The following is a 51,456-nucleotide window of genomic DNA, read 5'->3' as shown; positions in this document are numbered from 1 at the left end:
TTGTCATTTCAGCCGCGATGTATTTACTGTCGAATATTTTGCGACTAAAATACACACTCACTCCTCTAGTTTGTCACATACTGCATGCATGCCTCCGGCGTAATGATAGTGGCCATTGATGTAGGTAGGTGAGGAAATGTTCAAGTTTTCATCAAAAAAAAAAAAAACGGCCTGAGTTGCATCAGTCCACCGCGCATCAGCTTGAGTGGTTTTGCTTTTTTTGTATCCACAGTGAAAATCCTAGTAAATTAAAATACTTCGCTGATTTATAGCGCGTGCAATATAGCAAACTGTGGATATAAATGGAACAGCATTCGCGCACCCCTGCATGCAGCGGTCTAGTAAACACGACATTGCCCAGCCTCTGCGTGCTCGCGAGATGACCACGGCGTGATGTTGCTTGAATGCTAGCTGGTAGCTCACAGGTGACCCTCCAGGTGACATGCCAGTCCTCGTTTCTGTTACTGTGTGTGTGTGTGTGTGTGGGGGGGGGGGGGGGGGGGGGGGCGTGAGGCCAGCAAAACTGAGGCAAAAAACCCATTCCAAAGGCTACCAAGTTTTCTCCCGAGCGCTTGCAAGACACTTTATTGCTGCTCGCATTGCTCCTGCACTCGACGTGCGCCGAACAGACGCATTGGCAAGGGAAGGGAGGGGCCATTTTCTTGCGGGCTTCTCCAGTCAATGTCTTGGACACTCGCTGGCTTGATGCCCTGCTGTCTCAGACGTCCCCACTGTTGTGGCAGTTGTGCACGCAAGCTCCGGTGGCGCCTCTTTAAAACCTTGGGCTTGCAAGAGGACGAGTACAGCTGCCAGGATGTGACTGCATGCTCCACTGCAACCCGCCGGGCACTCGCACGCTGCCTCCACAATCGCCCCACTGTCCGTCTCAGAGGTGAGGCACACAACATAGGGCCGGTCAATTTTTATCTGGGAGCGAAAGCAGCTGCTGACCACATGGATGAGGCCCAACCTGCAAGAACGGAGAGAGTAACAGTAAATAGCACTCAGGGAAGAACAGGACTAATCCGCTACAGTTTATGCTACAGGGACAGAGCAGAAAGCAGTGGCCGCAAGGAACATCTCGACTCAAAATGACCAGATTTTAACACTGTTGCAAGGGGCAATAATCTACACCTCAAACAGCAATGATGTCAAAATTGTTTTTCAAGTTCGAGCGTGCAAGTATCGCTGCATGATTTGTTAATGTACTTTCAAGAGAACCTCACCGTGGGTAATGATACCAGTACTCGCATATTCGTGTTCGTCATAACTTAAGCAAGCAATATTATGATTATCTAGAACTCACTTCCAAAACCTTTCCAGATAAACAGGTAAACATTCTGGCTATACCGATGACCCATCGAATTTTTAAAAAAAATTTTTAGTTCAGTGAGTTCGAGCTAACGAGGTTTTACGGTATTATCTGTTCGGGCACACTCAAAACATGCGCTTTAGAAGCTACCACAACCACCCCACTGCCAAAAAAGGACAAGCCAGACGCACAAACAGATTTTTGCGGCAGGACATGCGCAATAAATAATGAAAACACACACAAAAACGAAAATTCAAGGCGCATGTGCACTTTTGTAGTTGACTTCGCCGCAAAGCACGAATGCTTTGCGGCAAACGCACGGGCGGACGACCGTCACGGAAAACGGCCGCAACCTTTCCGTAAACATCTTCGCCAAAAATCGTCCCGTAAATTCGATGTACGGCATTTGAAAATACCTAATCCACCCACTAGCGGTACGGTCTGGCGATTGTCGCTTTCCTCTTTCAGGGTTACTGCAACAGGGTCCCCGCTACGCATTTACATGGTAAACAACGGTGAACAAAGTGCTGTACAAATGCTCATACCGGTTAACTCGCGTCAAGTAAAAAACAAAGATTTACTTACTGCGAGTCGCACGTGTTTGTCCGCACCGATGAAGGCGAGCAATGCGGCTCGGTGGCTAGGCGGCATGCCTGCTGCGCTGGGCTCGGATGGGTCTTCGGCGCGGCACCACGAGTGGTGTGAGTCCTCAGACACAGTCGGCAGCGCAGACGAGTCCTTCGTCCACAATCCGTGGTCGGGACCCGAAAAACGCAGTCCAGTTTGAGCCATACCGCGTTACCGTCACCTACTTTTCCACAGTAAACAATGCGAGACTTCGCGATCGTCGCCCGTACCAATATGGCGGACGGTCTTGTTTGTTTACATCAGTGTTGCTAGATCACCAAGCAATTTCGCATAGGGTCCATTCGCGAATCAAACATAAAGGCAAACCAGATTTCGCTCAAATTCCAAATCAAATAACTACCCGCTCTTCATTTAAAATATGAGTTAGAAACAGGCCAGAAAATATTTTGTAGCTGGAAAGACGGGGATGAGGGGAGATTTGAACTAAGACACACTTTGTGCGGCTGGGGCCCCTATATGTACACCACGCTATGAATGCGAATTCTCAGTGTAAGGAAAAATGTAAATTTGTGGACGTCCTAGCGATATCGCGTAATGATGTTATAACACACCTGCAGTGATATCGCATGGATGTCCACAAGCAGATGATCTTGGGTGAAACATTGTATGGGCATCACATGAATGTCCTGAAATGACATTGGATATTGTGACCATTTGTGGATATCCCATGGACTTTCGTGGTTTGCTGGGTTCAGAGGCAGACCGCAAAAACGCTACATCGATGTGTGATCATTTAGAAACGCAGCACTCGAAAAACTGCAGAAATGCATGTGGAGAAGTGCCACGCTGAGTGTGTAGATTCCCCCATGAAATCTAAAAGGAACCGTGAACGTTTGAACGTTTCTCAAAACGAAAGAAACGCGTGGTGCCGGTCCGACGGCAGGCGTAGCCAAACTCGGTGGCAGATCCGTTTATTTTAGTCCCTCATTTGTTGGATCTCAGAGTGGATGCAGCCTCGAATAAAATAATACCGCCATTCCGCGCATCGTGCGTTACGTTAAAGCCAGGTGCTGCACCGTTCTAAGACGGTGATTTTTTCAAGATGGCCACCGGCTGTTCCATGAAGGAAATTTGTTTTTATTTCATTTTTTTAGTAAGCGGGTAAATTTCATCGCCGTTCTTGGTGTTAATGAAAATATACCACAAATATGGCACCTTCGATTGAAGGTTGAGCGCGAACAAAATATTTTTTTGTTCAGCAAAAACTTCCAAAAACACTCATTTATTGCTGTATCATTTTGTAAAGCTAAAAAAATACACAAACAGGCTTCGTTTACGTTGGAGAATAGAATTTTAACAGGTCAGGCAGGCAGATTCCCGATCATAGCCAATACTCTTTCTAGCCTCACTAAGTTATCGGTGTCGTGCGTGAGCTCGCATCATCCGCAATGATCGTGTTGGCAGCGGCATTTATTTGTGTTGCGCATGGGCCCGCGGCGATTTCCTCCACGTGTAAGAAATCGAACTTCTGTTATTAGTTACGCAGGCGTAATTATTATAATCATCGAAAAACTACGTCCAATGAATATAAATACAGTAGGATCGTTATAACGAAATCGCTTTATTCGAAATATTGCTTTATTCAAAATTATTCTGGTCCCAACCCAAACGGATGCATTTTAGGCCGCATTACTCGAAGCGCCAGAAGAGCTTGACCCGCTTAGAGCGAAGTGGCGAGCGGAGGCGTCGCAGTGCCGCGGTGACCCAGCGGCGAGTCAGGCTGTCAACATGGCAGGTCAACACAAGCTGGTACTTCGCCGGCGGTTTTCTCGAGCCGGTCATGCTCGATTCGGGTGATCCCCATTTTGGGCAAACGGTCCAAATGCGTGGTAGGGTCATTAAAACTTCGTCGCAGCACATTGATCAAGGGCGTGGACACGACGCGTGTGCGCGAACACTGGCAATCGAACCGTAGAATTGGCAGTGTCGCCGACAACGAGGCGCCGAAGAACTCTTGTGTTGCAAACTTCACGGCTGCACAACTCGTTAAAACAATTCCCAGTGATCATGCAATGCCCCTAATGCGAAACCGATCAGTTTTCATGATTGTGCTTTGTACGCCCAATGAGCGGTTAATCTTTTTATTATTACTATTTATTTATTTTTTGAGCTGAACAAACAACCTCCGTCTCGAGCCACGGCATCTGCGGCGCTTTTCAGCGCAAAACTCTCGTATAGCGTTTCGTGACGCCCGCACGCCCCCCTATAAAAGGGGCACTGCCGCTGCCAATTTTTGTGGGCGGCGACCATAGCCTCCTGCATTGCTTGGTCACATGGTCAAGTTGTAGCAGGGGTTGCTCTCGCCCGGCAAGAACATGAAACAGCCACCACAGCTTACTCTGAATAACGTTTTGCTTCAGTGAATACATTATGGTTTGATTCCTCGCAGCTGTGGCGTATAATAAGCTAAACTGGTTTAGCTTTTCTCGAGTGGTTGCTTATATCAATATACCGCTTATAACGAAATTTTTCGCCGTCTTGCTGACTTCGCTATAGCGAGGGATTACTGTATCTGTATTCTACATGTTTCCTCTTAGTTTTACGGAATAGCAAGCTCAGTTTAAGCCAATCTTTGCAGCGTGTATTTGTTTTCATCAGTAAACAATAACGAGAAGTTTGTGTTCCCCCTCGCCCCCTACTTGTTGCTTATCCCTGCTCCATTTATATGTCCCATTTGAACTTCAGCCTTCGTAATACTATACGAAACCAACTTCGCCATTTTGCGAATGCGCTCTTGGAACATCCGTGCGCTCAACGGTTCGCACCAGCCCCTGCAGGCCGTGTCGCTAATGCAATTGGTATACCGATTGTCTCATCTTACAGTGTGATTTAGTTATTCTAGAAACCCACCACGTTGGCTGTTGTGCTAGCGCTGAGTCCAAGGATTGAGCCCGAGGACGCGGGTTCGATTGCAGGCCGCGGCAGCCGCTTTTTGTGCGTGCGTGCGTGCGTGCGTGCGTGCGTGTGTGTGTGGAGGCGAGGAGCGGAAATGCCCATGTGTTCGGGATTTCGGTGCACGTTAATTAGATCCCCAGGTGGTCAAAATTAATCCGGAGCCCTCTGCTACGGCGCGCCTCATCGCCTGTGTAGCGTCGGCGCGTGAAACCTCATAATCAGTAAAATCAGATATTTTAGGACGATTTTAACACATCATTAAACTTAAAGAGCAAAACACAGCTGCTGAGCACCAATAAAGCCGCGCAGCTTTCATCCTCAACTGTGCGTTGTCACGTATGGCCAACTATCGGGCTGTTTTCGTGAGTCTTTTACAAATGCCACTCGGGTGCGTTTTTGTCAATGTGCATGCCGCATATATCCAGGAAACTGACCAAATGCACAGCGCCTGCTAATTAACCCAACGCGCGCGTGAAACGGACGGCGCAGCATTTCGACGTCGTGAGGCACGAATGAGAACTTGGGTTTCATTGCCGTGTGTTATTTCGCAATCATTATTTGCTGAATAAATAAATAAACTGGAATTTCAACAAGAAAATAGCTTTTTATGCCATCGTCAAATGGTATCTACTCCGACTTGAATTTACGTTCCATAGCCGCTCACTTCACCATGACATCATACCGAAATTTAACGCGGCCTCTTTACAATGGAGATGTGTTCTTTTGGGAAACGTGCACCATATGGAGAGACAAAGTGATCGGGTATACGCCGTGTTTTTCATTCGACGTGTTGGCCGTATCTTTAAGAAATTCGCGCAGATTTCTTTCATAACTGCCTGAAAACAGCATCCAGAAATGACTTCCCAAATTTCCTTTCCTATTGTTAAAACATTGCGCGCCTTCCTTTGGTAGTAGATTACGGTTGCATTATAAAAAGGTAATCGTGCATCGACAAGGAAAATTTCCAGTTCCATTTTCCTAAGTTTTCACAAGCGACTCGCACTGTTAACTTTCTCTCTACTGACACCAAATTTTTGCTTCATGTTTTTATTCGTTAGGTGTAATAGGTGTAATATTTGGTAAATGTTGCCGTGAATGGGTATTCTAGCGATTGCGCGATTACAATGGCGACCTTCGGAAGCCTATTTATGGCCCCTTTAAAGCATGCATGGCCGGGTTGTTTTATGTTGCCGCCTGTATATCCTTAGACAAAAGTAATATCTAGATGAAAGGCTCAAACATTGCCTTGTTGCTGGGTCTTCATAATTGCTCGAAAAAATTAATTTACTGGAGAAATTTTATATGCAAGCTATATAAATTTCTGTGCATCATATGGGTGTGCGAGCCGTACATGTCGCCAGCTAATTACAATCGTGCGTTTTCCCTTCATATATACATTGCCGCAGTAATTACGGTTGATTTATGAAACGGATTCAAACCCAAAGTTCATGTTCTTTAAATTGCCCCCTTCATGTAAAATTTAGTCACTGTTATAGCCCCTCTGATCAGCGAACGTTCCAACTAGTCCACACCTTGCACCTTTGTTTGAAATAGACAACATGAAGTGGGCTGTTTTATATTTCAACTTTTCCATAGACATTTCACCTACCTAGAGCGCCAAAGTCAGAGCACCATGATATTGTAACATATATGAAACAATAAAACATAACAAAGACCTAACCCTGGTGTGACACCCATTTTCCAGCCGATACTGCCTGCACAAAAGCTCATTGGCCTATTTCAAGAATATTTTCTCATTATACAAACGAACCTTCCAAATAACCTGAACATTTTTGCTTTTGTTCCCTTCCAATAGCAAGCACACACTATCTTCAGATTTTTCCTGGTGTAATTTTTCTTCGTAAGAGGTTCCAATGCATCGGACACTTGTCGCGTTCTGCTTGGCGCGAAACGAAATACAGGGCGCCACGCGTTCTCGGAAGAAGGCGGGGGGGGTGCTGGGAATCAGGCACGCCGTCTCGCGCATTCCTTTCTTCCTGCATGCCTTATTTTTTGTTTTCGTCGACACTCTGTCCCTTCTGTGTGTCGCGAAGGAAGTTTCAGCAGCCGAGCGCAAAGTTGGGGATGGCCGAAAAAAAAAAAAAAAAAAGACCGAAAGAAAAGGCTTTCGTCCTTGGCCAGCGTCCTACCCTCCTCTCACACGCGCACACGTGCGCGCCCCTCGCAGAGGGGTCCTCCTCTCCTGCTCCTTTGCGCCTGGCAGCCGGCGTTGGGTTGGGAAGAGTGGGCGAAATGCGCGCGCTTTTTGTAGAAACGAGCAGCCATCGCTGCCATCCTGACAATCAAACGGAATGGAGAAGGAACCATGTCATACAAAATTTTGTTGTGTGGCCGCATGTTACGGCGAATATTTGCGGGCCGGAAAGTTCATAGCAACCGACCAGTGAAGGTAAGCGCTCGATTTTCTGAGCTCGCCTCGTTCTTTCGAATGCAGTTTACTTCGTAAAAGAGCGGGAACAAGACTGCCCTCCCGTTTCTAACTTCTAAGCATATCCTAGCTTTTGTGGATGCGTACGGTTGTAAAAGGGGAACACGTATTCGCTTAAATTTTATGGAAGAGTATAATGAGAAATCAGATGGGCGCTCAGTAGTAGATTTTTTGTTATGATGCTGAAATCGAGTGTGTATATGTTCTGCAAGAACCTTGATATGTACGATTGGCTTTCAATTTACTTCTCGCCGCAGCTGCTCACGCACGCGAAAAATACAACTAATAAATTTAACTTTGGTATGTTTAATTTCACGCGAGTTTTGGCGGCATGCTGTAACAACACAATTTAGCGTTGCAGGTAAGCCATATGTTATCAGCTGCTTATGCAAACCATCTTACGATGTAAAACAACGCCTGACGTCTTTGTAGTATTCACATATTTTCCATGTGAAAGGCTGGTCTACGTCGGATGCTTATAACTATAAAGCAAATAAATGACAAATAAAAATAAATAAATAAAATGATCAAAACTAAATAAAAATATGAAAATAAAACAGCTCAAGCCAGTTTTTAGCACATTTTTCGAGAGCAAAAGGTAAAATTAGGCAACCAAGAAAATACACGGTTGTAATTTCATCTAGTTGTACATGTAATATATTTCCCTTCTTTACAATTGCCTGTTTACTAATTTTTGTTCGTTGCGTTTTTATGTTTATGGGCATTGAGGTAATTATCGTCCTCTTTCAACGAATATTGCCGACGTACCACGTCGTCATCAGTTGGTCGGCTTCTCTTGTTAATTGAAAATTCTCTGGCAAGCTGTCTGAAGACTTTTCACTTAATCACTCAATGGCCTGCAAAGAAAGCTGTAAGGTATTTTATATAATTCAGTATTCTGTCCTTTTCTGTTTTCCAGGGATGCTTGAAAAACCAACTCAAGCGATGTGCGTCATAAAGTTGGCACGGGCATAAGAAAAAGTTAAACAAGCAAGACAAAGTGAAAAGTGAAGAGGCCTGTTTTGCTATAATATTCCTTCCTAAAGGTAAGGTTTTCTCCATTAGCTAAAATTTGCTTCACTTCAGTTTTCTGAACCACTTCTATACACTCTGTTTTGTTTCAGAAATACCAGCACCACAACATTGACACACGAATAAGCTCATCTGGCAGCAAGCGTCATCCAAACTGCAGGTGAGCTTCTGAGCACCCTGTGTGTTAGAGCAATGCCCTTTTGTTTGTTTTCCAGGAATGGCAGTCAAACCTCATTTGAAGTGCCAGTACAAGAAAATCGATGAGGCCATATTGTATGCCAAAAGTCCTGGTGTTCTGAGAGGTGAGACATTGTCTATGCTGTAACAACTTTGCAACTTCTCCTAAACTACAGCTTTTTTTCATTTCGCAGAAGCGTGGTAGTAACAACCCCATGTTACTGGGTTCATGGCTGTCAAGTATGTCATCAAACTGACTTGTCAAGGCAGAAGAACAAGCAAGCCCAGGAGAAGAAAAACGAAGACAACGGCTGAAACAGCGTACTTGCGAAATTCAATTGCTTTAACACAATACGTATTCGGATCGATTGTTAATGGTAAAATAAAACGCACATGTTCTTTCATCTTAAAGAGTGTCAGTGTTGTTATTTACGCTAGCTGGCATGTTCCTTGCTTTAAAATTCTGCCATTTCTTAGTTTGTTATTTTGCCGGACTGCCTTAATTGTGTGTGTTGGTCAGTGTAGGGATCAAATGTATGGACATGCAGTCTAAAATGCCAGTTTATACCTTTCATGAGTTTATGCGGACGAGGTTTGAAGTGCTCGCTTATCATGCAGTCAACAATCGTCTATCTAGGAAAAAGTTAACTTCTAATATTTTCATCTAGTTATTGTTGCATGTATATTAGATACATGTAACTGTAAGTTACCTGTACATTGCTGCAATATTATCGCTTCGTAAGAGAAACATTGCTTGAACGTCATATCAACAGTGCGCGGATGCGACCCTCGTGGGGAAAAAACGTATCTGTAAAGTCGCGGTAACGTTGTAGGAAGCATCGCTTGAACATGATAGCGACGTTTTCTAAATGTTACCCGCACGTTGGAAAAATATAGCTGGAAAGTTACCGCAAAATTGTAGGAATGTTATTGCAACTTCATAAAAACATTGCTTGAACGTTGAAGCAACGTTCTTTGTATGCTAACTGCATGTTAAACATGTGGATCTAAAGTTGCTGCAAGATTGTAGCAACGTTATCACAACGTCCGAATGGTACAGGGATATGCTTAAATGTGGTATGCACGTTGCGAAAATGTAGCTGAAAAGTTGCTGCAATGTCATCAGAAAACGTCTCATAACGTTGTTCAAATGTGTCCTGAACGGGGCTGAAAGGTTGCTCCAAGAGTGTAGCAACGTTGGCGAACGTCAGAAACAACGTTATCCAAACATTAAAACAACACCCTTAAAACATTGCCCCCATGTTGGAGCAATGCTAATATCATGTTGACGCAATGTTTCTGGGAAACATTGCACTAACGTTAAAAAAAGCGGACATTAGCCACGTTTTGGCAACGTTAAGGGGAAACGTTGTGGAAATGTTCGGGCAACATTCTGTGCTACCAGGGACTACGCTGCGTGTTCAGAGAACAAGGCCACCGGGCGGCTTTTTATTTTTCTCTCTCGTAGTAGGCCTCTGGCCCCTCACCGGAGAAATTCTAATCCCGAAACTTCTCAACGCGTTAATCCCCTGACGTGTATTTAAAGCCAACTCAGAAGGCACGTGCGCATTCGCGTTCGCACGTAGGCACAGGACCCAGCTCATGCCGTCTCCGCCGCGTGAAGATACTACGCTGCGTGTTCAGAGAACAAGGTTACGGTATGTGCCCCCGGGCGGCTTTTTTTTTTTTTAATGCGCCCTACACCCTGCCGACAACACCAATCGATCGCCTGTGCACCTACCGGGACGTGCTCGACTAATACAGAGGCGAAAGACGGAAGTACCCTGCAGCCAACCCCTCGCTGACCAAAAAACAAGAAGTTGCATGGAGGCGTCTTCAGACTAATACATATCCCAACCCAGGCCTCTACAGGCACTTCCACCCAGAAATTCGTGCAGCTTGCAAGTTTGGCACACACGCTTTGGGAATGCCCTGCTATACAAAGAAAAAACTTCAGCAATACAGAGGGAACATTTATTATCCACACCAACGAGCAGTGGGAGACCGTGCTGCTTAGCGAGGACCCTCATCCAGCGTTGGGCCGTCCAGAGGGCCGAAGATGCCGCTAGGAGCCAAGACATCCTGGCCGTCGTCTGAAGCACACCGGCCGTAACTAGGCCTTTCCTCTGGACACAATAAAGTTACTTCCTCCTCCTCCTCTCGTAGTAGGCCCCTGGCCCCTCACTGAAGGTATTCTAATCCCGAAACTTCTCAACGCGTTAATCCCCTGACGTGTATTCAAAGCCAACTCAGAAGGCACGTGCGCATTCGAATTCGCACAGAGGCACAGGACCCAGCTCATGCAGTCTCCGCCACGTGAAGATAATACGCTGCGTGTTTTGTTACGATATGTGCCCCGGGCAACTTTTGATTTTCCGCCTCGCGTGTAGAAACACCGTGGTTCGAATCCCGGTGCCGGACAATCCCCCCCCCCCCCCCCCCCCCAAAAAAACAAAAACAAAAAAACTCGCAATTCTGGAATTGCAGTTGGGGCTTGGGGCACTTGGGGTGCGGCCTGACCCCGGCGACCATTGCCGATAACGCGCTCCCTCACTAGAGCAGGATTGGCCACCCTGGTGTAGTAACGCGAATACGCCAATAAACCCACGGCCCTCAGTCTCCAGTGGCTGCGAAGCAAATGACCACGGCGGTGGTCAGACCTGTGACGCTGCAGGGGGTGCTAAGAATCCCTGGACCCGGACAGGCCGCCATTGAACTAGGATTCAGTATCTCACTCAGCTCCATTAGAGCCACAAAAGATGTTTTTTTAACAAAAAAAAAGCAAGAATTATTTAAAAACTTTCAAAATTTGCGCCGCGCGGACGTGTTATGAGCAAGAATGACGTCATACGGGCCAAAAATAAAACAAAATTTTCAGTGCGTTAACTGCACGTTAGCATTCAAGTGATGCGGTCAAATGGAACTAGAGGCCCCATTAAGGACGTCCAGTCATGTGTCTTCGCGACAGGTGAGTTAGGTGGCCGCCAATCGCACAAACAAGGTTCCGTGACCAGGGCCGTACCCAGAGGGGGGGTTTGGGGGTTCGAACCCCTCCCGAAATCTTTTCCAGGCAGCACGTAAACAATACTTACTGTTTCTTTCAGCAAAACTACCCCCTTCCCAAAATTCATACCCCCCCCCCCGAAAAAAATTTCTGGGTACGGCCCTGCCCGTGACGTCATAGAAAAGATGCGAGAAATTGGCTAGGGGGGCGCGACTGCTTCACACGTTTTCTTTAATATCTCGGTTATTTGTTCGAAGATTGCGATGATATTGGTATCATTGTTATCGGGACTAAGCAGTCTTTCTAATAAATCCAACTTGTATTTTGTCTTCGTGGCTCCTTTAAAGGGAAGGTGAAGCGGTTTTAGAATTAAAAGAAAAGTTGACTAGCAGCAAGTACACATTGAATAGTTCATGTGTACGAAATATTTTCGCAATACATGCAATAGAAGCGGCGCAATGAGCAAACAAAAGTGGCCCGATGCCCCGCCCCCATCTCGCCGTGCGATGCCGGAAGACCGAAGAGCGCGGGCGAAAACCGGCTGAAAAACGTCATACCTGGACTTCCGGCCGGATCGGCCGCCTCGGCCATGCTGTTTTCGCCGTGTTTCCTTGTGAATGATACTTGTTGTTGTGGTTGATAGCACTCATTTGTACAATTTTCGTGTTCAAAAAGTATGCACGAACGCCAAACGAGGCATACGTTATCATGCCGTATTCGAATACTAAGCAGAATAATGCCACGCCGGGATGCTTGATAACATACGAAAGCAACAGCCGAGGTGGCTGTGATTGATGACAGAGAATATACTACACTACGTTAAATACTTTGTAAACCGCTTCAATGCGTTTTTTTTTTATGCGGTGGACGTGAATGTTCACATTAGATTCTAGATTTAGGAAGGATGGGGAATACTGCTGTATGTTTCGTTCCATTCCAGAAACCAAGTCACATTTGTTCAGGAAATACTTGTTTCGTTAAACGCGTCGGTTTTCTTTCCCTATGGGCTCAGGACAGTGTTCCAAAAAACAATTTTTTGGCGGAACTAAAACAAGGGGCCAATCCTGATAGAAGTTCTCTCCCGGCTAAGAGGTAAACAGTATTTCTACAAAGTAAAAGAACCAAGACAACCAGATTACTTATTTTGCAAGTATACATGTCACGATAAGGTGATGTTTGTCTGGAATTAAAATAAAAACACCACTCCGAACCACCACCGTGCCATAATTTGTTTTGACTGCGGGGGCCTAATTTTTTGACAAAGATTCCGTGTGGCTGCATATTATAACCTGGCAAGCACTTGTTGTCACTGAACCTCAAGTGTGCTCAGTGATAGTCGGTGATATATATATATATATATATATATATATATATATATATATATATATATATATATATATATATATATATATATATATATATATATATATATATATATATATATATATATTATATATATATATTCATATATATATATATTGAGGATACTAAAAAAATTAGGAAGGAAGGAAGAATGTAGAAGAAAGGCAGGAAAGTTAACCTGTCTAGAGCCTAGTTTGCTACCCTGCACGTGGGAAAGGGGAAAGGGACAAAAAAGAGAGGAAAAAATTAGTAGCGAAGAGTAAATATACGGCCTCTGTCCGACTAGCGCGGTCAGGCGGGTAAAGCTGGCTCAAAAATGTGTCTAAACACGAATGCCGCCATGATGCCACGCTGTAGTTGCCAGATCAGTAGTTGAAGACATGGCTAACAATTTTTCTTGAAAACGAGGCACAAATTTAGGGCCCTAAGCTAAAATTAGGACACTTTTATGGCAATAACTGAGTTTTTTTACGAGTTTGTATGCTTTTTATTAGTTTTCTTGAAGTATTCATGCTTGACGAACAAAAATAAATGAAATTATAAGCAAAAAGAAGACGTCGAGCTGAGGCTCCAAATTCAGTTTCGGTATATTGTGAGGAGCGTCAGTCGTGTGGGACTAATTTACAAAGGTTCACTCTAACACGCCTTAGTGTCTGCTGTGTCACTTCGTTGCTTGCGAAGACACGCTTGCGAAGACTGCCGATGATACGGAATAAAGCCGCCGCCGCCTGTCTTCAAGGACACCTTCTCTACATGTCTGTAGTGGCTGCTGCCGATTTGAACTCGCCGTCAGCCGGTCATATCATGTTACGCGAAACATGTCTGGGCAGATCGGCTCCTTTTAATCGTATATGATTCACAAATTAAAAACAAACAAATGTACGAACCATTTTACCATGCCTAGCGTATAACTAGGCTCTTGTTTACGGGTGCTGTTATACTTTCACTGAACGGTTTTTTACTCCAGTCAGAGATAAAACAACCGCCAACTAATAATAATAATGATAACTTTATTTGCACGATAAGGTGGTTTTCTAGAGGAGGACAAGGCGAAGCTGAAAGGTCATCCCGAATGTAGGTGCAGAAATCTCCTGTATGGGTGTGTGCGATTGGTGCATGCTCCTTCGATCGCTGAAACACGCAATCTGAAATTTTCGAGAATATATTTGATGCTTTGCATGACACATTTCTTAAATTCGGCGGATCAGCGACGTTGTTTAATTACGTATACTTGCACCTCTGCTCTCATATGGCCCATGTATATACCTGCACAGAGGAGGTAGGGGAGGAGTAAACTTCGTTCATGTGAGATGGGCACCCGTGTGGTGGGGCATTAAGAAAAATTATTCTGTCCTTCCCTGGGTGCCTTCGCCAATGAACGGAAACGGCCACTTCTGTTCACGCCCAATTATCAGGACCACCCCGCCTGCAGGCGGTTTTGCCTGAAATGCCTGCGGGTTCGGCCGGAAATCTGCCTGTCAACAGAGACCGCCTAGGAAGCATGTTGAGGAAGCATGTTGAGGAGGCTATGGGTAACACACATATGCGCTTTCTTGGGTCGCGATGGGACCGTCATGTATTTTGTGCAAGGCGAAGTCGACGAAGGATATACGTCTCCCTTGAAAAGTAAATTAATTTGAGTGCACCTATAAATTGTTATTGCCGCTCATTAGTTCAATCATAGTGGTTAATTTTGAAACAGCTGCCAAACACAACTATGGCAGGTGAATCAGACTGCCTAGCATGAGACTATCAATCGCTAATATAGAGTATTCAGACAATGTGCATTGCATATGGCAGTCATTAAGAAAGCCGACAATAAATTGAACTCTCAATTTTATTATTTGCGACAGTTACATCTGCACGTATCGGTTCAACCAGGGCCATCTGGAGACGTTCTTCAGCTGTATACACTAGATAAAAGGAAGGAATGCAATATGCGAATGCGATAGAACGAAGGAATTCGATATGTGTAGCACAGCCTTCTCATTTATGCCAACATCAAACCGGTGGCCACAAAGGTGCCACACCAGACCTTGTAGAATTTCCACGCTTCCATTCCAGCGTGCTCACAGCAACAAGGATGATGACGAAGTTGCATTACCGAAGCTGGGTTCCAGTAATGCTGTAGCTGATTATGAAAGTTCTGGCTAATGCTCATTCAGATTGTGGTCATCAGCATTCTTATTTTCATCAAAAATAGTGGGCCATCGCAATGCCATCAGTCCGTGTATCAGAAGCAAAAATAAACACAGAAAAAGCAAGAGGGTCATATGTACAAGCAATTCTTATCCAACAAATTTTATTTCACCACCAGTAATACCACCAGACCTTTAGGGAAGTTTGTGATGGTAAGAGCAAGGCTAAGATTACCTAATGTGCGACTTCAAAGAAAGGAAGAAACTAGAAGAAAGCTAGGGAGGTTAACCAAGGAAAGAAGAAGAACTGTCCAGCTGGCTGTGCTACATGTGGAAAGGAGAACAGTAAACTTGAAAGGAAAGGAAAGGACTGGCATAAAATACAGGATAAAAAATTCGGGAGAAAAAAAAACATGGCGAGGAAATGGCCAGTACAAAGACAGCACCATGGGCGAAAAAAAGATAGGCATAAAAGAAGCAGGCAAAATGACAAAATGGGCAAACGAAGGATGCTGCATGCTGGTAACACCCCTACAGCACCTGTGACTGTTTTTCTCTCTTAATCACTGCAATCTGCTTCTTCAAGGCAAGAACTGATTTGGCTACTTCAGCTCGATCTTGTCTAAAACCACTGAAATATGTCTGATTTTCTGTGTACATAATGTAAATAGGGTACATAATTTCTAATTTTTTAAAATTTCTCCTGAAGTGTCTGCTCCATCGTGGAAGCTTTCGTGACTAACTGCCTTTGCTTTGTTGATTTTTTGCTCTTTTATGCTGCCTCTGCTTGTATTTGTTTATTTCGTTCTTCTCCTATTCTCCAGTGCTTAGGTTTTTTATCATGAAATTGTTTTTTCTTCAAAAAGGTTTTTTGGCTTTTAACCCTGCCTGTTTATTGGCTTTAAACCTGCCATAGCTTTGCTGGAAATAGTTAGTTCCTCACACAATTTTCCTCTTTCTTTATTCTGGTAGAGGGGGCATGAAATTTTAAAAGGTAAAGAGCCCTGCAGCGACTAATGAACACTTGCACTACTTTCTTTGTAGTTGGAAGTACTGAAAGTTATAGTTCCACAAACCCAGAATGGAAATGCGCGTTCTACATGATATCTTCTAGTCTCTGGTTTGCTTTTGTCGAGATTTTGTTTAAGCTGCTATTAAATAGAATTATTGCGACCTAATGTAACCTGACAACATTAATCATGCACCTTGTGTGACGTCCCCAAGCATATAATCAATGACAAATCCTCTAAGCGTATACCTAAAAAAACGGAAAATCTCTTTAGAGAGTTTCTTGATGCACATAACATAGTAATATTAGGCTTGGGTATTCCACGGTTATTGAATCTAAGCTAATGCAAGGGCCACTACCTAAAAGCATTTCAACTGAGAAAAAAGTTGACACACGTGCTGCAGGGGCCTCATAGACAGGCACAGGAACAGGCACAGAAAGCATGTTTGTTTAGCATAAAGTGCAGTCACAAATACGATTTCCATTTACATGCATTTCTTGGAAGCGTTGTCCAGTTCGAACTTCCATTCGCTAGAAAAGCAAGTAGTTGTAAAGAGCACCTCAATAAATTGCAAAAACAATCAGCTGACGCATACAGGGGGGGGGGGGGGGGGCTGGAGGCGTGTGAAACATGTTAAAATAGCGCTGTACAGATGGGACAACAAAGACAAGACTACACAGGACTAGCGCTGCATATCAACTGAACTCTTTTAGCACACACAAAATGATATATACAGAAACAGCGCATGCGCGAATACAGGGGAAAAAAGCAATCAAGGGGAAGGGATTTCTTGTTAAAGGAAGCAGGAAAATAAATGGACTGGGGATATTATTAAGCTCTCATGGGAGCTCACCTGCATTTAACACAGTCCGCAAGCGGGAATAGTTGGGGAAATAGGATAGGAGAAAGAAAAGTAAAGATTAGAAAGGTGAGGAAAGAGTAGAGAAGAGTAGTTCCACTGTGGTCTATTCCGTCGCACACAACACACCACGAACACTGTTGGCTGGCGTAATGCTGCGTCCGGCAGACGAGAAACCTTGAAGGGAACAGTGAAGCGCTGAGGCGAGCATGGTGCGACGAAGAGCGAAGTCTGGGGCGGTCCCGACCGCTTTGGAGACGGGTACTGGGATGGGGGGGGGGGAGCTGGCACTCGACCGCCCACACCAGCAGAGCGAAAGCCAGGCGACGTCCAACGGCCCGCAAGCGCGGGCCGCCCAAAATGAAGCCCCTCCGAAGAACACGAGCACGAAAAAACACGTCCGCTCAACTCCGAAGCGACGACCGAACTCCCCTGACGCACCCGCAAAAGCTACCTCTCCCAGCGTACGAAGTAATCTAGGCGCTACCCTTCTCAGTTGCGGAGAATGCAAAACTGCATCTAACGCGGCAGCATGGCACAAAAGTTCGCTACCTACCACAGGAAAAGCTTCACACAACGTTTCTGCACAGCAAAGTTTTCACGGCGCACTCACAGCAACGGTGGCTGCCATGATGGAATGCGTTGGTTACTAGGTGAATACCGACTACTGCCGCCAACTCTAGTAGGCAAAAAGGCAGCGGGCAACGCTGTGAGGGTGGCATCATGTCAGCGCCCGGGTGTAGCACGGTTTCAATGCACGGGCTGGCCGGGCAGCTTTTGCTCTAGAGTCAGTAGTATTAACTCTATGAGCGCGGTAAATGCTTAAATCTAGAAATGCTGAAACAGGCCAACGATTCATTATCACAAACGTTTGGTGATTGTTACCTAAAGTAACGTAACTACAACGTAACTGCCTTGTCCGACTGGTCTGTTAATTATAACGAGGTGGCCGTAATATTGTAGCAGAATGCGCAACGCACAAGCGAAAATCAAGCCCTACTACAGCCAATAATGCTGAGCAGGCACTAGTATGCTGCAGTGTTTTCAGAATAAATGCATGTGAAGCAGTAAGACGGCACTCATCGAAGTGCAGCTAGCAATCGCGCAGGCGCCGTAGCGCCGCTGCCGAAATGGCGCGCGCGTGTGGGTCTGTGTACGGGGATGAGTAACGGGGCTGGGGTGGGCGACAACCAACAAAGGAAATGCGGAAGCAGAGTCTGCTTGTTGGTTTATGCGTGTACCGGCAAGATGTGTCTCGCATATACGTTTACAGCGCATGAACGCTATTTTTTTCGCGCAGTGCACGTACGTGCTTTTCGCTGGTAGATTAATTGTTTTAAAACGCCCATTAATCTTCAGCATAAATGGTTTTGTGTATAATAAGAAACAGTTAAGGCAGTACCTAATATTAACACAAGGTATAAAATCCCCCTATGCTGGTTGCCTAATTCAAAAATATTTTGATGGAACCCACTACTCGACGTCACAGTCACTGCTTTGGGGTTCTCTGTCGTGTAAAGCAAATTTAAGCTCCAAGATAATTGAACCAACAGCACGGGAAATTATAAAACAAACTTCCAGTCATGTGCGAAAATTAATCTGCAAGCTAAATTGCCGCAAAGGCAACCGTGCGATCGTTCGCAATGCTTCCGACAACCCGCGCGGCCGAAGGGTGTCCTCCTTTGACGTCATGACGGGCGCAACCAATCAGGGGCGTCAAAAGACGAAAAGCGCGCGTCTTTCAAACGGGGCCGCGCTTTTTGCAAGATAAATGCCACTTGGACTCATGTACGATAAATTTCAATGTGATATTCGGAATCAGCGCGCAAGAAACTATAGAACTGTTAGTCTAACTCAATTTTTTTGGAAAGCGCTTCAGCTTCCCTTTAAGGGACAGGAAGAGAGCGGAGTGGGTCAGGGAACAAACGCGTGTTAAGGACATACTGGCGGAAATTAAGAAGAAGAAATGGACGTGGGCAGGGCATGTAATGCGCAGGCAAGATTACCGTTGGTCATTAAGGGTAACAGAGTGGATCCCTAGAGAAGACAGGGGGCGGCAGAAAGTTAGATGGGCGGATGGGATCAAGAGCAGGGACAAATTGGTCACAGTTGGCACAGGACTGGGGTAATTGGAGAATAATGGGAGAGGCCTTTGCCCTGCAGTGGGCGTAGATAGGTGATGATGATGATGATATTACGTTGCTAAAACACTTCGAGGCTTTCAGTCGGGGAACCCAGGTTTGGATTAAATTAGAGCCTTACTCATCTGCGTCTGATATGTGCGAGAAATTGGCTATTGGGCAATTGAATGATCGGCAAAAAGAGAAGTCTCGCGGGGCCCGCTAGCAAACGTCAGCGGTGCTTCCTGCAGACGTTCGTGATTTCGGGTGGCTGGAGAGCCCTGCCGACGTGCGACCGCCTTGCAGCATTTGGTGTGGTTCGCTCCGCCCGGTGCCCGCAATGCGGACGCACTGAGACGCTAGAGCATGCTCTATTTGAGTGTCGTGTGGCCGGTGCACATTCTGGGTTTTACTCAGCAGAATGTTTGCAGCTTAGGCTGGGAGCTCACACGAAATCGAAATATCCATTCGTCAGCTTTCTGCTGCGTGTGGGTGCCTTTGTTGTGTGGCGCCTAGTCGCCTTGCAGGCACGACCGCAGCGTGCCATGTATCCCATGTTGTGGCGCGTTCGGAAAATGGCCATAGCTAGAGCACCTGCAGCATGAGCTGGTGGCGCTGGGTTAAGAATCTTTCCTCGGGCGTTGGTCGACTCGCTTTATAAATGTTACCAATAACACCGTGCAATGGTACGTGTCGTGCCTTAAACCCATTGCATTGAGGGGAAAGAGGAAGAGGGCAAGGAGGCCGGGCAATTGTTCTGGGTGGCTTGGGGAGAGGGGCTGGGGCAAGTTCCCCCTTCTCACTCACCTGCCGACGCCCATGTGTATGTGTCCACTTTCACCGAGGAATTGTTTCATGCAAACAGCGACGTCGCCGTAGTGCGATGACACTTAGATGTGCCACTACTGAAAAAGCCGTGCTTTCGAAGCATCTGAGCCGTCGTGAGCGAAAGAGTGCGGAAACAGCAAGAAAAACGAGGGCTAGCCCCGTCGTACGCGACGCCAAGGCGCTGCGGGCTAGGGCAACGTGCCTGGTCTTCCTCGTCCTCGCATGAAAGAGCAGGCTTACGCTCTCTTGGCCAAGGCGTCCTTGGCTAGGCTGTCAGCATATTTTTCGTTTCCCGCTACACCGACGTGCGACGGGATTCACTGGAATTGCACGGTGAAGCTTGAGCCGCCTTAGTAGAACTAGGGATCGCTGACTGCAACAGGTGAAGCGCACGCGTGTTATAAAACGTAAACCCTGCAGCCATATATACACTCAAACCCGGCTATAACGAACCCTGATAGAACGAATTAGGTTATATATCGAAACAAATCAGTAACGAAAATACACGCGAAACGTATTTCTTATAACGAAGTTCCAGCTGATATATCAACTCGGCGCGCCTAGAATTGCCTCCGAAATGCATGGTCCGGAGCGACGATTAAGATGTTGATGGGTCGCGATTGAAATGTTCAGCATCGCATTGAGCGATGTGACGCCCGACACTTTCCGTAACTGTTTTCGACGCACGGGAATCACGACGGAACATTAGTACAATAACTGTTGGTCTCTCTTCTCTCGTGCAGGCGCTGCTGCTGCAGCAGCTTTCCGACCTGGGGGCGGACCAAGACGGCAGCATCGGCGAACTGTGGGAAGATATATATGTCGCCAACGTTCTCGATGCTGTACCGAAAGGAGTGTCCTTCGAGATCTTGAGTGTCGACAATATATGACGTTGCCATCACTGTGAGCCCCTCGGACGGAGGCACCGTCGCCGATGTCATGACAGCTGGTGCTGCTAAAAGCACCGAAGAGGCGGAGGATGTCAAGCCGTCCGACGCTTCTTTCGGCAGCTGGATGACCTCCGCCAATATTGCTTCGATATTGCGGGACACAGACTCGAACTGGTGCAAATGATGTCCCGTGTAGAGGATTCTCTGCTTGTTGACGCCGCCAAAATGAAAGTGAAAACTATAATCACCGCTTTTTTTTTTTTGAGAAGTGGGCATTTGAGGCGGAAACGGCGGAAAGTAGCTAGCTTTATGGCTTGCAATAAATATGGATTGTTTTGTGTATGGTAATGACAAAGTTTATTGAGTTCGTTCCTGCATGCGTGGGGCAGTCCCGAGCATTGAGAACTCGTAACAAAAACTCATTATTGGCGGATTCGGCTACATCGAACTATCGGATATATCGATATACATAGCGGCGCATAACGGGTTTGACTGTGTTTCCTTTTTGCATAGCTTTTTTTTCCTCCATGCCTTTTTGGTTTCGCTATGTGCTATGTTTAGCTATCATAGAGTTTCATACTAATGAAACTAGAGGGGACACTGGCGCTGCAATCGTTCAACCCCCATGGAGCTGATTGTGTGACGTAGACTCGTGATTTTCGAACTTGGCTTAACTTGAGGCTTGACGATTGTTATATGTACTAGGCTTCGTACTTTTCCGCTCCGTCAGTTTCGGAAAATCCTCCCTGTTCTGTGGTTTCGGTTTCGGCGTTGAAAGCGTCGGTGGGTCATTCCGGGGCAGAATTGCTGTTGGCGTTTGATTCCAGCGGCTGCAGTGCGCAAATACTGCACGGCTGGAATGAATGGATACGGGAAGCACTCCGCGCCGGGTAGTGCGTTCCATCCTAGCCACGTTCATGACTACGCTTGCGATTATAACGTCACGAGCACGGTAGCGCCGAAGACAAATAAAAATCTTTTATCAGCAGTAAGTATGTGTGCACAGCCGGTGATTTTTTTTTTTTTAATGTTGCGGGAGCGTCCACCAGCGGGTGGGTCGGCACCTTATCGTGGGAGAAAGCGGCGAAACAAGTGAGGGTAGGCCGCTTGCATAGGACGATTCCGCCAGTGCAACCGTCGTCTGCTAGGCTGCTCCCGCAAGCACAACACAGCCGACACAGTCCCTTTCCGTTGCTAATCAGCTGCGTGTATTCACCGGTGTAACCAAGGCTCACGCGCAATCGCTGTGACCGCCCGCAACCATGGACGCATATGGGGTGTTTGAAGCTGAAGGTAAAAACAATGTAATTAAATGAATACTCTGTATATGCAGTGCAGTATCAGACAGGGGAAGAAAACGTACCTCTGCAACGGTAGAATGGCTTTACCTATTGCAACAGAACGTGGCCAAATGATTGCCTGGGGCCTACCAGTACTTTTGGGCCATAAACTATGGCTTACATAGCTATGTACAGTCGGTAAATCGCTTGTCTATAACAGCGATTTCAACTTCAACCAGCTACATCCGAAAACTGCCGAAACATACTCGTTCCAAACATGTCGGAGGCAAAAGTTAAGGGCTAAGACTGCTTGTCTATAACAGCGATTTCAACTTCAACCAGCTACATCCGAAAACTGCCGAAACATACTCGTTCCAAACATGTCGGAGGCAAAAGTTAAGGGCTAAGACTTCAGAATTCCGCAGTAGTTTTATTGAAATCCCCCACCGGCGGGGCAGGATAGGGCTGAGTACGAAAGCTGTGTTATAGACAAGCCTTTTACCGGCTGTACTGGTGAAGCCATATGAGGCGATCACCGGCATGCATGCTTGCTATTCAATGAAGTCGCTGTGATTCTACATTGGTCACAGTGTTCCCCATCCAGTGGCAGGTGTTGCTGTAGCAACTGTTTGCGTTAGTGGAACCCTGGCTCAGCGCCTGGGGACAGGCATATTGAGCACAGAGAAAAAGTTGGCGACTGCACTAAGCGAGTACTGTGTGAATTTATTGTGCCAACAGCAAAGTGCAGAATTCCGTTTCACTCATTTATAAAAAAGCCCTCACCACAGTCATACTCTGTAACACTAATAAAAAAAGCACAGCATTGCTTAATACATCGAAAGCAAGAGTGCAAGCTTACCTTGATGAATTGTTGTTTTGAACTTTTGAAGGCTGGTAAACAGCAAACATGCAAACTATGCAGCGAAAATGAGTGAAGGCATAAGCATGTCGCATCAATGTATTTATTGTCCCATCCAAGAGCCAGCATTGCTTAATACAACAAAAGCAAGAGTGCAAGCTTACCTTGAGGAAGTTGTTTTGAAATTTTGAAGGCTGGTGAACAGCAAACATGCAAACTATGCAGTGAAAATGAGTGAAGGCATAAGCATGTCGCATCAATGTATTTATTGTCCCATCCAAGAGCCACTGTGAACATATTGGTACCAGGATTTAGTTTGTAGCTACCTACCAGCATTGCCATTTTCGCAACCAGCATACTGATGTACGCAGGCTGCTTTATGCAGGAATCAACAAAATGGTTACTGTAAGTGGTGAACAAATGCGACGTTAGGTTACGGTAAAAAGATTGCATGAAAGGAACCCTAGAAAAGCTTAGCTAGAAAAAAAAAAAAAAAAAACCCTAGAGCAGAAGTGTTTCGATCAGCATCTGCCAGCACAGTAGAAGCAGGGCAACCATATCTGATCAACGAACAAAACAAGGGTCTTAAAGCAGTGTACACTCGGCATGACAATATACAGCCACAGTGAACAGCAGTGGGTGGATACAATCTGCAACTTGATAACAGCCAGAAGTAGGTGAGGCAGCCTTCTACCCCACTGATCAGAACCTTTTGAGCCATACTGACAGTGCAAGATGGGAAAGGGCAGCTTAACATTTTTCAATCCATTGTTTGGGCAGACATCAATGGTGCATAAACAAAAAACTGCAGCCACAACGTATAATGTAAGTTTTAACTGACATTCACGTGGTGAAAGCTGATCCCCTACGTCACACCTTCATGAATATGTTGCTGGAGGAGGTGGCGGCGTCACAAAAAAGTTTGTGAAAGGTGCACAATAGAACCTGGCTTCAATAGAGGTTTACATGGGCAGTGAGGACGTGCCAGCTCTCTCACAGTCATTGGCACCACACACAGTCCTCCTCAGCAGGGTCCCTCAAGTGAATACCACTTTGGAACACAGTGGGCTAAAATACCACGCAGAATACTTCCACTTCATTCTTTCAGTTCAATAAGCACGTACACAAGTCTTCAAATGGCTGCTCATGGTAGTTAAATGAAGTTGGTTTCATGCTGTGCCAAGGCTATCGCAAATGAAGCCACTGCTATAAGTCACATTTATGCATACAATGGATGGTTTTGAACAACTAATTTTCTTGCACCCGAGAAAAATAGTTTGAATCTTGAGTGCCTAACAAGCAAGATTCAAAGAACATCTTCCATGCACTACAAGGCACTTTCCTCACCACTTGTTTTTCTCTTTATTGTGCAGCTGAATGTACAGGATTGTTTTTACTATTTACATATCGTAGGCTGCAATCAACCTCTCCCCAAGCCCTTTTGCTTTTTCAACAGTGGCCCTTGCTAGAATTTTTGTGTTTTTGGCAGCTTGGCGGCATGCCTGCCTTGTCTTGCGCTGCTGATGATCCATCCAATGACCCTGACTTGGAAACTGGTTGCATGCCTGGTGCAGCTTCTTGTGTTGCCTGCTGGTCTGCTCCTTGCACTGCTGACACAGCTGGGACCTGTATCGAAATGGATGGCATCATTGAAGGTTTTGCAAGGCTTTTGTACAGATATTTAGAGCACAAGTATGTACTCTTAAAATCCAGCACACCAGCATGCTTATTTACAAAAAGGGTTCCAGCAACATAACATATTCAATGACTCTGGCTTTCTCATAAAAACACACAGTTACGATCAGCTGCGCGCTGCCGTGTTGACACTGAAGTCATTACTTAAACCAAAGAGAAGGCACATACAATAAACTCACAGGACGCCAACAATGTTTTCAGAGGTCGTGCTTTAACAAGACATGGCTTTAGCAGTTGGATTATTCAAGACTGAACAACCACACAAAATGAGTAAATGTTTTGAACTTATTGTGGAACAGCTACGGAACAACGAATGCATGAAGGCAGCTTGTGTATTATGGAAATGGTACCCCAGAGGCACTATTTAGTTGCTATTTAGGCAAGCACCGTCTGATCAGCAACATTTACGCTGTTTGACACCTTCGCACGTAATTTCAAACTGTTCCTGCGCTTCGGCACGCTTGTATAGAGGCACTGGAAAAAATAGAGAGCCTTCAATTTCACACGCGTACCTGGTTATATCTGGGCGTGAGACCTCGGTTAGACAGGTGATGATTGGTACTTGTGGGCGTGTAATGTACACACACGGTGCTTAGATATATCAGTGCGCGTTATTGGTCATCTAATAGAAACATTCTACACGAGAATTTTCACAAAATTAGGAACTCCCGTAAAATGCAGCCCACTGCTCCAGAACGCCCTGCATGCCTGCCGCTCTTAGCAAGACGAGGCCGTCTTCTGGAAGGTTAACACGAATGAAGTACGAGAATTTTTTCGCTGTGTGGCCTGATAAGATACCCTGTTTCCTACGTTTGTCGCTCTCAACATATAAAATTAACATTTGCTCACAGAAACAGCTCTACAGTGCGTCAAGACATCAAGAATACACGAATAGTACAACAAAGAAAGAACCCGATTAACCATCCGGTCAATAAAACATCGTCTACGTGTTAGCGACGAACAGAGGTGATATGGTCGAGTTGGCCGTTATGGCTTGTTTAAGGCACCAAAGCAAACGATCAGCTGTTACTCAGCGTCCTTTCACGATTTTGTCAGCATGCCGACCGCACGTCGGGTAAGGCGACAACAATTACACTTATGAGTGGAAATGAACAACAACCGTGTATACTTACTTGGGGTTATATGACGCGTCGCTCCGCTACTCGTAGTCTTCCAGAACGAAATTTAACGCTGTGCAGCGGCCCTTCAGCAGACACATGCCACCGATGCCACCGCTGACCATGACCGCCGACTCGCAAGGCTCCACTAAACTCAGCCGCGTATGCCGTTCACAAATCACTTTCCCTCTTATAAAAGAGTACTTCTAAACCTTAATTAAAACTTAACGTATAGTACAAGTTGTTTATGCGACTAATAATTTATACTGTAATAAACATTAGTTGTAGCTTTTCAATTTAAAAAAGATATTTCGAGTCAAGTCAAGATGTTGGCATAGTCAAGCCAAGTTCGAAAATCACACGTCTATCTGGCATGGCCGCCTTCATGGGGGTTGAAGCAGACGATCAACGGCTCGCATAGACACTAGCGCCAGTGTCCCCTCTAGTGTATATTAGTATGAAACTCTATGTTAGCTATGGTTTCACTGGCTTCTGCTGGCTGCAACACGGCTTCTGTCCGTCTTGATCGAAACCCTTGCAAGTCAAGACAAGCATCGAGCCAATTTATTTCGTGGATTTTGCGATGCAGTCATGCCACTGTCAGCTGCAGCAGGGAGCTAGAATCCGATGACGCATTTTTCTTGATTTAAAGCGAGGAAGCCACCGTATTATGCTTTACCGTGAGCTGGGTTATTTGAAGTGCACTTTACTTCGTGACAAAAAGGTGCAGCCATCATGACATCGGGCATAGATTATAGGAACAAAGTTATACTGGCCCCAATGGTTAGGATCGGGACATTGCCCATGCGCCTTCTCGCCTTGCATTACGGAGCTGACTATGTTTACACTGAGGTACTGTATCCGCTTTGTACTTGGCGCTGCACAGCTTTTTCCGTGCTTCGTCATTTATTTAATTAAGGTCATGCGCGCAAAGTGAACACCTTGTTTTTGTTGTCGCGGCCTTTGATCCGTCCGTCCGTTCGTACTCATACACCTAGATACATTGCTCTCCCTGTATTGTTTGTGCCGCCAAGAGGTAAAGGATGCCTAGGGTGAGGGATAGAGATGTGGAGATCCGTTCGGGGAAATGTTGGCTCCTACAGCGACGTAAAAAAAAAATAAAAAAAACGCAGCAACGCAGCTAGTCTCCTTTCATGCAACACCAGCGCGCACCATGCCGTTCTCATAAGAACTGCTACACCTAAAGCTGCCTTTTAATTGCCGGTATGTCTTAGCTTTACCTCATTTTTGTTTTTATGAGTGTGCTACATATGTATTGGCGTTTTTTCAGCGCTTTCACTTTATATGATTTTAAACGCATTCACATCTATTTAATTTTTATATTGTGCAGGAACTTATTGACTACCGTTTGCTGAAGTGTCAGCGAGTAGAGAATAGTAAGTATGCATGCACATTACTTTAGTTTTCGAAATGCAAAAAGAACACGCAATGTTTTTTGCAACATGATTCACCTGTATTTTCGTCGAGCATTGCACATGTTGCAGTGGCATAATTACACATGAATGTGTGCGTTACTAATATTATCTACCGTTGCAGTGTGCTTTTCTACACACGAATGTGTGCGTTACCAATATTACATACCGTTACAATGTGCTTTGCACCAAAATAATGCTTGAGATGTTGTTTAGTTATGCCCTGAGCAAGCACCTAGGCACAAGAGGCACGTGGGATTCGGTGCACAAATAAGTATGTTTATACACATAAGTGGTTGCTTTCATTTTGTAGAGGTTCTTGGAACTGTGGACTATGTCGACGATGACCATCAAATTGTATTCAGGACGTGTGAAAAAGAGAAGGGCCGGAACATTATACAAATTGTGAGTAATTCTTGTCACCATTTTAGCAGTACATTGGAAAATGTGCTGTAATCAACCCATTACCATGTCTGCAATATGATTGTGGATCTCTGTGTTTTTTTCCCCTCTAGGGAACCTGTAGTCCCGAGCGTGCTGTTCAAGTTGCAAAGCTCGTGTGAGTAAAGCCTGTTTGCAGTTAGCAGGTTATCAGTGGAAAGAGAAAGGGTTTTATTATGGGTAAACAAAAAGTTCATGCACTTCTTGCTTTGTCGAGGTGTCTTTCACGAAAGTGGCTAATTGGAATTTTCAGTTAATTGAAAGTGATGTGTTGATCCCGGCAATTTTACATGCGATTCACCAGAAGAAATTGCTTGATAATTTGAAGCCAAAACCCACTATATTGGTTAATTTGAAGTTATTTTGAATAAAGAGCACCTACGGGACCCTCGTTTCTCATTAAAATTTCTAATTCTTAAGTACGAAAACACCGCTGGGAGTTGAATGTAGTTAGCTTGCAAAACATCAAGTTGTTCAAAAACGTGAAAATGGTGTTGCTATATTGGCAGCGTGCTTGAATAAAATAAAAAGTACTGGGTGCAGCTGTAAGCTGCACTCTAGTGCCGCATATTTCACAACGGAAATTCTGCGGTTTTTATTGATCCCATGCCCACTCCTTGTATATGTAGCTTTTTTGTAGTCGATTATGTAGCGTAGCATAGCCTAGAATGCTGTAGTTATCACTAGTGAATGTTAGCTTTAGCCTAGAACAAAAGAAATTAGCCAAATGAAATGGCTTCTTTTTTGAACCGTTAGTACGCGACTTGCTGTGTACCACATTGGGCTGCTAACGCATGACATGGATGTCTTTTTTCTTTTAAATTTATTTTCCAGTGAGGCGGACGTGGCCGGAATAGATGTGAACATGGGCTGTCCAAAGGAATTCTCTATTAAGGTCCTGTAAACTTTAGAGCATCAAAGTGCAACCATCTCTGACCGTCGCGCTGACTGACCTGCTTTCTTGGCGTGCAGGGGGGAATGGGGGCTGCACTGCTAACACAGCCTGACAAGGTGAAGGCCATCCTGACGGCCCTCGTTCAAAGCACAGTCCTGCCAGTGACATGCAAGATACGAGTTCTTGACAAGGTAAAATCTCAAACCTGGCAATAGATAGTATCACTTCTTTCAGGGGATGATGAAGACAGCACACAGCACTGTTTCAATCATCAGATTGCTGTGGTGGAATTATAAATATTTAATTTTTAAAATTAACGAAAAGAGAATGGTGATACCTCAAGGTACTTTCCCGCACTCACTGAACAATGTCACTGGGCAGCCTGTACAGATTGCCTGATGGCACTAGGAACAAATGCGAATTTTAGAAGGTTGTGGAAATTGCACAACTCCAAATAATTGTGTTTGGATGCACATAAATCGGAGAATAATCAGAAATTCAGGTCGCCTATATTTTTCACTGCAGCATTGAGAATGCAGGTGGGTTTACGTTCTCCGACTCTTGACAACTATAAACCTGGGTACAGGTTTATTGTCCAAAGCAAGTACAGAACCCACAACCACTGACATTGCAAAGCTATGATGTTCCATGCCACGTCCTAAAATTCCAGTTATCAGGCATGGAATTTCCAAGTTTTCTTGTTCAGAAACGAGAAAATTTCCGGCACATTTCTTAGAATTAATTTATAGCTGTTTTAAGGCAAAAGCCTTAGATTTCTATGTTGTATAGAGTGTGCAAGGGAGGTACACAGAACTGCACAGAAAATTGGAGCGCGCGCTGGAAAAGGAGGCCAGAGGAAGGTTCTGACAAAATGCAACAGAGTGTGTGCCAGGAAACGGAAACCGTAGTGCCGGAAGAGGGTCGACCGCTGCTGCACGTGCAAGCTGCCTTGTGAAGTGGAGCTACTGACTCAGGCGAGCAGGAGGTTCCTGGCGATGGTGAACGAGCTTTGGAGTGTGCTGTCGAGGGGGCTGATCAAGTGGTGACGGGCGTGGCTGCAAACTTCAACAGAGAGTTGAACAGTAGTTCAACATAAGCTGGTCCAACTAGAATTTTGCCCTCACATTCTTGGAAATTTCTATGCATTCCCACTGATTTTATTTTTGTGCAGGGTTCTTTGTACGTGCCAGCTGCAGAGGCTGTGTAGAATATCGTGTTGAAGTAAAATAAGTTGTTGACGGAGCACAGTAAATTTTTAATTTCTGTAATGCACATTGGAACTCTTGAAAAGACACTGCCACCGACAATTTTTTACTTATCTGTAAACCTTTTTCAAATCTGTTCGAGGTCTTGTAACCTGTCTATCTGGAAGGGCAAGTATACCTGGTATACCTAGGGGTATAGTACCTATCAGATTTTCAAAGTAATGGACGAGAACAATTTTAAGCTCAATCCCGAAAAGAGAACGTGTGTCCTATTTTCTAAGCAGTACTGGATTTGTCTAAACCCCTCTTTTCTACCTAATGGAATAGCAGTTCCCAGGGAAAAGGAATGCAAGTTTTTACACATTCTTTTTGATAGAAGGCCCTGATGTGTTCCATGCGTAAAACTGCTTGGATGGAACTAAATGTGTAAAGACCACGAACACGCTAAAAGGCCTCTCCCACAATTGTTTTGGGGCGGTTAAGACTTGCGGTGGCTGCTTTTCTGATGGAGGCGAAAAGCGAAAACGCCTGTGTGTCAAGATTTTAGTGTACATTATTTGATCTCCGGGTGGTGAAAATTAATCTGGAGCCTTGCTCTACGGCACACATTACAGCGAGGGTGTGTCCTCGGTGTGTTAAATTCCAAAATCTGAAGGTTAATAGTTGCCTGCTTCGTCTTTTTGACATTTCACTGGTCACAAGTGGACTATGGAAGCGTTGTGTACGGGTCAGCCTCGAAATCAGCTTCGAAGATGCTTTATTCAGTGCTACACCTAGCTCTTCGCCTTGTGTCTGCAGCTTTCTGGATGAGCCCTGTCTAGAGCTTGTATGTCGAGTTGAATCAGTGGTGCTTAGAACACGGTTCCTTATTTGAAAGCGTTTAGTGAATGCACTCAAGTCCATAGTAATTGTATGCCTGGTTCCTTTATCATGGTTTGGATCAGCACTGACAACTTGTTGAAGATAGTTGCATATATCTACTTTTAGTATTTTATTACCCAGGCTTCAGGGAAAGGCTTTCTGCATGTCTGTTTTAGCATTACTTTTGATTTCTTTGCCACCTTGCAAGATTTCAGGGTACTGTGAACTGGCGAATCTTTTGAGTATGCTGTCTTCGTCATCTCTATTACTTGTAATTGACTCACGACCAGCTGCCTACAGCAGTGCACCTGTGTCACTCATTAGGGACTGACTTGTCTAATTTACGGCAAATTTTTGTTAACGGTGCACGCTAACTACTTTCTACAAACTCTGCAATTTGAAGAGATCACTTTATGTCATGGTCGCAATATTTATTTGAAGTCAAAACCTGTGCTGTGCTTATGTATGAAATAATCATTGGGTGCAATGCTTAGTTAATTTTTTCGAACCTGTAACAGTGTTTACGAGTGTAGTAGACATTTTTGTACTTTCGGCAGTATTCTTTCCTGGTACAAAGTCTGTATACTAGCATGTCATTATGAAAATTTTATTATTGTGTTTCTAAATTACTTTACCGTTGCTGTCATTAGACTGATCAATTTTTGGTTGCGAGAACTGCTGAAGTTTCATTCTCCCCTGAAGTGTGCGTTTGTGAATGTATAATGTTTGAGAGGCGTTGAGAGGTGTTGTGGTGCGATAAATTCATTTGAACTCGGTGCAGTGAATGATGCAGATTTTGCTCCCCGTTCTTGCTTTATTACACACCCGTGCAGCTGGAAGACACGCTTGCCCTGGGAAAGCTAATTGAGTCAACTGGCGTAAAAGCCATCGCTGTCCATGGACGCACAAAAGAAGAACGGCCACAGCATGCCAACCGAACTGCAGTCATCAATGCTCTGGCCAAGCACGTCGACATTCCCATAATTGCAAAGTAATGTGCCTTTTTCCTTACCACATATGTGGGGCAGTGGAGTGCAGTTTTCTGTGCAGACCTCCTGAGCCCTTTATAGTTTTTTTTGACGATCGAGCCTACTTTGAAGGTGGCAGCTTCTTGTGCAGGGTCAGGCTCAGCCATAGCTATCTGAAAAGGTACCGATGGTTTTTTCATATGATAGGTCCTAAATGTGCTGCAACATTCAACGGCCTTCTGAACGGCCTCTGTTAACTTACTGCTATGACCCAATGGCTGAAGCGTTCTGCCACTGAGCGTGACTCTGCAGCTTTGATTCTTGCATGTGGCAGCTGCATTTCTGAAGCAGATGATGTACAAAAATGTTTTGTGCACAAGGTGTGTGGTGTATGTCTTAAAGCCACAGCGGGTTTAAATTTCGAACCATGTGTGAAGGTGCAGCTTTGGTATATTTGTGTTTTAGACCCTCCGCGGTGGCTCAGTGGCTAAGGCGTTATGTTGCTGAGCACGAGGTCGCGGGTTCGATTCCCGGCCATGGCGCCCGCTTTTCTGATGGAGGCGAAAAGTGAAAACGCTCTTGTGTACAAGATTTCGGCGCACGTCAAATATCCCCAGGTGGTCAAAATTATTCCGGAGCCCTCCATTTAGGAGCACCTCATCGCCTGTGTTGCATCGGCGCATTAAACCCCACAATTAATCAATATTTGTGTTTTAGATGTAGTGCTGGCTGCAGATAAGTTCTCAGTGAGGTTTGGACTTTTAAATTAGCAGTGAAGCTAGCAGTCTTGCCATACTGTTGCATGACAGGAAATGCTATGCCTCTCATGTGTCGATAGAAAAAATACAGAGCATGTTCCTAAGTGCAAAGTTGCATTTTTTTTTTTTGCAGCGTATGCTTGTGGCAGTTTTATTCTTCGAAGTATGCAAGTCTAAGATGGCTCGGATTACTATCCTTTCTAGTCACTGGTAGTGTACAGTGCCATTTTTACTGTGTTGTAAAGCACTGTGGTGTGACAGCTTTGCGAGGGAACCTTTCGTACATTTTCGAAAACATAGAGGCACACCTAAGAGAAAGGTTTTGAGTGTACTTTGTGCCTCTGCTTTGTTATGCTCCAATCCACAAGTCTTTGTATGCATGAAGTCTTTGCAAAGGTGCTTAGTTTTATTGTTCCTTGTGCTGACTTAATTTTTGGGGATTTTCCTAAATTTTAATAACTTAATTTCCAATTTAATAGAAATTTCTTTTTTAACTGGTATTGCTAATATTCACATTTTAATTTCCTTAAATGCCTAGATGGCTTTTGTTCGCAAATTTGAGGTAAAAGAGGTTGCAAATGGTGAGATTATCTACTGGTGAGAATATGCATGATAAAATGGGTATGATTTGGTAGCTTGATTTGCACCTGTGAAAACTGATAGCCATGCACGATTTCGTTTCTTGCTTGTATTAATTAAGGTGTGCTGAGCAAAATTTTCAATTTTGAACTGCACCATACAGTGCATAGCAGAAATAGCGCTTTTAAATCTATCAGGATTAAAAAAACTAAACGCAATGTACCGAGCCATTGGGTTCAGGATGGTGGTAGTGGTCACTAGGTGTAAAAGGGAAAGCAACTTTCCTGAGCGACCATGTCACCAAAAAGACCTCCCTGTTGTCATCTATGATTGGTACTGGCTGTTGGCAGTTGTGCTCTTTTTGGCTCTCACATCACATTGCAAATTCAGGCTCATGCCAACTTTAATCATTTCACGGCCCCTTGGCTGCTGCTTGGTGGCGTTCATTTTTTTTTTTTTTTTTTTTGGCTATGTGCATTCAGTTTATCAGGCAAAGGCAAATCGCAATATTTTGCAATCCAAAGAGCACAGTGTATTAATGAGCCACAAATCTTTCATACATGGTGCAATTTTGCGAACATACATGGCATTCTACGATCTGGCTACATATTAACCTACTTTTAGTGAGTCTACAATGAATTTTGTTGAGAGCAATTTTTTTGAGGCTGGTCTTGATGCAAGGAATTCTGCACATTCAGACTGGATGAAACCCTCATGCTAGGTTTCAGCTGGCCTGGTTGGTCCATGATGAAGTGCTTGCCTGTTTATGTCGATGAAAAGTGGTACACAGTATACTTTAAAAAGTGTGACACAGTATGTAGTGTACAGACAGTAAACTATATATCACTCTCGTTAGCTGTCCCGTATGTTATTTTGTTGTGCTACAATCGGCACCTTGAAACCAGCGTTAAGGATAGTGTGGGAAAAGACGAAGGATGTGCACCAGTGCAAAAAAGCCATGCTTCTGTGACCCATTTCATTGCAGTGGAGGATCCGGCGAAATATCCTGCTATGAAGACATCGAACGTTTTCGGGAGGCCTCTGGGGCTGCTTCTGTGATGCTGGCTCGTCAGGCAGAAAGCAACTGCTCCATATTCAGCAAGGACGGCAAGAAACCAATAGACGAAGTCATAGAGCAATACTTAGCCTATGTAAGAGCAACATTAAGAACAACCTGTCGACTATGAGAAGTGAAAAAGAAAAACGGTTTCTTCAGTTTCACTTTGGTTTGTTGCAGGCAATTGAGTATGACAACAGAGCAACCAACACAAAGTACTGCGTCCAACAGATGCTTGGCTCCCTTCAGGAAACTGACCGGGGCAAGGCCCTCCTGGCCAGCCAGCAAATGGAGGAGATATGGTATCTGTCAATACGTCATATTTCCCGGCTAGTTCAGTGCAGCAGTGGTGGTTGCCACGCTGATCACTTCGTTGTTGCAGTGTGCTCTGGGATATGGGAGAGGAACATGCTTCCCGGCAGCTGAAGCTGCACGCAAAGGCCAAGGCCCTGAGAGAGCTGAGCAACAATGACAACACGGAGCCGGCGCTGAAAAAATGCAAAGTTGGAGACGAAGAAGTGTGGCAAATGGAAGCAAAGTTTGTCAGGTACGCTTCATGGCACACCCATGGCATTCAAGTGGAGACGGCCATTTTGTTTTTTGTTGTCCCCTGCGCAACAGGAGCCTGTTTGAGATGTCAAACCTTCCAAAGACGGTGCTTATCAACTGGACACGGAAGAACAGTTATGCGCATCCATTCTACAGAACTGTAAGTTAAGCAGCGGGTAAATCAGCTCTGTGCTCAGCTATTCTTTCCTTTCAGGAATCTGTAGAGAAGAGCTTCCGTTCGGTTGTGCTGGTTGAGGGGAAGATGTATTCCAGCACATACCTGTAAGTAGGCGCAACAGTTTAAAATGCTCACAAAATGTTGCATGAAGCACGTTTGGGCTCTGTTTATTTTGTGCTTTGCTCATAGTGTGAAGCGCATTTAGGCTCTGTTGTGTGCTTTGCTCACAACAGTATATTGCCAAAATATTTTTGGCACCCATTTGAATGTCATATCAAGAAAGGTGCTAAGTTGGAAGTTTATAGCAAGCTTGCAGGATTTAAAAATACATGTATGTATATTTAGTTTTCTTGCAAAAAAAAAAAAAAAATTCCCCTACTGCATTTTCACTGCAAGGCCATGTGCCACATGACGAAGTCAGCAGTGTGTTTTGCAGCAAAGTTAACTTCGATTAGCTGTATACAAGGTGTGAGGTATTTGAGAACACAACTTCAAGCTTGTAGTTTCCTCAAGCTGACTTTTTATTGTCCTAAGTCTTAACTATCAGCTTCATCTGCACGATTCATTGTGCTGGCCTCAACTCTGAGCTTTGAACAAAAAAGTTAAAAATTCGGGGCGCCCAATCATTCCGCTTGATGCAGTTGGGGTCGACTCTAGCAGTGCAATTCCCGTTGTGTGACAGCTTTGTGCTGACGAACTGCATTCGCTTTGTCCACCCTGCCCCTTCCTTCACCAGCCTCCTCGCCACTCTGTCCTCCACTTTTGCCCGAGCTTCACACATACAACGGCGGGTTTTTGTGAAATGGCACTGCTCCTGTAAGCGCAGTAAAACATTATGCCATCTTCATCGCCTCTTGTGGATTCCAACTTCCCAGGTTAAGACACCATTGAGGTGAAGTTGAGGGGCATTTTAACCAGACACCCAGCAACATAAGCAATTTGGGAAAGGTGGTCATTACGCCCACCACAGTGGCTAAGGCCGTGTGCAGCTGAGCCCTAGGACACGGCTTCAATCCTGGCTCCGGTGGTCATTTTTCACATTAGCCGAAAAGCCCAGACACCCATGTACAGTGCGCGTCAGGTTTGCCTAGGGCACGGAGCAAGAATATATAGGAGAGGAAACGCCCGTTGCGGCCGGCGCGATCGAGCGACCACATAATGTCACAATGATAGCTACGGTGACCGACGGAGCTCCGCAGCTGCGGCGGCGAACAATTTGACAGCGGCACCTGGTTGAATGTATTAGAAGCAATACACTTGTTTGTTGTTTGCAGCATTCGCCGCAAGGCGTGAATCGCTTTGCGCTCGAGCGGTGGCGCGACGCGGGGACGAAACACGCGTTTGTCTCGGACGTAGCGCGTGCGCGCGTAATCGTCCCGCAATGGCGGTGATGCTGGCACTTTTCAGGGCACTGTCGCATAACCAATAAATTGGCCGGTGCACTCAACTCGCTTCGAGCGCATCACATGCGAGATAAGGCCGTGCGTTTACAGGTTTTACATTTTTTTTTGCGTTTACACGTTTGTATTAAGGGCTTGCTGCTCGCGCAAGATTGCATACGCATTAAAAGAAAATGGCCCTTTTATTCGCTCGTACCGGCAGGTTTAATTTTGACAGAAAATTAATCGCGAAGGCGGGCTCTTCAGCCGACGGAAGCACAGAAGAGCGCACACACTCTCACTTCGGCCACGGAATGTTTCAGCGGCCCGGCGAAATACCTATGCGATGCCGCGCCCGGGTTGGACTGGGCGAGCGCGAACAGAATGCGCGCCGGCCGTGGTGATGACCGCGCACTTCCTTCGCTTGCCGCCAGAGGCCGGAAACTTGACGTTCCCCAAGTGCTTGTGACGTTATCAGGCTGCCCCAGGAAGCACAGTTTCCCCTCCTGTTTTATTCTTGCTCCGTGGCCTAGGGCAAGCGAGTGTGCGGCTTGGGAGCATGCTGGTGACATCTGCTGACAGCTGTTGGGTTGGAGATGACTTGCCATTGCGCGTGTGCGGATCTCGGACAGGCTCAGGTTGTTCGTCGTTGAGCTTGAACCACTCAAATTTGCGGACCCACCACCCGCGAGGTGCGCTCCTGTTCTGCAGTGAGCGATGACTCCGGAAATGAGAGGGTAATTTGACCCGACGCGTTATCACTGCAGGAATTACCGTATTTTCACGCGTATAACCCTCCCCTGCATATACATAATCCGCACCGCCACTTTCAGCCCGCCGGAAAAGAAAAAAAAAATCCTCGTGTATTGTCCGCACATTTGATACAGAAAAGGCTGCACCAAAGCTACTGCTCAAGCAACACATCACATTCTATGTAGACAGAAAAAGCGTATATTTAGCTAGTAGAATACACTGTCTGCAAGACGAAAATCACAATGCCCTAATAAAATTCAGTTAGAGTGCGCTCGTCCTTGTTTTTTCTTTCGTGTCCTTGTAAGTTTAGTGCAATAGCTGCCATGGAAGGCTTAGTCAGTGTTACTGCGCGAGAGCTTCATGGCACAACGCGCATTGCCGTGAAGCTACACTAATGAAAAATCCCCGCGTATTATCCGCACCCCTACTTTGCACTGAAATTTTCACATTTTTGATGCGGGTTATACGTGTGAAAATACGGTATGTAATCGCACAAAAGGTTTGACCGAAAGTGCTGCAGTGAGTTCTTGTTGGTGCTTTTCATTCGCTACGCACGAGATTCAGAGGATTAACGCAGGTCGTTTTGTGCAATTACGTAACAGCGTGCGGTGATATTGCACCGCGTCAAACAACGCGTCCATCTGGCATGTCACCACTCACAGCTGTCACTGTGGAAGACAAGCGCCCCTCGTGGGTGGTGGCGTCTGCAAATTATGATGGCCTGTGTGAGACGGCGATCGGCCCGACCCTGTCCGAGATCTGCGCATGCGCAATGGCAAGCTGTCGCCAGCACACTTCGGAGCCGTGTGCTTGTTGCCCTGGACAAGCCTGATGCACACTGGAAACTTTCAAGAACACCTTTAAAGTATTTTCATGAAAAGAGCTCGTGCTAAAATGTGTACACTGAATTTCAGGTCGAAAGTGCATAAATTCCTCATCTCAAATACCCTGCACACACTGTGTATTGGTAAAAGTGCTGCGCTGCCATCAGCAAACAGTAGCCAAAATTTTCTTTTGCAGCTGCATTTCATTTACGATTCATTACATTGTGCCATTTCCTGCTAAAATGGAAGGTGGTGCAGAGCTCCTTTTTTATATATAGACATCCTGTACCAGTGTTCAAGTGAAGAAAGTATTCTTTAAGGCACGACTTGTTTCTCTAAACCCTTACAGAGCAGAAGCATTCAGGCTTCCCCATTTTATGCCACCATGAGTTCTGGAGACACAAGGGTCCTGTTGTATAGCGGGATCTCCGTGCATATGCCATGGTGGTAAAGATACCAAACGCATCTTTCTGAAGTTCAGTTGTCTGGCATAAAGTCCTGAGAATATGTCCTTTATGCTGCAATTCCCAAAAGGCCTACTGAGGAGTCTAGTGTTAGTCCTGTTGTCACAATCTCCACCACGTGTGTTTGGTTTTGTATGATAGTAAAGCAGTCAAAAGGGCAGTGACTGCCCTTTAAAGTCTACACAATTGTGCATTACATTAATTTGCACTACATACTGAATAACTGCTATATATTGAGGAGGAAGACTCCTTAATTTGCATCTAACCACCGGCAGCAGTGTTCAGTTCCCAAGCGAAAATATGACATCTTTTTTTTTATCGAGTAGTACAACTAATAAGGAGACCTTGTGAGGAACACTAAGGATTGATAGCAGATGGCCACATTTTGAATGCTACCTGGTCCAATAAAAAACATCATGTATACTAGTGAGTCTACACTACATAGGTGCAACCATGGTACATACGTAACATGGCAGGAATACAAACTTTTTCGGGACGCTTACTGTGCACCAAAGGCTGCCGCAAAAAGTGACTGCTCTTCGCATGACCTTCCTTTGTACCCAAACCCAATACTACTAAGGTACTGGAAAGAAATATCCCCCTGACTTTCTGTATACTATAAAGGATAGCTTACTCATGCAGACATTGTCTCAGTCTGACTACATCTCTAGCATATGCACGAAAGCATCTTGAGCACGTGGCTACTTATGACACAATTTATGGAATTCCCCGCCTAGTGTTGCAAGCTTGCTTTACAAACCTTCGTTCTATCACAGCTGGAATTTGCTTGTTTCATATACTGCCCGCATCAAAACTATCTAATTGACATGATCAAATCGATTCAGCTTCAAGCTGTGCATTTCATATCTCTTAAATTATAACAGACATTCAGCATCACACAAATTTTAAACGTGAATACTCTATTCAGCGCTTGCACACACATCGCTCCTTTGCATACAATCTTTTCATTCATCTGCCCTTCCATGTGCTGTACGTCTTTAGAATTACCTCTCTGACTGTATCGCATGTTTCATGTCACAAAAACTTTCAGTGCCTTTGCCTGAATATTATGCCCTGCAATTTTTCGCAGAACTTCAGTTTTTGTGTGCTGTTTATTTGTTATCAGTTTCTTGCTTTGGGCAGATATTTTCTAAGTGCACATCATGGCTTAGTGCATCTTGAGTGAATTTGCGTCATTTTGTCTACATATGCACGAACTTGCAGTAGTTCTAATGCCATGCTTTTGGTAACTCGACTTGATGTTTCTTGGCTTGTGCATATTTGCTTCCTTTTGCATTGTGTTTGCTATGGTAACTCGACTTTTTGCATTGTTTGCTACATTTTTCCTGCTTATCTGTTGTTAGGTTTTGCCTAGGGGTATGTGTGTTTTGTGTGTTGCTTCCGTTTCCAATTATGTGCTTTGCCGCGGGGCTGTAAGGTGCCTTGAATAAATTAATAAAAATTAGGAAGGCTCCCTTGGACACAAAAATGCTCCCCCACCAGAACAGCATCTGGCCACCCTGGTGTAGTATTCGGCCACAACCTCCCTATGAACTGGCAACTGAACTTGGGGCACCGAGTTCCCAGCAGCTGTAGAGCACCTTGTACAGCACAGGGTGCCAAGGATCTCTGGATCTGGACAGGCTGCCTTTGGAGCTTGAACTTCGCAACATTTAACACTAGAACTCCGTCAGGCGAGGGAAGCTTAGCTGTGCTATTAGGGGAGCTTTCAGGCTAACTTAAATGGATTTGATGTCGCAAGATTGAGAGAGGCTAGAACAACAGGACGAGTTGAATAGCAAGTATGTTTGTCCTGTGCTACCGAGGACTGGGGGAAGGAAGTTTAGGGCAGGTTTCCTGATCAGGGAATGTGGAGGAATTCCTCAGCATGGGCCGAACAGTAGTGGCCTTTGTGATCAAGCGAAATAGGAGGTACAAGTTAACGATAATGTAAGCTTATGCACCTGCATCCAGCGGTGAGGGTAATGCTGAGGACAGTTTCTCTGATATTTTGCAGGCGTAAGGTGAAGGCTGAACAACAGTCACTGTTTTGAATATGTTAAATGACCTGATGGCAGCACAGTGGAAAAGGGGAGGAGTGCAGGCATACGCCAGCCAGTTTGCTGTTAGGCCTAATGTATGCTTTGAGGTCTAATGTCAAATGGCGCCTGCAGATTTCAGTGAGCTGACTCAATTGAATCACGAAGTGCGAGCACTATGAGAATCGGCCACAAGAAATCCATGCACTTGCTTTGAATTCCAAGTGCGTACTCTAAAGCCTTGCAAAGTATTACATACCTGCTGTTGTGGCTCAGTGGCTAAGGCGTTGTGCTGCTGAGCACAAGGACACTGGTTTGATCCCGCTGGCTGCTGTGGCTGCTTTTCAAAAGCGAAAACGCCCGTGTGCTGACATTTGGGCACACGTTAAAGGTCCCCAGGTGGTCAAAGTCAATCTGCAGCACTCCTCTGTAGTGCGCCTCATAGCCCCAGTGTAGCTTCGGCACTTAAAACTCCACACTAAAGACAAGTGTTACGTATCCACGGTGGCATTCTGGATGCCGGTGTTATAGGCAGGAATGTATGCTACTTTTCCTTTTTTTTTTTGTCTTTCAACAAAATGAATTTCGTGCACTAATGTCTGAAATTTGTAGCTACACCACCGATATCTCTGATATTTTGATATTATGAGAGAAAGAACAAAATAGGCCAAGATTTGTTGGATTGACCTGTCTTCTCACCAATAATGTACAAACAGCAAGTCGTTCTCTTTAATGTGATCTTTTGCACGAGGAGTGCGGTCACATCATTGCTCTAAATAAGAGTAGACGAGATATTGCTATGTGGTCCACTCCTCACTAAAGTGAGGCATGCAATGGGGTCGAAACATTAGTGTGCGCTGCAGGTGTTACCCCTCCATTACACAGTCACCGTGGCGTTATGGGTAGAATCCTTGCCTCCCATGTAAACAACTTTGATCCAAGTCTTGGTTAGCATAATTTGTATATACTACTAGTTTTTGAAGGTGCATTGGTTTCTTTTTTTTTTTTTTTTAGTGTCTGCTTTCGTATAAACAAAGTCATTGGAGAAATGCAAGCTAGCCTGTCAGTTTTCCCCCTTAAACTGGGTTGCATATGGGTATGGGCAACTGCAATGTTTTCATGCCAATAGGTCTACAGCGATTGGCCAAAATAAACAAAAAGTTCAAAATAGCACCCGTGAAGTAGCAGTACAGCAAGTGAATAAGAAGGGTTTGTGTTCCATTTCAGTGGGCTTATTTTGCCCTGTCGAAAACCTTGCAATGGACCACCCATCATGTCAACTGTGGCTGGCAGTTCTCTAACTGGTCTCAGCACGTGAAGGAATATATTTTGACAAAAAACTTTTTTCCTGCCCAAACTCTGGCTTTTTGCATGGCAAGAGTACTTGTCCACCATGCACCACTGCAGGGAGCAACGCTTGTGCAGTGCCCGTCCCTGCGGCGGGGGCAAGACGTGAAGTCGTGCAATAAATGACTAGGGAGGGGATTTTTTTTTTCCTGCCAAAAATGACTGCGCCTCTTTTGTAATATGCAAGCCCTATCGGGTGCTTAAAATTACCATTGTCGTTCCCTTTACCTTGAGGGTTCGTTCACCCCAAATTTTTCCTGTCGTGCAGTACGATGCATGCCTCACTCCAGTAAAGTTTTGTCCTTGCATCGTGAGGACCTTTATGCAAATTAGTTACTGTGTGCAGTCTTGAAAATAGCTTGATGCAGTCTTTGCAGTACAAATCTGCTTTAGGTTTTTTAAGCAAGGATGCCAGGAGTTTTGCATTGAGACAAAGTGCTCAAAATAATTGCCCCTTAATTACAATTATATTAAGTTCTTGATGGGAAAATGTAAACCGGTTATTTCAGAAATGTCACGAAGCAAAGAATGCTGGCTAACCTTTTGCTTTTGTGCAAGCTTTCTTTAGTGTCTAGCCAGTGTACTTTTCTTTTAATGCTTATCTGCTCAAAACCCTTGCAGTGAGAAGAACAAGAAATATGCAGAGCAAGCTGCTGCACTTGTGGCCTTGTATGACCTTGGATTGATTGACAGCTCCAAGATCAAGGGAAACACAGCTGGCATGCCCATCGAATAATGATCCACACAACGGCAGAGGGGTCTGCAGAGAATGTATATTTATATGGAAATAATTTGAATTACACAAACTAACGCAAGACAGCTCCCAATATTTTTTTGACAGCGTGGTTCTCTTACTGAGAAGCCTCACCTACTGCAACATTTGGAAACTGAAAAGGCAGTACACGAGATCTGGAAATAAAACAGTAACCAAGAACACACTAGCTTTTGTGTACAAAACAGATCTGGTACAAAAATGAAAGCTCGAAAATGCAAGTGGTCAAGGCCTGACAGAAGCATAAAATCCACTATTCTTTCTTGGAATGAGTGTTCGCATCTGTCAGGGCTTGAGTTTGCCCCAAAACGACAAGACGTGCTGACTGGCAGAAGTGGTAAATAAACGTCTCGCAATACAGAACTGAGATGCGCCGTAGTAAAGCAGATGCTTCCCTGTCGACACACTCTCGACTCCAATCATTTCACCACTGCTCAATTTGCTGTGCTCGAGGCGTAGCACTTCTAAAAGTAATGCCACACTTGGATAACCGTGCCACTTTGACAGTTTTGGCACTGGTGATTACTGATGAGTATGCAACATTTTTAGATGAACACTTCCTGTGAACTTTCCCTGCAGATAAATGCTGCCTTGCATCCCTAAAGACACTGCTGGTGTGGGTTTGGTGTGCGCGCACAGACCTCGACGCCACCTATTCACCGAGCAACCTTGGAACTGACAGAAACAACCAAGCACAAAACAATACCATGCAGCTTTCCCTTGGCCTTTAAAAACTAAACAGTACCGTTGCCTTGTACGACACTTCCACCACAATACACTAGAGCTAATTGCAAGACTACTGCTCAGACAAATGCTCCACAGTTACATTGACTACTATAACAAGAACCAGTACGTCATATCAAAATTAAGTACTGCCAGCACTTAATGACATGGCCGTACAAAGTTTTTTTTTTTTTCCTCTCAGAAAAGGAATCTTAAAGCATTCGCTTTCCAAATTAAAAAGAAGTTGTGTACACTGGTGCGTGTGCAGTAGTCTTTACATTATTAGCGTGCCGCACAGCCTTGAGCAAAACCGGACTTCTGAATCTACACTGGTGACCTCAACGGGCGGCACTGCCTTCGTGCAGTGTGTGCCCCTTTAGCAAGCGTTTTCTAGCTCCGAAGCTGCTGCACAGTGTTCACAAAGATGGCAGTTGCTTAAAATAATTTTGTACGGACTGTCTGAGCTTCCATGAAGCACAAAAATGAGGCCCCCAGAAAAATGTTTTAAAGCAGTTGTAAACACTGCCCTGGCAGTATACTGTTGTTCTCTTCCTCTCTGCCCTTGCTTTGTCGTGAAGCATGCAGCCACAATTATGCCAATACACAAATAAATAGCCTGGCCCTTTTAGCTCCAGTATTGCATGTGCTCATCCAGATACATTTTAGAGATTACCATGTGGGACAATAACATTAAAAATAATGTGCAAAAGCACATTCTTCACAAATACAGTACAAAATCCATAAATGAGAACTAAGAACCATGTTGCCCTTGAATACTTTCACCAACTGGAAGCTACATACAACTATTATCGTAGCTAAACTTAAAACAAACACTCTTCCTTCCACAAACTTTCAGCTGTGGCAAACGAGATAGTTCCATAACCAACCGTGCTGTGAAACAGAATTGCATTACAAGTTTGCACAATTGCCAGAATCCACCGCTAGTTACAATAAAAGTGGCCAATTGCATGCTCCATGCAAGGACCTTGCGCGTGTTACACCTAAACAATAAAAATTGACAGTGTCCCTGGGGTTCCACGTACGTAGTTTGTACATAGCTCGGTACCACAGTCTTAAAAACAAACATTAAAAAATATGGCAAATGAACAAAGTAACAAAACTAAATGATATAAAAAAAAGGGACGGGGTTGGGAGCAGCTAGCCACGTTTGCAGACTGGCTGCCCAAAAGCTTCCACCAGAAATGCAAAATGATGACTGACAACGATGGCGATCACAATGCATGGAGCCACGACACATGCTTCAGGGTGGCTCTTGCAGGCTTTCTGGCCAATGGTTGGAAACCATTGAGCACGGTGACATTTTCAGAAGCTGGTTCCCCATCTTCGAAGGCCAGGTTAGTCCCCATCAACAACTGCAAGAGACAGGCAGAGACGCACACTTGCAAATAGGCACAATTGCTGCTTACCAACATGGGTGTAAACCACTAAGGAAAACCAAATTCCTTACATTTCTCAATTTCCCATTGCTCCTATGTAAAAATAAGCCATTACAATGACAATTATCAGCGACACATCAGATATTATAGAATTCTGGTCACGTGAAACGTGTTTACTATAAAAATTTGTCTGAAACTTTGATAAACAAAACACTAAAGAGAATGACACGAAAACTCTCCACAAGTGTCGCGAACAGATCAGCGTGGAGAAATCCACAAGGGGGCATTGTGTGCAGCTTTAAGAAATCGAGCGCTATAGTCATTGCAATCGCAGGAAGGAGGAGTAAAAGAGCTTGCTTGGTCGCTACTGTGCAGTGCCTGGAAATGCTTCTACACAATAGTTTCCTCCCATTTGTGCGCTCTCGAAAGATGGTGCTGACTAAGCACAAGGCGATAACTCTTGAGGTGAAGTAGCCAATTCATCAAGATTTCCGGCAGAGTTTCAAGGTCGGATGCCTTACGATCAGTTGGAAGCCTCATGATCCAGTCGCAGATCGGTTTTGTGCACACATAAGGACTGCCACACTTGTATCCACAACTGGAAGCAATGCACACAGCGATTGTCAAGCTTCAGCTGCTGCTCAAGAAAGTGCAAATTTCAAACTTTTTTTTTAAGAATGCCTAAATAATTTTCTGGCTACTTATGTACCCCGTAATAAAGTGTTCTTGAAGCCTTTGATGCCCAAAACTTTACTATTTTGCTTAAGTGTGTGATATGAAGTCGGAAAAAAATTTGATTCATTAGGACGGACACTAGGATACACTGGGAAACCTGGGCACTGGCTGCCCATACATCACTTGAACAAGAGAGCTACTTTGACCAACATGATTTACGGTTCAAGTGAAGACAATAATGTAATGTTTGTATTGCTATCATTTGTAATAACAAAACTGCACAATTTCAATTATACTTGTCACTAGCCCATTGAGCCACCTGGGTTCGATGCGAGTTGACACAAGTAAACAATATTTTTTTTAGCACGCGGAAGTACATGCTGTTCTCTTTTCTTTAATTTTTGAAGGTCCTGGATCCTTTGTCTGTCAATAGATGGCGTTAAATGTCGAAAAAACCACGAAGTGCGGGAGAAAAAGATTGCTTGATGCCCAGTGGTGCTCAGGAGCAACAACTCGTAGGGTTAAACGACTCGTGTTGTTCAACCAGATTTACTTGTCGCTGGTGAGCAAATAAGAAATGGAGAAATACATTTGTTTTTTGCCGGTCCAGACGTAACAATAATCGTAACAATTGTTTTAAGAGCGAATGCTCTTTATAAGCGACCCCAAACCATCCACCGCCGGCGTCGGCGTCGGCGGCGTCCGCAGTGCTCCTCTATATTTAAAAGAAACAGCATCCGGCGCCAGGTTTCGATCCGAGGACTTTGCGGGCCGCAGTCCGACGCTCTACCGAATAAGCTACGGACGCGACGCTGATATCGGTGTCAGAACGCGCCTTATATCTTTAACGCACTCAAACTACGTCGTCAGCGGCGTGCGTTGGCGACTCAGCGGCGTTATAGCGGCTTGATAACTGCGTGGTGTACACGTGATACTACAAACCCGATGGAAGAGATGGAAGAGAAGGCGGCGAGGCGGTGGGCTGCGGGGGCCGAGCGCAAGCGCCGCAAGCGGGCCGACAACCGTGCATTCGCACTTTCACATTCTCCCCCTCGGGGAAATGCGGGGGAATTTTTTTTTTTTTTATGTCAGTATTGTTAGAAGTGGACCGCACTGTACTTTCTTGCCTGTATGAGTGAACAAGGTAGGCGCCTAGTAACACAAGTTGCAAGCTGCAGTTTGTGGCATAACAGGCTCACCAATACAATCAGTGCAGTCAGGTTCGAAGGAACTGTAGCAAGGCTACATATGCGATGTCTTTACGGACGTAGTGGAAGAAGGCATAGTTAACAAAGTAGCTCTTTGCCGTGCGCTTAACTGTAAACACTATTACACTGCATTCCTTTGCAAATTGCAAGGACTCCAGTCTGAACTACAACCAAGTAAAAAATTAGGGAGAGCTAATGCACAACTTACCGTTCCAGCTCTGCCCAGAAGGCACAGAAATAAAACGTACAAGTCGAGTTAGCGAAGCATTAGCTCATAAATGCTCAGCTGCCACATAGACAAAAAAGGGCATTCACATGCGCCTATTTAAAAGCGCTCTTCTTAACATTTCATTGAATGATACATTACTTAATATTTGCCTCAATCACTTTTAACACAAAAACAAACAAGACTTGGCAATGCACAAGTGCACAAGCAATTTTTTCTATACCCACCAGGCTAGTTAGGTGTTGATCAAGCTCTCTCTCTCTCTCTCTATTTGTTTGCTTTGTCCGAATAACAACGATGCAAATTTTATCGCACAAGTCTTTTTAAAGAACCAAACTTGTAGTCTATCTGCATGGCCCCTTTAAGGGGGGACGTGGCAAGTAAAACGACTTTATTTATGGACCAAACTGAATCAAATTAGCAGCATTTATGTAGCTGACCATTCTAACAACAAAACTGAAATCAGTTTAAAGATACCATCTATACTTTTTGAGCTAGGAGACTAATTACCTGAAACTTGCAATCAGCATAATTAACTAATTAGGCAAGAAGTCAACTACATTTTTACAGCAGTGTGATCAGAAATGCCTATCCTGTGCAAGGAAGCTATTAGATTATTGCATTATATTCATTAGGCATAAAGAAAGAACAAGGAAAGTTTCACCTTCCTTTCGAAATCAGAAATAGTCTCATGCCAAAAGGAAAGTGAAACTTTTGTCTTTCTTTTTGGATACCTAAAGGAGATAAAGCAATAATCAAATAGCTTCCTTGCACAGAATGGACCTTCCTAGTGATGCTGACATAAAAATCTTGTTGAGTTCTTGCCTAATTAGTTAATTAATCTTGCGACAGCTCTGTGAAGGTAATTAGTCTGGTAACTCAAAAAGTACAGAAGATATTTTTAAACTGATTTCAGTTTTGTTATTAGGTTAGTAACTAGATAAAATCTCCTAATTCGACTTAATTTGGTCCATAATTAACAAAATAGTTTTACTTGCCACGTCCCCCCTTAAAGCAGCTTCCGCCACCAAATAAACACTGAAAGAGCTGCAGTAGGTCGGAACTTTGTGCACTGAAGACATCAAGCAAGCTCGTTAGTTTTCTACGCATTTCTTTTTAAGACAAAAGATGTCATCATGTCAAGGTGCTTCGTGCAATGAAAACTGCAGGTAGAAGGCTCACCACGTTATCGGAGAAGGAGGTCTCGTACTGGCTGTCGATCATGCGCGCCGCCAAGGCTGGGTTGGCCTCTTCAGAGGAGAGGGAGACCGCCGTGGATTGCCAAGTGCGTCTCCTTTTCACCCAAGCAACCACCAGCATCAGCAGGAATGCAGACAGCAGCACAGCCACTGGAATCACTATTATCTTCACGTCCGCTGAAAGAGGGAGGGAGAAGGAGAAAAGCGTTAGCGCACACCAGACTGACAGACTCCAACACTAGTGTAGGTGCCATTAAAAATAATTTGAAGATGGGAGCGATGACCTAGCCGTGTCCTAGTGCCGTGTAGCTGCGCTGGCACCGTTAGCTCAGGCATACCTCTCCGCCCATTTATTTAATCGTGGCTCTGAGGATTGTTGCTTAATTAGAAACTGTACATTGGCGGCAACAACGGGCACTGATAGCAGATGCACACTTCTGGCTGCACCTCCAGCACGTGGCAGCATTTTTATTCGCAACTTTAATGCAAACGCTTTTCTGCGGCCGCTCCATACTGCTTTAAACAATGTGCTTATTTTAGCTGCCCTGGCTCGGAGAAGTGAAAATGAGCGTGTACATATAAGAATTGTAACGAATGACCTATTTCTCTTCTTAACAGCAAAGAGCCGTTTTGCTTGCTTCGCAAACATTTATTCAGCCTTATTTGTTACAAACCTCGGTTTCACACTGGTGGTATTTGGAAAGATACATTTTCTTGGAATCCGCGAGCGTGAAAGACAAGAAAATAAACGTTTGCTTCCAAAATCATTAGTTTTCATTTCAGTGTTCATTGTTTCGGCACATGTATGGGGTGCTGTTTCAAAATATTGATTGATTGATTGTGGGGTTTAACGCGCCGACGCAACGCAGGCGATGAGGTGCGCCGTAGTGGAGGGCTCCGGATTAATTTTGACCACCTGGGGATCTTTATCGTGCGCCGAAATCTTGTACACACGGGCGTTTTTGCTTTTCGCCTCCATCAAAAAAGCGGCCGCCGCGGCCGGGAATCGAACCCGCGACCTCGTGCTCAGCAGCGCAACGCCTTAGCCACTGAGCCACCGCGGCGGGTGCTGTTTCAAAATAAGATCTAGCTGTATTTTTACTTCACAAGATCACAACGAGAATGTTTTTGGCTTCCACATATACGAAACCAAGCTTATAAGCAAATGGGGGGCTTTGCATATGGGTCACCTGCTTAATCTGGCCACGCATTATCTACTGATCGCTATATTGCACATAAACTTGACCACAGAAGCGTGTAAAAAAAAAAAAAAAAAAAAAAAAAAAAAAGACATGCTTGATATGGCACTAAAGGCTTCAAAAGGCTCGCTATGGCACTAAAGGTATACAAAAGCTTCAGACAACGTTGGCGTAACGTAAGCACATTGCAATATTTGGCAATTGTTCACTGATGCTACAAATAAAGAAACAGAGAAAAGGCAATAAATGAATAAGAAATGCTGTGCTTGAGATGCGCTGACAGCAGAGTCCCTTATTCAGCAGTTCACTTGCATTCAAAACATGTAGGAGACAGTGCCAGAAGTGTGTGTGTGCTGCCAGCGCCATTGCTGCAACCATGATGCCCGTAGCTACTAAAATGAAGTGGGTTGAGAGGTATCAATGGGCTACTGACACCAGCACGCATGGATATGTGATCTGCTCCTTTCGGTTACCACCAGCACGATGGCTCTAGAGAACCGCTATTCAAATTGCGCGTGTTAAAATTGCACAAGATGATCATGCTAGTGACAATACACTGCTTATTTTTCGTGCATACGAATGTATACTAATCAACTCCTGCCCCGGCATGAATGACTTACCTGGTTCCTCGTCGGAGAACGGTGGGTTGTAGATGTACGCTGCATAGAACTGACATCGTGGACCAGTAAAATTGGCAGTGCACCTGGGAGGAAAAGAGCCACATGGATGCATGGAAATTGTACTTTTCTATAGATGCTCACTCTATTCCTTGCTCCAGATAATTCACAATGCGGACAATGCACAATAGCCTCGTGCTCACCGAGACACTCAAACAACTCGCATGCCTTCGTTACCCTACCAGTAGGTCGCAACAAAATATCCAAAACTATTCCATCGGTATGCTAATAAAACTGAAAAGCAACAGCTACAGGCTGCAGTATTTAAATTACAAGTTCAAAACTTCTTGTTAAAAATTGGAGACTGCGTCCAGTATGCATAGTTCAGTCCTGGTTTGGGGTACAGTGAACCCGACAATTTCAGCAGTAGCTTTGGCATAGCTCTGGCAAATATAACAGCTTGGACACAGTCTTTGTCCACAACCAATGAATAGAGAACGTACTGTTGGGCAAGTTGGTGCATATTTGGTAAAACTTAGAGGGCGATTTAACAAGGACGATAGAAAGAAGACACACACACGCGCTTCTTTCTATCTTTCTTCTTCTATCGTCCTTGTTAAATCGCGCTCTAAGTTTTACCAATGACTAGAGTATTGGAGCCAAGCCAGACTTCACAAAGAACTGAAGTTGAAGTTTCAGAGAGGCAAGGCTTAACGATGGCAACCTCTGTGACGCCTGCATCTTGTAGCAATGCAGACTTTAAACTGGCATGCTTTGGTGCAAAACTATTCGAACATTTGACTAATTCCGATACGAAACCTTATGCTCCAGTAACTAGATAGGAAAAAAAAAAGGGCCTTGTTTTTATGGATCAAATGAATTGTTCCATGAATGAAATACCATATTTGCACGATTCTTATGCGCATATATTTTTTCGCTAAGATTAGCTATAAAATTTGTGTGCGCGTTACAACTAGGCTCAAAATCGAAATCGGTTTTCAATGTCCTCCGCTTTGGTTTTAATGCTCAAAGGAGCTGGACCAGCAAGTTTATGAAGCACAAGGGATTTTAATGCCGCAGTTGTGAGCGTCAAGTAAACTGGCTTCTGCAAGGTATGTGGTGTTAAGTCTTACATCTGCGCAGTAGAATTGGCGTCAAATTATTTTTTCGAATTTTCATAAGCAAACTTACCTGCGCGTTACAATCGGGGGCGTGTTAGAATCGTGCAAATACGGTAAACAAAAACGCTAACCTGCTGCTTCTAGTTTTATTGATAGATTAGATTTTATGCATTTCAGTATTAGTGTAATCGGGATATAACTAATCTGAAAAACTATGATCCCATTCCTTTAGAAAACACGCACACAAACCAACTGCGGTTTCATGAATGTTCACGCAAGCTCTAGGAACGTTAAAAGGAAACTCTGCAAGTGGGGAATTCAAGGCATGATAAACTACCCTACAACTGAAACATTGCAGGCATGCACCCAAGGCATGGTGTTATCAACCCCCTTGCAACCCTCTTCCCAAGAATCCTTGCCCCGGTTCTAACAATGCCTGAATTGCATTTTTAAAACCTACGTTGCAAATGTCCTTGTATGAATATGGAGAAAAAAAAAGAAAAAAAAAAAAAAAAAGGGCCATTGGCAGACATTTCACCCCCAATATAAATGTACAGAAAGCACAGACCACAATCTGCACAAGTGCATAATAAATGTGTGCGGCCAGAAAACTAGCTTCGCAAGAACAGCGGTGCCAACGCCTTATTGACAAAGCTCGGTGAGGGTGCTATAGGAGGATGAATTTGTATACCTTTGAACTATATATCCTGCATGGGTTGGCCAACCATGGGTTGGAAGGGCCATTGCATGTTAAGGAAAAGTATCAATGTTGTGCATAGTTTCACAAGAAAACCACGGATGATGGTAGTGCACAGCCCAGGATTGCTTGTCCAGAGGGTGTTGACCAGAGCCCCTTCAGCGCAACCACATCACCGGGATGCGAACAGAGACACAAATGGCTGGAGTTGGCCCA

General features: G+C 44.7%; 2 protein-coding genes and 3 long non-coding RNA genes across 8 annotated transcripts; 2 read left to right on the top strand and 3 right to left on the bottom strand.

Moving 5' to 3' along the window:
- Positions 1 to 529: 529 nt before the first annotated feature.
- LOC144160525 (uncharacterized) lies at positions 530 to 2,172 on the bottom strand. The gene is made up of 2 exons (XR_013320381.1): positions 1,898 to 2,172; positions 530 to 970 (listed from the first exon to the last, which is right to left on the bottom strand). It is a non-coding gene; the product is annotated as an uncharacterized LOC144160525 (long non-coding RNA).
- Positions 2,173 to 6,993: 4,821 nt separating this feature from the next.
- LOC144160524 (uncharacterized) lies at positions 6,994 to 8,941 on the top strand. Its single transcript, XR_013320380.1, has 4 exons — positions 6,994 to 7,265; positions 8,224 to 8,350; positions 8,429 to 8,638; positions 8,708 to 8,941. It is a non-coding gene; the product is annotated as an uncharacterized LOC144160524 (long non-coding RNA).
- A 14,169-nt stretch (positions 8,942 to 23,110) lies between these two features.
- LOC144160526 (uncharacterized) lies at positions 23,111 to 25,816 on the bottom strand. Its single transcript, XR_013320382.1, has 2 exons — positions 25,692 to 25,816; positions 23,111 to 24,489 (listed from the first exon to the last, which is right to left on the bottom strand). It is a non-coding gene; the product is annotated as an uncharacterized LOC144160526 (long non-coding RNA).
- A 443-nt stretch (positions 25,817 to 26,259) lies between these two features.
- Positions 26,260 to 42,221, top strand: LOC144160527 (tRNA-dihydrouridine(20) synthase [NAD(P)+]-like). Of its 4 annotated transcripts, none has more exons than XM_077691794.1 (13): positions 26,260 to 26,528; positions 27,028 to 27,073; positions 27,423 to 27,514; positions 27,625 to 27,668; positions 28,385 to 28,445; positions 28,523 to 28,636; positions 31,345 to 31,502; positions 33,802 to 33,967; positions 34,054 to 34,175; positions 34,256 to 34,420; positions 34,495 to 34,582; positions 34,637 to 34,704; positions 42,028 to 42,221. In XM_077691794.1, exons 1-13 carry the CDS (start codon positions 26,412 to 26,414, stop codon positions 42,140 to 42,142), a joined length of 1,356 nt encoding a protein of 451 aa, XP_077547920.1. In that variant the 5' UTR covers positions 26,260 to 26,411; the 3' UTR covers positions 42,143 to 42,221. The 4 variants fall into 4 exon arrangements, with proteins under 4 accessions (XP_077547920.1, XP_077547921.1, XP_077547922.1 ...); XM_077691795.1 differs by lacking the exon at positions 42,028 to 42,221 and adding an exon at positions 41,287 to 41,392; XM_077691796.1 differs by lacking the exon at positions 42,028 to 42,221 and adding an exon at positions 37,906 to 38,660.
- On the bottom strand, positions 42,166 to 49,539 carry LOC144160528 (uncharacterized). Its single transcript, XM_077691797.1, has 3 exons — positions 49,426 to 49,539; positions 47,590 to 47,783; positions 42,166 to 44,274 (listed from the first exon to the last, which is right to left on the bottom strand). The coding sequence occupies exons 1-3, from the start codon at positions 49,535 to 49,537 to the stop codon at positions 44,134 to 44,136; spliced, it is 447 nt and encodes a 148-aa protein (XP_077547923.1). The 5' UTR covers positions 49,538 to 49,539; the 3' UTR covers positions 42,166 to 44,133.
- Between the last annotated feature and the right edge of the window lie 1,917 nt (positions 49,540 to 51,456).

This window comes from Haemaphysalis longicornis, unplaced genomic scaffold, assembly GCF_048455015.1.
Source record: "Haemaphysalis longicornis isolate Haplotype H1 unplaced genomic scaffold, Haemaphysalis longicornis Haplotype H1 scaffold_1026, whole genome shotgun sequence".
NCBI classification, from domain to species: domain Eukaryota; kingdom Metazoa; phylum Arthropoda; class Arachnida; order Ixodida; family Ixodidae; genus Haemaphysalis; species Haemaphysalis longicornis.
This window is presented reverse-complemented; position numbering and strand designations above follow the sequence as displayed.

Bases quoted from the DNA above. Each gene is read 5' to 3' on its own strand.
- LOC144160528 (XM_077691797.1), bottom strand. From the start codon at position 49,537: ATGCATCCATGTGGCTCTTTTCCTCCCAGGTGCACTGCCAATTTTACT. The intron at 47,784-49,425 runs GTAAGTCATTCA...TCCCTCTTTCAG, and splicing joins GTTCTCCGACGAGGAACCAG to CGGACGTGAAGATAATAGTG. The intron at 44,275-47,589 runs GTGAGCCTTCTA...TGTCTCTTGCAG, and splicing joins CCTCCTTCTCCGATAACGTG to TTGTTGATGGGGACTAACCT.
- LOC144160527 (XM_077691793.1), top strand. From the start codon at position 26,412: ATGACATCGGGCATAGATTATAGGAACAAAGTTATACTGGCCCCAATG. The intron at 26,529-27,027 runs GTACTGTATCCG...TATATTGTGCAG, and splicing joins CTGACTATGTTTACACTGAG to GAACTTATTGACTACCGTTT. The intron at 34,176-34,255 runs GTATCTGTCAAT...TCGTTGTTGCAG, and splicing joins CAGCAAATGGAGGAGATATG to TGTGCTCTGGGATATGGGAG.